General features: G+C 42.1%; 4 protein-coding genes across 7 annotated transcripts in view; 2 read left to right on the top strand and 2 right to left on the bottom strand.

Annotated features, from left to right (window-relative positions):
• Window positions 1-2,787: 2,787 nt before the first annotated feature.
• Window positions 2,788-4,457, top strand: LOC106563252 (fatty acid-binding protein, liver-type). Its single transcript, XM_014128669.2, has 4 exons — window positions 2,788-2,916; window positions 3,708-3,880; window positions 4,208-4,297; window positions 4,368-4,457. Exons 1-4 carry the CDS (start codon window positions 2,850-2,852, stop codon window positions 4,416-4,418), a joined length of 381 nt encoding a protein of 126 aa, XP_013984144.1. The 5' UTR covers window positions 2,788-2,849; the 3' UTR covers window positions 4,419-4,457.
• Window positions 4,458-4,593: 136 nt separating this feature from the next.
• LOC106563251 (histone-lysine N-methyltransferase Smyd1) lies at window positions 4,594-14,388 on the bottom strand. 2 transcript variants are annotated; one of them, XM_014128668.2, is made up of 10 exons: window positions 14,144-14,385; window positions 8,770-8,946; window positions 8,355-8,562; window positions 7,996-8,126; window positions 7,878-7,916; window positions 6,505-6,700; window positions 5,698-5,790; window positions 5,435-5,598; window positions 5,161-5,329; window positions 4,594-5,012 (listed from the first exon to the last, which is right to left on the bottom strand). In XM_014128668.2, exons 1-10 carry the CDS (start codon window positions 14,275-14,277, stop codon window positions 4,857-4,859), a joined length of 1,467 nt encoding a protein of 488 aa, XP_013984143.1. In that variant the 5' UTR covers window positions 14,278-14,385; the 3' UTR covers window positions 4,594-4,856. The 2 variants fall into 2 exon arrangements, with proteins under 2 accessions (XP_013984143.1, XP_045545951.1); XM_045689995.1 differs by lacking the exon at window positions 7,878-7,916 and having other exon boundaries at window positions 14,144-14,388.
• Window positions 14,389-15,906: 1,518 nt separating this feature from the next.
• Window positions 15,907-19,414, bottom strand: spr (sepiapterin reductase). The gene is made up of 3 exons (NM_001140274.1): window positions 18,913-19,414; window positions 18,304-18,594; window positions 15,907-17,517 (listed from the first exon to the last, which is right to left on the bottom strand). The coding sequence occupies exons 1-3, from the start codon at window positions 19,256-19,258 to the stop codon at window positions 17,327-17,329; spliced, it is 828 nt and encodes a 275-aa protein (NP_001133746.1). The 5' UTR covers window positions 19,259-19,414; the 3' UTR covers window positions 15,907-17,326.
• Window positions 19,415-67,158: 47,744 nt separating this feature from the next.
• LOC106563250 (uncharacterized) overlaps window positions 67,159-72,089 on the top strand; it is an 8,345-nt gene continuing 3,414 nt past the window's right edge. Inside the window, exons 1-3 of one of the 3 annotated variants that reach the window (XM_045689996.1) lie at window positions 67,254-67,724; window positions 68,543-68,691; window positions 69,235-69,414. In XM_045689996.1, the coding sequence (XP_045545952.1) occupies window positions 68,676-68,691; window positions 69,235-69,414 (196 nt within the window). In that variant the 5' untranslated portion in view covers window positions 67,254-67,724; window positions 68,543-68,675. The other 2 variants (XM_014128666.2, XM_014128665.2) reach the window with 2 other exon arrangements.

Here is a 72,089-nt window from a genome sequence, read left to right on the forward strand (position 1 = left end):
ACACAGTAATAGCGTCACTGCTATTAGCTTCTCGACATATGGAACGCCGTTTGGGTATTTGCGTGTCAAAAAAGCTACACGTCAAATAACACCATTTGACACGTTGAATAAGCTTTTAATTTTACACGTCAAATAACACACAACATTCTATAATAGAACTGTGTTCTGAATTTGCACGCGCAAGCAAAGCGCCACCACTATTATCAGTAGCACTGTCAAAGCTGTACAAAAAAAGTCTGCAAACAAGCAAACGCCGGCCACGAACGATGTGTTTACAATACCACGTTGGTAATAAAGCATTATTTGTTAGACCGCACTTCTGGGGTAGCTAGCTTTAGCTTGGTACCTAGCTAGCACCAATACAACCAGCCTGAAAACAATGACCAGTAGAAACTGCAGTCATTTTCATTATGATTTAGGAAATTCCTTGTAAGTATTAGCTAGGTAGCCACTTGTTGAAATTTAACTTAAGTTCATGAAAATAAATAGCTAGCCAGCTACTTAACCCTGTTGCCCAAAGCTAACGTTATAAGCAGCCAGCTAGCTTCATCTGGCTAGTGAGGCTCAACCAGACCGTGTTATGAAGCTAGCCACAATAAGGATTAGGCACAATAGTGGAATTTGCAGTTTGCCTTCAAAATAAAAGTATGTCTTTGAAAGCAATGCAGAAGGTTACAATTCGTGGAATCATGCCATATTTAGACTAGATAATGTTAAATTAGGTTGGAATGTGAAGCAATGAAATGGGGTATCAGTCTACTTTGTGACACACACAGAACAAATGTGAAGACTTTAGGCAAATATTAGTGTTGTAACTCTTATCGCGGGAATGTGACTGTGTGAAAACCTCCCCAGTCAGCCTATTGTGTGTGTGTTAAGCATTCTAGTACAGTTAAATAGTTAAAAGCTCGCTAAAAAATGTAATATCGGGATCGTTTTTTGGGGGGCAAGGAAAATATCGGATATCAGTAATCGGCCAAAAATGTAATATCCCGATATTACATTTTTTAGCGACCTTTTAACTGTACTAGAATTCTTAACACACACACACAGGCGCTGCAGTCTAAGGCACTGCATCTCAGTGCAAGAGGCGTCACTACAGTCCCTGGTTCGAATCCAGGCTGTATCACATCTGGCCTTGATTGGGAGTCCAATAGGGAGGCGCACAATTGGCCCAGCGTCGTCCTGGTTTGGCCGTCATTGTAATTAAGATTTTTTTCTAACTACTTTGCCTTACACACACACACACACACACACACACCTGACCAAAAAGTTATTTTGTTTGCATTTACATATGGCCCCATTACTAGTTAAACATAGTCATGTGTTGTTTCGTTGTTCATTTGTTCAGTCGTTTCATTCTCATACTATGGAACGCCGTTTGGGTCTTTGCGTGTCAAATAACACTAATTCACATGTCAAATAAGCTTGTTGACCAATCACTAATTTCTACCATATAAAACCTCACAAACATTGTGGTGGTGTTAACAACACCAACCTCTCTCAAACATTGTGGTGGTGTCTGGGGACATACAGGGGATATGGATGCAGACAGCGCGTAAGTAGGTAACAACGTATTTTTAATGCGCAAAGAGTCACTTGGTGGACATTCGATGATGCAATTAGGTCATACATCAGATAACATTGGCAATAGGCTAGATTTGTAACTAGATTTGTTCCTACCAACCTAACGATTATTTTGATAACCCCCATGTAGCTATAGCTGAAACACGGACCAAATCGAAGTTTACCTTGTGTAAGATGTTTGCTGAAGAAGTTGTGTAAAATAAACATTTTGACTCTCGGGTCTGGTGATCGATAACGGTAAGTCACAGGCAGACAAATAAGATATCCACATGATCTGTGGAGTCCTGGCTTTCGGTGTGTACCAACTTACTCCGTGTTTATTTCGTTTATGCTTCACAACGCTAACCGGAATGTAGGTAGCAGCCATCTTGAAATGAGGTCATTGGCTCGGCCTGCCCTTATAAATGTGTATGCCCATATATTGTAGTAAGACGAGACGGCACTGATCAATAGCCAATATACTCAGTTTTCCGCAAACACCCTGCTTTTGTAGAAAGGGGTTACCGGTCTCATACCAGACTGAATTGAATTAAAACAAATATGGGGACTTTACAATTAAGAGTCAGTGCTTGACTTGGAATGAAATAGGCGCCAGTACTCATTTTAGGTGCCGGTAATGTTTACATTTAGGTACACGAGCTCCACAATCCTTTTGAGCTAATATTTTCTAAGGGTAAATGGAGCAAAACATTTGAGGTGAAGGTACTCGGGTCCGGTGAGCTCCTGCATAAATTAAACACTGGGTTAACCCAGTAAATTACTGGGAGCGTGTGACTCTTTTTTTATAACCTATTACAGTTTACTCGCCAGCACATCTACTGTTTTGGGTGTGCCCCAGCTGATATTTTTCACTATATGTTTTTTTGCCATTATTCAAATTATATACAGTGGACGTTTCAAAGGTAGATCTGATACGCACACAGTCAAGGATAATGACTCTCGGTGAATCAGTCATAGGCCAAGTGATAGGCCTAATTCGCCCTTACCAATAAATGTTTTCCAAATTAGCTTGAAACTATCGTCGGCATAGTTGAAGTTGATTGAAGTCCCCCGATTGCAGCTGTGGGAGAACCAGCTAATTGTCGCTCACGCGTTTCACAATTGATGAGCTCACCTGAAGCCACGTTGTAATTAAGTCACCTGATGGCCACGTAATAATTAAGTCACCTGATGTATCTATCTGTTGGTTAATAATTACCCCAGTCTTTGGTATATAAAGGTAGAAGGGTCTCTCCTACATTCCACCCGCTCTTAAGTTCACGATGGCCTTCACTGGGAAATATCAGCTTGAGTCTCAGGAGAATTTTGAGCCTTTCATGAAGGCAATTGGTAAGTAACAAACTATTAGTAGGGCTATGCTCTTGTCATAGACTGTATAAAACAGCCTCTTATGAATGTGCAAACAGTCAGTATTTTGTTCTGTGGTACTATCTTCTCAATTTCCACTGTCACACTTAGTGATAAGCCAATTTCTGACTGTTTCAACAGAACATCAACAATATAAATTGGCAAAACAATATTTAGAGTGGGCTGTCATAGTTGGTCAGTTAACTTACATTGAACACCCCAAAACTCTATACAGTTGCCATTTAAGTCTTTGTAATTTGTAAGCAATCAAGATGTAATGTTCTGGAATTAGTCTTATTACAGCTCAATTTGAGAGAATTTGGCATTTGCTTTATTTACAGCAAATTCTGCTGCAACTTAAACCTTTTCCTTAATAGTTTGATGGCCCTAGGATATTGCACTTAAAGTGCCATACTTTATGGTACTGATGTCCATGACCCACATGCAGCTCAGAAGGTCATCTGTGCAATGGTTATTTGTAACCAATAGCATAATCTGCACCCAAAAACTGCACCCAAAAATACTGCTTGGTCAGTTGGCTTTCTCATAACTATGGTGCTCCTCAGCTATGGTTATTCTTAAATCTAAAGATGTTGTCTTGACTACAAATTTCCAAATTGAAAAGCATGGATGTGTAATCCAAAGGGAACCTGCACACCATTGTGAACGGCTATAGGCTGAAAAGTAAAATGTACTAAGTTTTAAATAATAGTTTGTATATAGTTCAATGTGTACTGCCAACCCCTTTTAACATGTTCTTCCTCAACACTTAGGTTTGCCAGATGATCTCATCCAGAAGGGCAAGGACATCAAGAGCTTGTCGGAGATTGAGCAGAATGGAGACCACTTCAAAGTGACCGTGACCACGGGCACCAAGGTCATAGTCAACTCGTTCACAGTCGGCCAGGAGGCTGAGCTCGAGACTTTGACTGGAGAGAAGATAAAGGTGAGTTGGTCAACCAGACATGCCTGCAATTACTTGGCCTTGTGGGAACACCTGAACATTGGTTAACTTGTATTTGAGTTAAAATGACATGGGTGGGCTATTATGGTACTTGAGGGCCAAAGTATGCAGCCACTTTTCCAGTTCAACTTTTGCAAATGATAAACTGTTTCCTTAGTGCTTGTGAAAAAGTCTTGTTTCTCTCCCAACATCAGCTGTTTAATTTTATGGTTTGTGTTAAACCTACTTATGACAAGATGTAGTGCAGTAACTTGATGTAGTTTTACTCCTACATGGTATGTCATGCACTGACTCCTCTATCCTTCCCAGTCTACGGTGAATCTGGTTGGGAACAAGCTAATGGTCTCATTGAAGGGCATTGATTCGGTCACTGAATTCAATGGGGACACCATAATCGCTGTAAGTATGTGGTTGTTGGAACTGTAAACAAATGTAACTGCTGTAGACCCTAATCTGTGCACCTTTCCAGACAATGACGCTGGGCCCCATCGTCTACAAGAGGATAAGCAAACGCATCTAGGGATCTCTCAACCCTCTTTGAATAAATGAAGAAAATGTATTTTGACTTTGTGGTTTGTCTATAAAATTTATCTGTAGCTTTGCTTGGTAGAGCTGCAGTATATAGCACTAGATGACACTATCAATTATTCACTTACGTCTTATGTTCAATATTTCACATGGTACTTAAGCACATGGTTGGTACACTGATTCAATGTTTACTAGCATGAAGGTGGGAGCAATAATGATTTCACAGGTACTTTGAGCCTTACAGATGAAGATGAGGCCTCATATTGTAGTTCATACAGATGGCAATCTCAATGTTAAAAGCACGAACTTCACTACTTACTTAACAGAATATCTAGCTGTTGCAAAACTTGTGTAACCCACTTTCAATGTGAGAACAGTGATACTTTTGGGTAGATTTGGTGACTACTCTCATACCCTTGAAATGCAGTGTCTAAAAATGCTTGTGGCTGAGGGCCTTTATGTTGTCATCAACACTGATTGCTTCAGCCATGGGCTTGTTCTGCAGGGCAGCCTCTCTCATGCTGTGGTAGACATGCTCATTCTGCTTGAAAATCCTCAGCTCCATCTCAGTCTGCATACGCATTGACTAGGAAACAAAGTCAGGGGTCAAAAGTCTGGTAGCGATTGAGGTAACACTACCTGACATTCTACACATTTCTTTTTAATTTAACATTGTGCTCTACTGAACAGGGCTGCCTTTAATTCCAAAAGTTAAATGACAAGGTATTTGGTACCTCAAGGTCCTTGGTAATGGCGTGGTTGGGTCCGTGGGTGACCATGAGGATGGCGTAGGCCTTGCAGATCATTTCATGGCCAACCTTGATGAGCCCTGCGTGCCAGTGGGTCACACCAGCACGCATGGTGGCCATGCCCAAATGGGCATTATTGGGGTGGTACAACTTCCTGCTCAGGGGATAAAGATTAGGTAAGGCTAAGTGAAATCACATTCCTTTCAATGATAGACATGCTAATCTTATGGGCACATTGGTCCCCTTTCCTGTCACTCACATGTAGCCCTCCACCAGTCTGCCTGCATATTCTGCAGCCTCTGAGAAGAACTGCAGGTAGGACAGTGCCTCACTGGCTGTACTCAGCATACGCAGGTGGTACAGGTGTGTATTACCCAACACAGGCTCCTGTTTGTCTAGACACTCACGACACAGCTTCACAACCTTTGGCGGGTAAAATAGAGTGAGTTATATGGGCAAGAGAAAGGTGGTTATTTATCAAGCTCCAATGCCGTTCCTAATGGTAAAGGATGGGCTTGTTACCTCGTGGAAGTCACCAGCAGTGCGAGCTGCCTCAACCTTGGCCAAGCACTCCAAACTGAACTCCTGTACCTCCTTTACCAGCTCATCAGAGGGCTGAGAGAATAGTTTGAACAAGTGTTAGTGTAGAACTATTTAGGGAACATGCACAGCCCCACATTCACAAACTATCATTGACAGTAAAATAAAGCTCATGACAAATGCACTACAAGTGACATCCACAACTCTGTTTCATTGAAGGACATGTTGCTTAACGTGTTGGTCCAGTAAGTAGTGACGCACCTGGTGACCTAATCGGCAATTTGCTCCAAGTCAATGCCTATACATGGATATATAACGTATATCCATGTCGTTGACCCGTGTCTAAAGACATGGCCATGTGCTGAGGGAGTTAGTCATAGGATTTAGCAATGTCTCAGACAATCAATTGGAATTCAGCATCAGGTGACCAAATCACAGATAACCAGAATAACTTGATTTATCAACTGCTACATGTATTTTGTTTTATGGTCTCAGCTGATGTTTAGAGTGGGGATCATGCGAGGCACGATTAAGTTGAGGGGAAGCATGGAACTAGACTCAACTGAATAGTAACTAGGCTGAAGTGTTTAAGGCCCCTGGGCCCTCAGAGGTATGATAATTTTAAAAGGTGCTTCTGATGCATCAGCTGAGAGGTACCCATCTGCATGCTAGAGTTACGTGCCCAACGTGAGTCTGGGTATGGCAGGGTCCAGGGACCCAGAACCCCATTGTTTGGAATGGAAGGAATTGACACCAACCCTGTCCTTAACCCGCCACTACTTTCCCCACCTTGTTTCCGTCGGTCTCCTTGGCAGCCATCTTTAGGTCATCCTTGAGGTGCTCACTGCAGCTTTTACATGTACAGTCAAAGTGGTACTGATGCTTCAGGGCGCGCTGGCGGTCTGTTGACACATTCAGGAAGTCCACGTAGCCCACCGTCAGCTCCTCGTTCTCAGCAATCTTACTCAATGCACGCAGCTCGATCCTGGGGGAGCAGGGCGGCATGGTTAGCCCTGGGCTTTAGTGTACCGGCTGCTCTAGGTTCAGCTCTAAATGTCACATGCTGGGCCATAGAACAGGCCCTAGAGAAGTTGATAAGCGGGATGCTGTAGTGTGATGTCATGGGAGTAACCATAGCGGAGGGTAAAGGGGTAGTGTAGCCCCTAGGAGGTCTTTGGACCTTTATGGCACAGGTGGTAGTGTGCTTTCCCTGTTAGGGTAGGGCTGTGACTGAGTTCAAGCCATCCTACAAATGTTCCATCTCAATTGCTACGATAGCAAAAGTGCAGGAAAGCTATTGCATTGACATAGTTTGCCAGGTACCTGGCAGCATTTTGGGTCTATGAGATAGGAAACTGTGAAACCTTCATTTGCCAGTCAGCAAACATAAACATCACTGATTGGATAGTCCTGGCTGCTCAAAGTTCAGAGAAGGTTATATTGATCGTTCAGAGTTCAATAACTTCTTGGACTGTTGGCTCCTGATGAGCAATAAATGAAGCTTTAGAGAAACATCAACAGCTAGCTTGCAGAGACAGTGGGGGTTTCCATTTCCCTCAACTTGAAGAAACATTCTATCAAAGCAGTTGGGGATTTTGCACTGACAGATGACCAAAAACACATCTCAGGTCATCACCACAATGCAGGCAGTCTAAAAGTAAAAAAATTAAAAAAAAGCATTCTTGTTATGATGGGATGTTTTGAAGTAATATTAAGGTAGATGACTGTTTGATTTCAGTCTCTCACAATAGACACTCAACAAAGCCCCAAGCAGGACAGCAATTCAGTCCTACTGGGAGCTAAACAAACCATGCTCTACGTTTTAGTTAGACAGACCCAATTTGTTGAGTTTCATAATATTTAGTTTTTCCCTCCTAGGGGTTAAATTTGAGACTTATGATAATTACTCTTTTGATCTTGTTCACTGAGCAAAATAGTCCTGTAGGCTACTGCTAAAGAAAAAAATGAGAAATATATGGAAAATCACATCAATGTCAAGGTTAGATTAGAATGCCTGAGTGTAATTTGGTACAGTTCTGTTTTTACTTCCTCACTATCATCCAGTGATAGAGGTTTATAACAGGTGTTAAAGAGATCTTTGAGGATCGGATGTTCAAGGTTCAAAGGTTAGACGTTAGCTCAAAGCAGGCAGGCAGACCCACCTCCTTTTAGAGTGGTAGGCTGTGTTCAGAGCTGACTGACTGGAAGAGAAGATGGCAGTCATAAAGTTTACAAATCACATAAATCTCACTCTTTATCTTTCTCTCTCGGGATACATACTTGCCATGGTTCAGGATGACAGTACAGTTGGGCCAGCAGTCATGGTTGACCAGACACAGGTTAGGGAACAGACCCACTCCCACTGCCTGCAGACCCCTCTGGTCACTCAGAGTAAAGCCATTACACTTGATCTACAGATGGATGGAGTGAGGGAGAGGGACAGATGGAATGCCAGAAACGAAGTGAAGAGAGAGAGAATGATAGAGGGAGAGACCAAGGTTAATGATGACAATACTTCACAGTACATAGAGTAAAATAACACATACTATAGTCATAATAGATTAACCAGTGATCTTGTATGTACTGTGCCAAAGTTTGAGAGAACTGGATGGTAAGATGACTAACTCAGTGATACGTACTATGCCAAAGATGTGTGAGATGTACTCCTTGCCATGCCTGGTTTTGGGACAGTAGTCCAGGAAGTTTTGTATGTCGATCTTGAGCTCTTTGAAGTCATCAGCGAGCATGTCGGCCACGTGGTCCTCCAGCTGGTCCACAGAAGTCAGTTGGCCGTCCGACACGATGCCTGTGTCCTTCTGTATGCGCCACAGCACACGGGCACTAAGACTGGAGAGGAACAGGGAGATTTACCATTAATTAGCATTATAGGGTTATATCAACTTGCCAAGGCATTGACAACAACCCACCCTGGTATTTCTTCCACTTACCCTTTCCCTCCATTCTCCTCCTACTCCCTTTTCCCCACCTCCTCTCTTCTTTAACTCTCTCTTTCTCCTCTCCCTCCCTTCACCCTCTCCCTCCTTGCCTCCTTACCGTACATTCTCATTAGGGGCCTTTTCGTACTTCTTGATGGCGGCACACTCCTGCTTGTGCTCATCCCAGCATGCAGTCTGGCAGGTTCGGTCACAGTAGTGGGCGAATTTACACTGGGCGCAGCGGTGCAGGTTGGCCTGGTGACGGAAGCAGCTATGGCACACCTGCTGAGACAGACTGGGGGAAGGGTAAGGGAGGTCAAGGGTTAGAGGTCATGATTCCTTATGGGGTTGCCCAGCCCCCTGGCACTCTTGTAGTCAAACCCTGTTGCAGTCTCATGCTCCCTCCTATCCTTGTTACTTTAACTATCATATTCATATGGGCTAGATATGAACAAAGCAAGGCAATAACCAGTGGATGATATCATGGACTGATAATGGAGTGGATTTATTTAGCTAGCTATTTTCACTGTGGTGGGTCTCAAAGCCAGTGATTGTGTCCATTTGAAACTGGGGTTGATTAGATGGCCATGGTAGTGTGTGAAGCCAGCAGGTTGGAGAGGCAAATACCAGGGATATGTTGGTGTGCTGAAGAGTAGGCTTTTAGGGATGAACGACGAGCTCTCATCAAACTGAGTGGGGAGCCATTTCTGTACCTTATCAGTAAAGAATAGGACCTGTTCTGTGTCAGCATTTAAATCTCTAAGTCGTTACTCCTTACCTCATCATATGTCCTCTTTCCTTTTTTTCTATAGGTCTTTCCTGGCTATCCTCTTGTTTCCCCTCACCCTTTTTCAGTGTCATCATACATATCCCAAAAATATTGGCTCGTATTACTTGTGATATATTTACGTAATGGGCTATTCTGAGATGACATTACAGAAACATGATGACATTCTCCACACACTTTCCACACGCCTCTCTCTACTTCATCTCTCCTCTTCTCTCTCTCTCTCTCTCTCTCTCTAAAACTCTGTTTGTACTTCATCTGAGAATGTTTCCACTGTCATTCCATGTACTTGTCGAGCTCCACCTGCTGGTTTAATATATATATAATATATATATAATATAATATAATATGTATATATAAACATAAAATCCCATTACTATTGTAAAATGTCAGTCTAAAACATTTAGGTCGGCTTTTAGACATGCAAAGCCGCTCAAACATTGGCAAACTCATCACAAAACATATCCCCACATTTTTTTTAAATATATAAACAAATATTTTATTTATTTATATATATATATATATATATATATATATATATATATATATATATATATATATATATATATATAATATTTTATTTATTTATATATATAATTTATTTATATAATATAATTTATTTATTTATATAATTATTTATTTATTTATATATATATATATATATATATATATATATATATATATATAATTTATTTATTTAATATAATATATATATATATATATATATAATTTATTTATTTAATATAATATATTTATTTATATAATATAATTTATTTATATAATATAATTTATTTATATAATATAATTTATTTATTTATATAATATAATTTATTTATTTATAAATATAATTTATTTATTTATATATATAATTTATTTATTTTATATATATATATTTATTAAACAGAGGAATATTTATATAATATAATTTATTTATTTATATAATTTTTTATTTATATATATAATTTTATTTATTTATATAATTTATTTATTTATATATATAATTTATTTATATAATATAATTTATTTATATAATATAATTTATTTATATAATATAATATATTTTATTTATATAATATATTTTATTTATATAATATATTTTATTTATATATATAATTTATTTATTTATATATATAATTTATTTATATAATATAATTTATTTATATATATATTTTATTTATTTATATAATTTATTTATATATATAATATATTTTATTTATTTATATATATAATATATTTTATTTATTTATATATATAATATATTTTATTTATTTATATATATAATATATTTTATTTATTTATGTGGGGTTCGGTGGCTAAGCTATTAGCCTCATCCATAGCTGGGAGAACTTTAGCTATTTATGGTGAAAGGTCTTGGTCTACTAGTCATATGAGAACTAGCCTATATTTCTGTTGACTTATTATAAAGTAAGGCCCTTAATTGTTCAGTAAACAAACTGAGTACATGACTTACTCTACCCATGACGGTTGAACATCAAGCACACATCAAAATATTTAAACAATGTGGACAACAACAAAGTTACCTTAAAACAATGCGTACTGTAATTCTCTTTGTGATTGTGCCTGTAGTTTCATAGTTTTCAATTAAAACAGACCCCAGCTGCCTAGGGGCCCCCACTTTATATAGCCTATATATTGAATAAATTCCTAAAATTAAAAATGTATATGAAATACATATTTTCAATTGTTGGATAAACATAATCATAGCAACTGTCTGGTGAAAAATGTGCCCTTTGGGGGTGGGGTGGGGGCTCAAAATGTCCCCTCAACAACAATATTCTTAAAACGCCCATGTAGACAGACACCTGACTGGTCCCAGCTTTCACTCCCTCTGATGTGCCAACAAACCGGTACCCGAGATCCCATTTCTAAAGTAAAAAAATCACACTATACACAAGGCTAGACTTCCTAAAAAAATATATAATAATCTAGCAGCATTCAAACCTACTTTCTGAACATGCATGTTGTACACAACTTCATCGATCTCTGAACTTTGCCTTAAGGTGAAGGCCGGTGAGTACAGTATGTTTTTGTATATAAAAATAGAACATTTGTGGCACACATTCAATATTCCTGGATAAACATGTCCTACTGCTCTGGACATTACTGTGTAGGCTAGACCCTCTAGAACATTTTTTTTCCTAGGTCTGCAAAAAGTTTTAGCATAGGTCTAGAAATATGTGTAAGTGACACAGCAATGCCAAAAACATCATAATACTTAACAGCGGTTGCTTAAAATAAACTGCTACACCTTGAAGACAAGCTATGGGCTTGTGTGTGTGTGTGTGTAAACAGTTTATCCCATGGGTGTCTGGGAGTGTGTCTAATAAGAAATAACTCGTTTGTTAATGCCTGCACTGATTGTTGGCATGCTGAAAAGCTTCAAGAACACATGTGATCTTCTTTTCTAAGAAATATGAAATGACTGCCTGTTGATCTTCCTTCTGCTTTCCTGAATTTTCCAATACCTGTCTGATACATTTCAATCACTTGAAAGCATATTTAATTCAGATTTAAATTCAGCATTACCTGATTTGACATCTGTGTGTTATTTATAAGGCCAGATTCAAAAGAATCATAAAATAATTTGGACAGATTTGTTTCCGATACGCCTAAGGTCCTAAAATAGAAAACAAAATAGTGTGATGGTCAATGATAACCCTATTTTAAAACAAATGTGTTAATATTGGAGTAAATACAGTACCGAAATGCATGTTTTCAGTGGAATGCACTGTACTTCGACATTGTGAAGGTCTGCCACATCTCTCCTTTGAAAGTGAACTGAGTCATTGGATTATTATATTTTCTTTAAGCAGTTTGGCTCATTGACCAGGTCAGAGTTTGTTTGAAGTTGTTGAGTGGTATGGAGGTTTTTCGCAATAAGCTGTAGATGTATGTGTTCCAGAGTAGAAATCCACAGTAGCTACTGAGTTATCTGAATGTGTTGTATTTATATGGTATTGGCTTTTCATTCTTAGTAGATCGTGATGCATTTGGCTGTTAAAATTCATTTTTTCCCCTCAAATCCTAGCAAAGCCCCTGTACATCTGCTGTTTAGTAAGACGTGGTTGGGCAGGGGGGAAAGTATATGGCACTTTGGTGGTTGTAGATAAGCAACAAACAGGTATTACAATGATACACTGTATAATCTTGTTAAACCTCCATCTACTACTGTACAGTTGGATGGTCACTGAATAAGACCACACTTTCAGTTCAGTGCACTCTGTTTTTATGTGTATATGAGTGTGTGTGTCGTGAGGTCACGGTCTCTATATTTGCTGGAATGCTGGTCACAGATATGCCTGCTTATGCTGCACTCTTAGCGTTCAGGAATTGAGTCATAATTGCTAATATTTGCCAGGTCGCAGTTGTAAATGAGAACTTGTTCTCAACTAGCCTACCTGGTTAAATAAAGGTAAAATAAAAATTCCAAGCATTTTTAAGGCTGGAGCCAAATTAATAGGAAGAATATCACAAATGCATTCAAATCATTTCCGCCAGTCATTTTGTGCGGTTTTGTCAAAGCCCCTTCTAACGAGTCATGCGCGAAAACAAATTCAACGTGCCCCACTGGCTATATAAACCTGTGGGTGCAAAGTCAAACAGCCCGCCTGCTGGTTTCGCGGTGACCACATGGTCCTAAGGAACACAGGTGCTTTTTTATTTTTTTACAGCCTGCTATTTAACCATCAAAAGGTTCCGGGCTGGACCAAAAACATTGCCAGTGACAGAACCTTGACAGTGAGTGAATCCTGCCTGGTAAGAACATAGGATTCTTTTTATGATCTAGTGTAACATATGTGGATGTGTGAAACTTACTCCTCGGCCGGCACCTGCGAATATCTAGCGTTTCGCGTGGCGCTGACTGGTAAGACGCTTCAGGAGGGCGGTCACGTGTGCTAGCAAGGCAGGGGTCCCGAGTTTGCGTCAGGTGTGGGCTGAATCGGATGAAGTGGTACTCTCTAAGCAAGCAGCGTGACGTCCTTTGCACTAGCTCCATGTTGATTTACAAAGCTTGGGCACCTACTACACTATACCCAACATTGAACCCAATGCTGAGGACCTCTCAAATCATACAAGTTAACACGATGAGCTGAACAATCCGCACTAATGCTAACGTTTTTCTGTGTGAAAAGCCACGATTTTGGGAAGAATAATGCTGAATCATGAATCTTGCACTCCTGGAGGCAAAGGACACACAGTATGACATCACTTTACTGTATATGAGTAGCACATTACTGAAAGTGTCAACAAACGCATTTGCAAGCATTTAAACAACAGGATGTGAAGTTTTGGACAAACTGAACTACCATTTATTTCAAGAATCTTTTGTTTGGTTGTAATATTAAACAGATATTAAAATTAATTACATTAATACTCGAACAGCAGGTAACCTTTTTAACCCAGCACCTGAGGAGTAACTATATGCTCATTCCACTAAGAGATACCAATACTATACATGGCCACCATGAATCAGGCCCTACCCGTCAAAGACATAGCAGAATGGATATTCTTTTTAATAAAAAGATCCACAATCTCAAATTGTTAAAGATATGCATTGATACAGGAACCATGTAGGTATCATTTGTGCATTCAATTTGGCTTTATTGCTGATAAATAATGGATGTGTGCATGCCACTGAGAGATTTTGCCATTATGACCCAAATCTCCATGCATTGGGCCCTACCTGTCGAAGACCACTGCAGCGAAGCTGGGCTCAGCGAACACTACCTCCCCAGCCCAAAGGTCTTTGGTGGTCCTAAGACCCCTGCCCTTCTCCCCAGCATCAAACACCTCTACGTTGTCCATATCCAGGTTCATTACCAAGTGGACAAGACTGGAACACCTCACAGATAGAGGTTAAAAAGAGAGGGAGGAGGAGTAGTGCTGGCTGGAGTGCGCTTCAAAAACGTTCAGCACCTGCCCTTCTCCTCAGCCTGACCCCGCCCTCCAAAAATAGACTGGCCTTCCTGGGACTGTACCATCTGTCTGTGTGTGTGTGTGTGTGTGTGTGGGGGGGGGGGGTGCTGTGGTAGTCTAGGGCCTTGAGAGTGGAAGTCCTGGGAAGGCTTACTCCATAGGAGGAAGAGTTGTATGGGTCTGCCTGGATGTCCTCCCCTTCTTTGGGGTTGGTTCAGGCCAGGCCCCAGTGGTATTTTGGTCTGGCAGCTGTGTCTGTCTGTCTGTGGAGGTAGGAGGCAACTGACTTGGAAGAGGCCTGATCAAACACTTCTCTCTGTTGCTTTTGTTTTCACTCTAGCTACCGTATCTGTCAGTACCACAGTCTGCAGTTTGCTCTTCTCTGCTTTGTCTCTGGCTCATTCACATTGGCTGTTCACACTTTCCTCTCATCCAGTGTCCCTTCCTCCCTTTTGTCAATATATTCATCTCAAGGACAGCAAGACTGTCATATATGAAGAATGGTCAATTGCAATTAAATACATTGTGCTGTAATTTGTAGTTATATAGGATAGCCCTATTTAATACCACACAATAAAACCTAATTGAAAGTCGTGATTTATAGAATGCTGTAATATCCTGTCTCAACAAACCAGGACTTGACAATGACAGATTTTGAATATATGCTGCATGGGTCATATTTTCCCTTTCACTTCACAGGGTGATTAATACTCTGAAAGAACACCACCTAAACAAAGCGAGGATGCTTCTGGGATTACACAGCCTTGTGAAGACAGACTGTTTACAGTGGGAGAGATGTGAGGGGAAGAGAAGTTAGAAAAGCAGTGAGGGGAGGAGAAGAGGATAGGATTCGTGTGCATGTAGCTCCTGGCAAATGTTCTTTGGAAGATGAAGATGGGAGAGACTTGAGACAGTGGCTCAGAGCATTTACCCTGTTTGTCCTGTTGTACTTAAAGGTCTGACTGGTCTGGTGCTGCAGAAACGAAACACTGATCAGCTGAGTAGGAAACTATGCAACACCATCTGTGAATATAAGATCATATACCACAAAGCATTTGAGTTCATAACAGCAGAATAACTGAATACTGTGATGTAAGCAGTCAAACGAGTATAATATTAGTTTCCACATAAAAATAAACTGCAGGAATTTTATTTTATATGATTTTCACTTTGCGGTTGAGCCGTTGTTGCTCTTGGATGTTTGCACTTCATAATAACAGCACTTACAGTTGACCGGGGCAGCTCTGGCAGGGCCAAAATTTTACGAACTGACTTGTTGGTTCCACGTTGAAAGTAACTGAGCTCTTCAGTACAGGACATTCTACTGCCAATGTTTGTCTATGGAGATTGCATGGCTGTGTGCTCGATTTTATACACCTGTCAGCAACGGGTATGGCTGAAATAGCCAAATCCACTCATTTCAAGGGGTGTCCACATACACTACATCTCCAAAAGTATCTGTATTCCTGACAGAGTGAAAAGGGAGTGGGTTACATTAATGGGTGTGTGGTTCAATACAAAAGGCCTTTAAAATGTCCCCAAAGTATTTTAAGCCAATACACAAATCAATCCATACAGTTACATGAGAATACAACAATTATAAGCAATATACAGTACTCAAACGCACACTCCATTTAACGAAAATGTCAACAGCGCATTTACAGTTCCCAACCACACTGAACACTAAAAAGTCCGCTCCAGCATAAAGCACTGGAGAGCGACAGACAGAGAGAGCGACAGAGACATAATGGTCTTGGCTGTTAACTTCCGGCTTGGAGTTGCACTCGTCTGCCTGTCTGTCCAATACACCGTTGGTTTGTCTGTCGCGCCAACCGAGAGCTCTCACACACAAACATTTACTTCCTCCTTCTTGATAGCTGGTGCGCTCTTAAAACCTCTTAAGGATCGGACCTCTTTTTTTCAACTTACGCCTAAAATGACATACCCAAATCGAACTGCCTGTAGCTCAGGCCCTGAAGCAAGGAAATGCATTTTCTTGGTACCATTTGAAAGTAAACACTTTGAAGTTTGTGGAAATGTGAAAGGAATGTAGGAGAACAACACATTAGATCTGGTAAAAGATAATACAGCAAAAAAAAATGTTGGTACCATATTTGAAATGCAAGAGAAAGGCCATATTGTATTATTAAAGCCCAGGTGCAATTTTGATTTTGGCCACTAAGATGGCAGCTATGTATGTGCAAAGTTTTAGACTGATCCAATGAACCATTAGAGTTTTGAAAAATAAATGGTTTCAAGACTGCCCAAATGTGCCTAATTTGTTTATTAATAACGTTTCATGTTCAAAACTACACTCTCCTCAAACAATCGTATGGTATTCTTTCACTGTAATAGCTGATGTAAACTGGACAGTGCAGTTAAATTAACAATGTAAGCTTTCTGCCAATATCAGATATGTCTATGTCCTGGGAAATGTTCTTGTTAATTACAACCTCATGCTAATCGCATTAGTCTACATTACCTCAACCGTCCCACAGGGAACCCACCAATCATGAAGAAGTTAAAGTGGTAGCGCACGGTGAAGGCTCTGCAGGATTTCACCACAACACTGAAACATATGCAATACCTCCATGAAATGCCACAAGTAGAGTGCTACAACTCTTAAAAAGCAAAGGCATTCATAAAAGTGCAGACAGGAAGAAAGCAATTATTTTCAGTAACTTCAGTAGGCCTATGGCTTTGGATGACGGAAACATCTTCAACCTTCCTTCTCTCCATGTTTCCTTCTGATTCGGTAAAAGGTTCACTTAATCCTTACCACCACAAAAACCAGTTTAGAATCAGATCTTATTAACCCAAAACCATCTTTGAAGCAAACTAACTAATCTGAACCAGTACCAGTTGTTCTGGCTATAAAAATTGTACCTACACCAGAAATATTCATCTCCAGTCTGAGCCCCACTGTGTCTTCTAGTCCCCCCCCCTCTCCCTACAGATCATAGAAATCAAGGTGTGCTCCGGAGGGGTAGTCATCCTCCAGCAGCACCTTCATTAGCTTAGCACAGGAGTCTTCACAGGTGAGTATCTGACCCTGGGAGAGCATGACTGAGAAGGACTTCCTCACGCCTGGGTCTGCAGTGCAGTCCCTGGCCTCCACCAGCATGTCTGTCTCCAGGGGACCTAGAGAAACACAGAGAGACAGGATCTAGTTTGGTCACAAGTCACGGGATGGTCATGTAAGAAATGACAAAAATTGCAATATCGTGAGAATGTGTAAAGTCATAATCCGTTTCAAGGGTAAATTTCAGCTGAATTGAAATTGACCCCATGGCCTGACCGTAACATAGCTAGGTTCATAGGTCAAAGACATCCGTAATAAGTCCATTCAGTGCTCTATTTCAAAATCAGTAGTCTTACTACCTAGGGATTAATTTCATCTCCAATGCCAGGTTGAATTAGTCTGGCTAACGCCAAACTCTGGAAGTCCTCCTGACTTCAGAGTCTGAAATGGCTATGATGTTCTCGGCACAATGCATCAAATGAAGGGGGCTGTGCTTTTACTGGTTGACTATCCTCTGTCTTTCTCACTCAAACACCCACAAGCAGCCACACACAGCCCCAGGGCACCACCCCCTTCCATTAAAATGGTTGGATTTTCAAATCCCAAAAATTTGAGGGGAAAAAAACATTTCAGGAAACCAATCAAATATGTCGCACAATTTCTGAGCGCATATGGCATTAACAAACAGCCTCCAGACCAGTGTGGTCACAGCTCACTCTGCGCTGTAAGTCACGTGGGTCGTGTCAGCCAGGCTAAGGTTGAATGGCTCTTGACAGACACATGAACGATGACCAAGTCAATTTCATATGCTTTTTAAAAATGTTATAACTGGAATAAAGGTAATTCAGGAGTGTGTACCTGAGGTGTATTGTTTTATTTATCAGGAGTTTAAAGCCTAAAGCTACCTGGGGAATAGTTGAGTACGCGGAGGTCCGACTCCTCCTCTGCCAGCACACGGAACATCATTGCTCGGGCTGCCTTGCCTGTGCAGTACAGCACCCAGGAGGGGAGGGGCTGCAGAGCACACAGCGAGCTCACGTTGACAACACAGCGCCGCAGCCCCTGTCGTCGTGGAAACACCTGCAGCAGGCCGGCTGTCAGGCTGAGGGCGGAGCTTACGTTGAGTGACAGGTAGGAGTCCACCTCGTCCATGTTGGTGAAACTCTGGGCATAGCGCGACACGTCTCCCAGAGAGGCTGGAGGGGGAGGGGAGCAGGGGAGCAGGGGGAAGGAATGGGAAAATGTCAGATTACACAACGGTTGAATTATATAATTGAATTGCAGTGTGTGGACTCGGCTGTATAGTCCGACTATATTGTAACTTTTGGGAGATTTGATGAGCACAATCAAATACTAATTTATTTATTAATCAAATCTAATAGTATCTAAAGATGTAAAAATCCTGAGACCTAATTTGAAAATCTATAAACTGAACACTTTTTTTGTTAGATAATTGTCATAGTTAGTAGACGTATGGAAGTCAGTAACCTGTTACAGGCGGATGAATAATTTACCAGCATTGTTTATCAGTATAAAATGGTCAATATCCTCGGAGGAAAACTCTTTCGCCGCCCTGACGACACTTTCCACCCCTTCTTTCATTCCCAGGTCTACGACAACACAACGAGTTACCAACCCTGCCCTGCCCGCATCCGACGAAGCCAAATTTTCCTGGAGTTCCCGTAATTTCTCATCGGAACGAGCCGCCAAAACAAGCACCGACCTCGGTTTGAGCAACAGTGAAATCTCTTTCGCTATGGTTCGGCCAAATCCTTTGGACGCCCCGGTGATGATGCACAGCGCTCTCCCTAGGTCCTTCGCGTCTGGTAAAATTACGTTGGAGGTAACATTGGCCTGCATTTTGTTGAAATGGGAGCGGAGATGTACAGCTTCTACTTATAAAGGCTGGCAGAGTTTTGTAAAGAACCGTTTCAAATAAATGTTTCAAATCGATTAGATTGAGGAACGGATATGGATGCCAAAAAATAAACATGAAGAATGAGCACGCCTCTTATCCCGCCCACTTTATGGTGTTCAAACAGATTCGCGATTTAGTTTGTAAAATTAATAAGCAAATGTTTTATTATATGCCTAGATGTGGGCTGTGCAGGCTAAAATGTGTTTTTATCAATGATGTATCATATTGTAGCGATATCCGCGCTTATAAACTGGGGTCGCTACATTATTTAAGGAAATGAAAAATGAAAATATAAGATAAGACAACCGAGGTAAAGACAGTTTCAAGTTGGATATTCGACGGATATTCGCGCTTTCAAACCTCAATAGCCACTTGAGCCACAGACTCCAAATAAGTGTCACGATGTTGGAAACATTGCGCACAACATTGCACAGGTCTTATTTTCACGATTTGGACATTAATTCGCTTTCCAAAGCTAATAAACATGTGGAAATGTGAGCAGCATTTTGTATTCCTAGTTGAATTAGTTAGGGAGCGTAAACAAAGAACACACATTTTTTTTACATTCAAATTTCAATAGCTCCTTGGTCATGTGACCTGGGGACTTCAAACAAGGTTCAGAATGTCCACAGACTACGCTTCTATATTGCACACCCTTTAGTTTGTCCATTTCCATCTCACAAGATTTTACATACATTTTTCAAAATGTAGAATTTCAAAAGCTCCTTGGTCATGTGACTTCAAACAAGGTTCAGAATGTCCACTCAGTGGGCCTACACATTGCACGCCCTTTAGTTTGTCAATTTTCATCTCACATGGTTTTACATGAATTTTATCAAAATTAAAAATTTCAATAGCTCCTTGATCATGTGACCTAATGTCTGCTGACTACCCTTCTATATTGCACACTTTTGTTTGTGTACTGTAAAATCACACATTTTAACATACATTTTTCATAGTTTCACATTTGCAATAGCTCCTTGGTCATGTCAATTACACACCTAAGAAGCATGCAGTGGATATACACCCATATTGCATAACCGCTAGTCATGTATCTTCTATATTGTTGTACATTAATATTAGTTTGACAATTAGGGGGTTCAGGCCAGTGTTGTCTTTACCCTTTTCTTTAATATTTATCTATAATAATTGGTAGTTCTAAGTACTTATTTTCCCTGTTTTTTTTTATTTTTCCACAGTATTTAACAGTGGTACACAATAGGAGAGAGACAGATAATATCTCCTTTCGTCGTTAATATCAGCCATAAAGGAAAAGGGCAAAGTACAGAGTCATGTTATTAATTGTCCAAAGCAGGGATGGAGAGTGAGCTGGTGAGGTAGGCTGCAGTCGGTTTGCTGGTCAATACATATACTGAACATGTAACCACAGTAATGGTGGCCAGTAAATCAATGAATAAAAATGTAATATTAACAAATTAAACAAATTGTAGAGCTTTAATCTTTTCCAACATGTCAGAAACTTCAAATAAGTATGAAACATTTCACAGTGTTAACTTCTCTTTATCCCTGGTTTATGTACATTTCAGAGCCTCTTCAGAGTGGATGGGGTATAGCATACATTTTCAGCAACAAAGACTGCACTTCCAGTTTGTGTTCTTTACTCTGTTGAACTCTTTTGTCTTCATTCCTAGTTACAGCACATGGAACCACCGTTGGCATGCAAAACATTCAATCTAAAACAAAACAAAGCGTAACACGTTATAAATAATATCAAATATCAATGCTGAATGACGAATTAGCCATCCATTGTGTTATATCATAAATTGTCTTTCATGCCGTCACTGTTGTCAAAAGATTCTAAACATGTTAAATAAAGTTACTAACCCAGTCAGTCTTTGGGCCACATCCGGGTTGTTTATCAGTGGCACACATGAAGCAGTTGTTGGCTTTGTTGAACTCTGAAATCATAGGCATGAACTGAACATATGGCTGTCCCACACAACTACATAAAAAGAAAGAATTTACATTTACTTTGAATTAAATGTCATTACATACCAGACATTTTTAGTATATCCTCAGCCATTTCTTTTCGCAATTGCTCCATGTGTTTTTGAAGGTTCCATATCAATTTGGGAGGGGATGTTGGGGAAGTTCTGTGCAACTTCCTTGGCCAAGACCAAGACCTACACCAAAAAATAAAATAGAGTTTTTGACCTAATTGTCACATAACAGCTAACCATTCATTATTTGAAAGTATAACTATCAAACCTGCATTACAAAGACCCCACAGCTGAAGGTGTCCTGCTGCATGGTGTGAGTTATTTCCCCTCCCTTCCACTTTATGTCCACCTAGTCATCTTTTCCATGGCAGGATCTTCTCATTTTGAAGTATTCTCTTTTTTTATGTAAACATAATGGAATTCTGATTAGTTATAGGCAAATGAATACACAAGACACATTTGTATGCTGTTTTCCTTATCACTATAATCTAGCAGTAATTTATTAGTAGAGGTAATTTCCTTTATGCCCTGTTCTACACACAGCCTAAATTATAGGCACTGAACCATTTACAGGACAATAATAAAAGTAGCATATAGGATCCAACCCTATCACAGAATGAATACATGTAGAGCGTTTGTAGACTTTAAGAAAAAAATATGAAGTGACAGTTTCATCAGTACGTGCTTAAAGAAAGTCATATCATAAAGATCACAGATGACAGTGCCCACCAAATCTATGACTATAGAGAATGAATTCTAAGCACCAGTGTGTTTGTCAAAATAATATCTGAAAATGTCAGCTGTTGAACATAATACTTCTATTTGCAGTAGCAATTTATGATATATGCAGTTGAGGAATATTCCATGTACCAACACTACATGTAGGACGGACATAAGACATTCCCACATACAGTATTTTTTTATTTATTTTTATTTCACCTTTATTCAACAAGGTAAGCCAGTTGAGAACAAGTTCTCATTTACAACTGCGACCTGGCCAAGATAAAGCAAAGCAGTGTGACACAAACAACAACATAGAGTTACACATGGAATAAACAAACGTACAGTCAATAGCACAATAGAAAAGCCTATATACAGTGTGTGCAAATGAAGTAAGATTAGGGAGGTAAGGCAATAAATAGGCTGTAGTGGCGAAATAATAATTACAATTTCACAAATAAACACTGGAGTGAGATGTGCAGAAGATGAATGTGCAAGTAGAGATACTGTGGTGCAAAGGAGCAAAAAATATATAAATAAATAACAATATGGGAATGAGGTAGTTGGATGGGCTATTTATAGATGGGCTACGTACAGGTGCTATGATCTGTAAGCTGCTCTGACAGCTAATGCTTAAAGATAGTGAGGGAGATATGAGTCGCCAGCTTCAGTGATTTTTGCAATTCGTTCCAGTCACTGGCAGCAGAGAACTGGAAGGAAAGGCGGCCAAAGGAGGAATTGGCTTTGGGGGTGACCTGTGAAATATACCTGCTGGAGCGAGTGCTACGGGTGTGTGCTGTTATGGTGACCAGTGAGCTGTGATAAGGCGGGGCTTTACCTAGCAAGGACTTATAGATGATCTGGAGCCAGTGGGTTTGGCGACGAATATGAAGCGAGGGCCAGCCAACGAGAGCACAGAGGTCGCAGTGGTGGGTAGTATATGGGGCTTTGGTGATAAAATGGATGGCACTGTGGTAGAGTGTTGCAGGCTATTTTGTAAATGACATTGCCAAAGTCAAGGATCGGTAGGATAGTCAGTTTTACGAGGGTATGTTTGGCAGCATGAGTGTCTGTTTGGCAGCATGAGTGAAGGATGCTTTGTTGTGAAATAAGAAGCCGATTCTAGATTTAATTTTGGATTGGAGATGCTTAATATGAGTCTGGAAGGAGAGTTTACAGTCTAACCAGACACCTAGGTATTTGTAGTTGTCCACATATTCTAAGTCAGAACCGTCCAGAGTAGTGACGCTAGGCGGGTGGGCAGATGCAGGCAGCGATCGGTTGAAGAGCATGCATTTAGTTTTACTTGCATTTAAGAGCAGTTGGAGGCCACGGAAGCAGAGTTGTATGGCATTGAAGCTTGTCTGGAGGTTAGTTAACACAGTGTCCAAAGAAGGGCCAGAAGTATACAAAATGGTGTCATCTGCGTAGAGGTAGATCAGAGAATCACCAGCCGCAAGAGCGACATCATGATGTATACAGAGAAAAGAGTCAGCCCGAGAATTGAACCCCCTGGCACCCCCATAGAGACTGGCAGAAGTCCGCACAACAGGCCCTCCCATTTGACACACTGAACTCTGTCTGAGAAGTAGTTGGTGAACCAGGCGAGGCAGTCATTTGAGAAACCAAGGCTGTTGAGTCTTCCGATAAGATTGCGGTGATTGACAGAGTCAAAAGCCTTGGCCAGGTCGATGGATACAGCTGCACAGTATTGTCTTTTGTCGATGGCGATTATGATATCGTTTAGGACCTTGAGCGTGGCTGATGTGCACCCATGACCAGCTCGGAAACCAGATTGCATAGCGGAGAAGGTACGGTGGGATTCGAAATGGTCGGTGATCTGTTTGTTAACTTGGCTTTCGAAGACCTTAGAAAGGCAGGGTAGGATAGATATAGGTCTGTAACAGTTTAGGTCTAGGGTGTCTCCCCTGAAGAGGGGGATGACCGTGGCAGCTTTCCAATCTTTGGGGATCTCAGACGATACGAAAGAGAGGTTGAACAGGCTAGTAATAGGCGTTGCAACAATTGCGGTGGATCATTTTAGAAAGAGAGGGTCCAGATTGTCTAGCCCAGCTGATTTGTAGGGGTCCAGATTTTGCAGCTCTTTCAGAACATCAACTATCTGGATTTGGGTGAAGGAGAAATAGGGGAGGCTTGGGCAAGTTGCTGTGGGGGGTGCAGAGCTGTTGACCAGGGTAAGGGTAGCCAGGTGGAAAGCAAGGCCAGCCGTAGAAAAATGCTTATTGAAATGATCGATAATCGTAGATTTATCGGTGGTGACAGTGTTTCCTAGCCTTAGTGCAGTGGGCAGCTGGGAGGAGGTGCTCTTATTCTCCATGGACTTTACAGTGTCCCAGAACTTTTTGAAGTTTGTGCTACAGGATGCAAATTTCTGTTTGAAAAATCTAGCCTTTGCTTTCCTAACTGCCTGTGTATATTGGTTCCTAGCTTGAAAAGTTGCATATCGCGTGGGCTATTCGATACTAATGCAGTACGCCACAGGATGTTTTTGTGCTGGTCAAGGGCAGTCAGGTCTGGAGTGAACCAAGGGCTATATCTGTTCCTGGTTCTACATTTTTTGAATGGGGCATGCTTATTTAAGATGGTGAGGAAAGCACTTTTAAAGAATAACCCGGCATCCTCTACTGACGGAATGAGGTCAATATCTTTCCAGGATACCCGGGCCAGGTCGACTAGAAAGGCCTGCTCGCTGAACTGTTTTAGGGAGCGTTTGACTGTGATGAGGGGTGGTCGTTTGACCGCGGACCCATTATGGACGCAGGCAATGAGGCAGTGATCACTGAGATCCTGGTTGAAGACAGCAGAGATGTATTTAGAGGACAGATTGGTCAGGATGATATCTATGAGGGTGCCCGAGTTTATGGATTTAGGGTTGTACCTGGTAGGTTCCATGATAATTTGGGTGAGATTGAAGGCATCTAGTTTAGATTGTAGGACGGCCGGGGTGTTAAGCATATCCCAGTTTAGGTTACCTAACAGTACAAACTCTGAAGATAAATGGGGGAGCAATTAATTTACATATGGTGTCCAGGGCGCAGCTGTGGGCTGAGGGGGGTCTGTAACAAGCGGCAGTGAGAGACTTATTTCTGTAAAGGTGGATTTTTAAAAGTAGAAGCTCGAACTGTTTGGGCACAGACCTGGATAGCATGACAGAACTCTGCAGGCTGTCTCTGCAGTAGATTGCAACTCCACCCTCTTTGGCAGTTCTGTCTTGGGGGAAAATGTATACACATACATAGAGGCATTTTTCAGCCATGATTTTACCACTCAGAATCCAGAATGGTTATGACAATGGGGCCAGCACAGGATGTAATACACCCTTACAACAATCTACTTTTTGATCTTCACTTCTTATCTGGTAAACTGCTACTGTGTGTCAATAAAAGAGCCCCTATTAGGGGTTAGTGTACTCCAGTAAAAAAGGGCTGGTTTAGATTAAAAACTACTGCCCTTTGTCCCCGTTCCTAGGGGCATGAGAGACTAGTCAGTGGTAGAATTGAGTTGGCACTTTATTGGCCCAAACACCCACAGACCCACAAGGTTGAGGTTACTCATGCACAGTAATTAGTAATACATTTTTTGCATTGATGCATTGTGTCTTCTAACTGTCCAAGAATAGGATCCAAAGTGTTAGGAAATATTTGTTCCCATAAATACAAAGGAGGATGTCTCTCCGCATACCTCTGGCACTTTAGTCAGACTGCCAGACTGTGCACCACAGAGCCAATCAGGAGACAATACATACAAGTCAACGGTGCCAATTGAAAGCTAAGGGGTGTGTCTGTGCCTTTTGGATTACTCTCTCTTTACAGAGAACCCCTGTGGTTCAAGTCAAGAGCTACCCTTCCCCTTTCAGTCTGCTCTGCGCATGTCTGAAAGTGACAGAGCCAGCAGCCAAGAGAGTTTTTCACAGTATGTCATAAAAAAGTATTACACTTATGAATGTATGTAAAATGCTAATATGTATTAGATCCAGTACAATGGAATAACTAAGACCTGAATTTGAATGCAGCGTGTTCCGATTCCTCCTTCTCTTTCTATCCAGCAGGGTCAACCAAAAACACTTGGCCTGATGGTTCATGCACATACTGGGGAAGCAATATAGAAATGCATTGATCCCTTAAATGATTTTACTATTAAATGACGCGTATCACAACCCACATACCTCTTCACAAAAATGTACCTAAATCAATTTTGGAAAAAGGATTTTACTCACAAAAGATGTAGGAATTTATTTTTCCAGTTATAAATAGTAGGCCATGCATCAAATAACTATTTTCATAAGAAAAACGAACCCTCAAATGCACTATTGCATTTTGTAAGTTGTCTGCAGGTGGCTTGTTGTGAATGCACTCAAATATCAAGTCATTATCAGGTTATGTAAATTGCGTTCTAATACTCAACGTAGAAGGATTTGTCTTAATGTACAGTATATGAAAAGGATTCTTTCACCTTATCAAGCTCACGCTGACTGACAAATCACTGCCTATTACTGTGATTAAAAAGAGCATATGAAACATTGTTTTTCATGAGGCCTAACTGTGCGCCTTCCTTTAAGCACCTCTGTTTGAACACCTCTCCTGTCCTTGGTCCATACCACATACAGCCATTTGTGGATCTTATCAGTGTCCATGTGAAAGATAGTTGCGAGGATGGAACATTTTTAACACCCATGTAAAATGAAGGCCTGCAAGCTTACAGATTTAAGTCTAATAGCATGAGATGAAAGTAGACAAACATCAGAGTATGTGATATGAAGGTGTAACCGATGTGAAATGGCTAGTTAGTTAGCGGTGGCGCGTGCTAATAGCGGTTCAATCGGTGACGTCACTCGCTCTGCGACCTTAAGTAGTTGTTCCCCTTGCGTTGCAAGGGCCGCAGCTTTTGTGGCGCGATGGGTAACGATGCTTCGTGGGTGTCAGTTGTTGATGTGCGCAAGGGTCCCTGGTTCGAGCCCAGGTTGGGGCGAAGAAAGGGACGGAACCTACACTGTTACAAAGGCATAGTCAGTGGACATTCTGAACCTTCTTTGAGGTCACTAGGTCACATGACCAAGGAGCTATTGAAATTCTACATTTTGAAACATTCATGTAAAACCATGTGAGATGAAAATGGGCAAACCAAAGGGTGTGCAATATATAAGGGTAGTCAGTTAACATTCTGAACCCTGTTTGAAGTCACTATGTCACATGACCAAGGAGCTATTTAAATTTTACATTTTGAAAAATTCTTGTAAAATCATGTGAGATGAAAATAGACAAACTAAAGGGTGTGCAATGTGTAGGCCCACGGAGTGGACATTCTGAAACTTGGTTGAAATCACTAGGTCACATGACCAAGGAGCTATTGAAATGCTAAATTTGGAAAAATTAATGTAAAACCATGTGAGATGAAAATGGACAAACTAAAGGGTGTGCGACGTGTGTCTATGCATCGGGTTAGCTACAACCAGTTTTGAAAGTGTTAGGAGTAATGGTTAAAGAGCTATTGAAATGTTAACATTTTGATTTGTCTCCATGTTGACAGTCCCTAACTGCTGTTGGTGGACATAAGAAAAACTACAGGCGAATATCCGTCGAATATCCAATCTGAAACTGTCTTTACCTCGGTAATAAGACATTATTTACTAAATCCAATAACTTAACTCAGTGCAACTTATGTTCTTGTTTTAATTGTCTGGTATGATTGAATAGTTATCAAAATTGTGGCAATAATGAGAGAGATCAAGATATGGTTTTGAATGGCTTAACATTGTGAACAAAGATTTAGGCTTCACTACACAGGCTATGTAACACATGGGGCCTAAATGTCAAATGCTTTTCATAAAAAACAATTAACACACAGAGCATTACCGACATGTCATTGGGCAGCGTTTAGACAGCCCAATTCTGAACCTAATCCTGACATGTGTTCCACTAATTGGTCTTTTGATCAATCACAGCAGATCTTTTCACATTATGTTTTTTAGAGCTGATCCGATTGGTCAAACTAATAATTTGTGAAAAAAAGACCAGAATTGGGCTGCCTGTCTAAACGTAGCCATATATAATAGAACTGTGTTGAGGAATGTTTTCCAGTCTCACTTGATCTGTTTTGTCAAAACCAACAATCTAGTGATGCTCAACTTCCAGAGTATACGATAATGTATGCATTTTCACTAAACTAAACTATCACACCTATTTTTATTTTTTATTCTTTTCCTTTTTGTGCACTTCAACATTGTCCCTTATGTGTTAATTGTCTGAGTACGATGAGAGATCCATCCTCAGATGGGATCTATTCTTTATCAATGAAGAAATCTTGAGTAAATTGGTCATTTAGGTTTACATAGTCTGTACACAAGAGATTATCCATTAAGTAAATAATTAGATTTTCCAGTCTGTCTCCAATTTTAAGAATGCATACATTGCCTGTCTAAACTGGTGTGTACATGTATTTGTAACAATTGTTTGTACACCTGAATGTCACACCATACACATTTTTCTTTACAACCAGATGGAAAATAGATATGGAATTCAATATGCCACATGATTTGTTTCATAAATACTTACAGAAGAACGTGTAGCAAATCTCACCACATGACTTGACCACATGACTCAATTCACTGTATTGGCCCACACCGAAGAGCAGCTTTTATTACAACTCCTTGAATCATGTTCATATCTATTAATTACAAATCATTTATAATTACCAATTTATTACCTATAAGTTACCTTGCCACACAGACCCGTCTTTTATCTGATACAATTATCATCCATGACCAAGCAATGCATGAAATGTATAAGTCTACAGAGTAAGGGGACAGCACTTGGTCACAGCATGCAACATTATGGTTCACACAGGATGTGGCAAGTACTGTATCTACAGTACATGGTGCACGGGAGCTGAGGAATATTGCCACATAATGTCATGTTGTAGATTATAATGTATGATGATATGGATCAGAATGAAGACGATTGTGGATGTTTAAAAAAAAAGTCAAATGTTACACTCAGTGCTTGACTTGAGTAATTTCTACAGCTTGAGTTCCTGCACCTCTTATAGAATATTACCTCAAAAGTATTGTGGAGTTCCTGCAACTAAATATAAAGACCTATTTCAATCCAAGTCAAGCACTGGTTACGCTTTTAGCATGACATGAATCCATGTCTTTCTTTTCTGTGGGAAAAGGGACAATCATTTTTAAAAGATATCCACCCACAGTACCAGTCAAAAGTTTGGACACACCTACTAAATCCAGGGTTTTTCTTTATTTTTACTATTTTCGACATTGTAGAATAATAGTGAAGACATCAAAACTATGAAATAACACAAATGGAATCATGTAGTAAGCAAAATATATGTTATATGTGAGATTCTTCAAAGTAGCCACCCTTTGCCTTGATGACAGCTTTGCACACTCTTGACATTCTCTCAACCAGCTTCATGAGGTAGTCACCAGGAATGCATTTCAAATAACAGGTGTGCCTTGAAGTTAATTTGTGGAATTTCTTAATGCATTTGAGCCAATCAGTTGTGTTGTGACGAGATAGGGGTGGTATACAGAACATAGGCCTATTGGGTAAAAGTCCATATTATGGCAAGAACAGCTCATATAAGCAAAGAGAAACAACATGCTGTCATTACTTTAAGACATGAAGGTCAGTCAATCCGGAAAAATTCAAGAACGTTGAAAGTTTCTTCAAGTGGAGTCACAAAAACCATCAAGCACTATGATGAAACTGGCTCTCATAAGGACTGCCACAGGAAAGGAAGACCCAGAGTTACCTCTGCTGCATAGGATAAGTTCATTAGAGTTAACTGCACCTCTGAAATTGCAGCCCAAATAAATGCTTCAGAGTTCAAGTAAGAGACACATCTCAACATCAACTGTTCAGAGGAGACTGCGTGAATCAGGCCTTCATGGTCGAATTGCTGCAAAGAAACCACTACTAAAGGACACCAATAATAAGAAGAGGCTTGCTTGCGCCAAGAAACACGCACAATGGACATTAGACCTTGGTCTGACGAGTACAAATTTGAGATTATTGGTTCCAACCGCCGTGTCTTTGTGAGACGCAGAGTAGGTGAACGGATGATCTCCGCTTGTGTGGTTCCCACCGTGAAGCATGCAGGAGGAGGTGTGATGGTGTAGGGGTGCTTTGCTGGTGACACTGTCTGTAATTTATTTAGAATTCAAGGCACACTTAACCAGCATGGCTACCACAGCATTCTGCAGCGATACGCCATCCCATCTGGTTTGCGCTTAGTGGAACTATCATTTGTTTTTCAACAGGACAATCACCCAACACACATCCAGGCTGTGTAAGGGCTATTTGACCAAGAAGGAGAGTGATGGAGTGCTGCATCAGATCTCTCATTGATCTCTCATTGAAATAAACATTAAGTGTCAACTTGGAACTGTGGTGAATGAAGCTAACGGTATGGATAATGCCAACCTCATGCATAGAGCTTCAGACAAGTAGGGAATGTGGAGTTAATAATACATTAGCTTTAGATTATGTTTTGGTATGAGTTGAGGACAGGAGTGACAGTGGAACACCATGGTTTAATAGTACAAGTCTTGTAGAAATGAGTAATGTTGTTTTTATACCAACAAAATATTAGGCCTACAGTAAATGTTGTTTGTTGACAGAGCATAGTAGTAAAATGGGGAATAAAACCCTTACTATATGATAAATTTGGGTGTTTTTAATCTAGGTTTTAACATTAAATCTTGTATGTTATTCTCACAATCACATTCTATCAAGTTCCAAGCTCCCATGATTAGGCCAATGAGGATTTGATTGGTGATGTTATCATCTAGCCACACAGTGGCAGTGTTGGTCTTTCACTTTTAAAAATGGAAGACTGTAGTTGATCATGTAACAGAGGTCTTAGAAGCAGAACATAAAACACAGTGTCTCTCATGGATTGTTGGAGTAGGCAAGTGCAGCAAGTGAGGAGTGAGAGTAAAATCTCTATGGAGAAGCAGTGAAAGTAGTTCATGCAGACACAAGCAGGGCACCTAGAAGAGCAGGTATTCTAGAGTAGGCCGTCATTGTAAATAAGAATTTGTTCTTAACTAACTTGCCTAGTTAAATAAAGGTTAAATAAAAAAATAAAACTAATACAAAAACCGGGATGAAGTTTGAGAATGATGTAGGTAGCATAATGGGGGAGAACACAAGACTGGTAGTAGACATGAGGAAGGTTGCTACATTTGTGACAGCAGCAATCAATTGCACAGACAAATTACAATCTAAGACTAAGATACAGATTATAGAGGAGCAGGCAGTAAATTATCTTGGAATTACAAGACTGACATGTGAAAATGTAAAGGGTGCAGTTTGGTTTTAGAAGTTGGGGGGACATAACCTGGTGGGGTGTCCTCCCCCAGAATTTCTTTGGGCATCTAAAGCTCATTTCCTGCATTTGTACACAATCCAATATGCTGTCTCTATTTAGAACAAAAAGTAAGCAAAAATGGCCACAGTCATCAAGCTAGGTAAGAGATCATTATTAAATATGTTTAAGTGATTAATAAGACTGAACTAGATCAAAGGTAATTCAATAATAAATATTGTGTGCACCTTTAACCAATAGCCTAACAAATGAACAATTCTTGAAAAAATACAAAGACTTTTGATTGTTTTTATGAAGACATCCCCTATATCAAGTTTCAGCCAGACCGACCAGCTAGCCCGAGCTGCCTACATGCCCAACCTCCACCAGTCTAGTCAATAACTCAACTCTCTCCCAACACAAGTTCCTTCCCAGTTCCCACCTTTACTTTTTTATGTTCCCAAAGGAAAGGTTTGGAAACAAAAAAAATCATGCAAAAAACCCAACATACACCTCAAATATACATTAACACACAGAAACAGCAAATCATCCATATAATTAATCTCATAGGCCTAATAGTACTATAGAGCTGTTTTTACACAATATAGCTGGAGTGCCCAGCTATTATCCTCAGTAATTTCCCATTCAGATTGTCAGACCCCAGTGGCTTGTCATTGTTGATAGACAACAATAATTATTTCACCTCTTCCACACTGACTTCACGGAATTCAAAAGTACAATTCTTGTCTTTCATAATTTGGTCCGATATACTTGGATGTGTAGTGTCAGCGTTTGTTGCTGGCATGTCATCCCTAAGTCTGCTTAACTTGCCACTGAAAAAGTCAGTAAAGTAGTTGGCAATATCAGTGGGCTTTGTGATAAATGAGCCATCTGATTCAATGAATGATGGAGCTTTTTTTCCCCAAAGAGTTGGCTTTTTTCCCCGAAAATATCATTTAAGGTGGCCCATTTTTTTTTACAATCATTCTTTATATAATTGATCTTTGTTTCATAGTACAGTTCATGTAAATTTAGTCACATGATTTCTTAATTTGCAGTACGTTTGCCAATCAGTTGGGCTGCCAGACTTATTTGCCATACCTTTTGCCTCATCCCTCTCAACCGCAACATTTTTCAATTCCTCATCAATGTAACAGTTTTTACAGTCATTTTCTTAATGGGTGCATGCTTATTAGTAACTGGAATAAGCAATTTCATAAATGTGTCAAGTGCAGCTTCTGGTTGCTCCTCATTACACACCACAGACCATCAAATATTATTTACATCATCAACATGTCACACCCTGATCTGTTTCAAATCTGCTTGGAATCAAGAGGCACTGTTCGATATGTTCCTGCATGGCGTCACGGAGGAGGTCAAGGACAAGCTTGCAGCCCAGGAGTTACCTATGGAGCTTGTTTCCCTCATCATTTTGATCATCTGTATCGATGGGCGATTACGGGAACAACGGAGGGAGAGGAAATTTGATTTCGCTCGCACGCCCAGGGATTTCGCTCGCTCGCACGCACCTTACCTCCGAGACATCCCGGAAGCTCCCGACAGTTTCGTTGCTGAGAGAACCCGAGGCTTCTCGACCTGCCCCGAGGGCTGCCGAAGATGTCTGAGTCACCGCTTCCTAAGCCTATAGCACTAAGCAGAGCTAGGCTGTCGCCAGTGGAACGGCAATGAAAGAAGATGGCGCCGAAGAACATTTGACGTTTGACATTCTCCCAACCAATTGTGCAATTCTTTTTTTTTTATTGCGTTTTGTGTAACTTATTTTTAAATGTATTGTGTACACAGGGGCAAAAATCTGATATCAACTCTGGAGGGGACAATTACATGACATTTTCTCAAGAGCAATTCCTGAGGGGGGCACCAAAAGTAGTGCTGTAACACATAGCCTACGTTGTAATATGGTAAATGTATATTGAGGAACCAAAGAAATAAGGTGTTTGCTGTACTCCTAACTACCGGTACCCAAAACTACACAACTAATCACAACAGCAATACCATTACCTTTAACAAATCTTAGTTCAGTCACCAGTGTAAGTTGAGAGTGGGGGTATCCATGGCATTTTCCAATTATGTTCCTATTTTACAAGTCAAAAAAATTGAGAACCTTTCATAATGTTGCCAAACTTACCTGAGACTCCCTGTCTCTGCCAGTCTGTCCCTGCCTATCTGTCCCCTGCTCTGCTGTCTGTGTGCCATCTGTTGCCTGCTCTGACTAATGACATCATTGTGAAAAATCTTCATTAGCATTTCACTTCTTTCTTATGAACATTTTATCAACTAGTCTTTGAGATATTAGGCTACTAGGGTTCTTACTTTGCGTTTTGGTGTACTGAAAAATACTCTGATGTCCGTCTTTTTTATTTTTTCTGCCATTTTTCTACCTGGCTGGCTACACACACTATGTGTGTAGGTTATTTACAGTAGGAGATGGGCTTCTATCATATCTTCTATCATTCTATATGGGCTTCGATCTAAAAGGTAGCTAGCAAATGTGAAACGGATTGCAGTGACAAGAGTTGACTGCTGTATGAGTTCACCATTTACACAACATATCCTGCAACCTTTTGTAATTTTAACCGTTTGTTTCATATTGGCTGGCTTCCGACAATAGCTGAATTTGCAAAGCTAGCGAGCACAAATTCCGTTTCAGTGGTGTTTGCTATAATCTTTGCTACCCGGGTTAAATAAAGGTGAAATAAAATAAATAAAAGTTCCCTTGCGACAATTTAGCTTTTGCAACGAGACCATTAAATATATTTAAGACAATGGTAGAAGAGAGTGTAGTTCTGTTCAGTTTGGACTTCAGTTTATCGCTAACCTTATCACAGGGACTTTGAAGCACTAACTTACATTGCTGATCTTGGAATAAATTGACGATAGCAAAGATTCCATCTTTGACGACGCCACATAAATGGAATAGGTACTAGCTAGCTTAATAGTTAATATTTGCGCGCTAGCTCTGCAAATTCAGCTAGTGTGTGTGTGAACCCTGCCAACATAAAACAAAACATTGCTATGGCGCGATTGACTGGATTAACCTCATGTCAGTTACGTGCATTGAGTGCCTTTCAGACAGTAGATACGAACCCTCTGTTACCTTGGCAACTAAGGAACTGGCAGTGGATCAAACCATTGTGAGGCAAAGGGTGGGGGGTCGCAATCTTTTGAAACTTAAAAAAAGCGCTATTAAGTGTCTATAATCAGCACAATTGCTTTCATTGCGTATTATTAATATTATTTAAATTACAGAGTTATGTTTACAGTGATATATTGGGGGGGACAAATCATATTTTTCCCAGGATGGGGGGGTCGTGTACCCCCCGTCCCCCCTGGGATTTCCGCCCCTGTATGTACATAATGTTGCTACTACCTTCTGTTATGACCGAAAATAACTTCTGGACATCAGAAAAGAGATTTCTCACCAGGGACTGTAAGAAAATTTTTCCTTTAACGAGTCCGACAAGAATGATATGCTGATTCCACTGGAACAGACCTAGATCCATGCCTTTTGCGTGAAGAAAAGACGCCGGTGTCACAGGCGTCGAAAGGATTAGACCAAGGCGCAGCGTGTATAGTGCTCATCTTAGATTTTAATGAATGCACTTCAAAACAACAAAATAACAAACGCTCAACAGTTCTGTCAGGTATACTAACAAACTAAACAGAAAGCAACCACCCACAAAACCCAAAGGAAAACAGGCTGCCTAAGTATGGCTTCCAATCAGAGACAACGAAAGACACCTGCCTCTGATTGGAAACCATACTCGGCCAAACATGGAAAACAAAACATCGAAATAGAAAACTAGAACAAATTCCCCTAGAACCAAAAAAAAACTAAACACACAAAACAACCCCCCTGCCACGCCCTGACCATTCTACTATGGCAAATTACCCTTTTCACTGGTCAGGACGTGACAGCCGGAAAAAGAGGACGCAGATCGGGGATTGTTCTGAGAAGCTGGAGGCGAGCGAGTAAACTCCCAATGCCTTCCATTCTGCCTTCCATTCTCCTTGCTAACGTGCAATCGTTAGAAAATAAAACTGATGACCTACTTTTAAGATTATCCTACCAACGGAACATTAAAAACTGTAACATCTTATGTTTCACCGAGATGTGGCTGAACGAAGAAACGGACAATATAGAGCTGGCAGGACTTTCCATGCACCGGCAGAACAGGTCTTTTTGTCAATAACAGTTGGTCTTTTTGTTGGTCTTTTTGTCAATAACAGTTGGTGCGCGATGTCTAATATTAAAGAAGTCTTGAGGTATTCCTCGCCTGAGGTAGAGTACCTTATGATAAGCTGTCGACCACATTATCTACCAAGAGAGTTCTCTTCTGTATTATCCGTAGTTGTCTATTTACCACCACAAAGCGAAGCTGGCACTAAGACCACTCTCAACCAACTCTATAAGGCCATAAGCAAAGAAGAAAATGCTCACCCAGAAGCGGCGCTCCTAGTACCCGGGGACTTTAATGCGGGCAAACTTAAATCCGTTTTACCTCATTTTTACCAGGATGTCACATATGCAACCAGGGTAAAAAAAATCCTAGACCACCTTTACTCCACACACAGAGATGCATGCAAAGCTCTCCCCTGCGCTCCATTTGGCAAATCTGACCATAAGTCTATCCTCCTGATTCCTGCTTACAAGCAAAAACTAAAGCAGGAAGTACCAGTGACTCGCTCAATACGGAAGCGGTCAGATGATGAGGATGCTACACTACAGGACTGTTTTACTAGCACTGACTGGAATATGTTCCAGGATTCATCCAATGGAATTGAGGAATACATCACCTCAATCATCGGCTTCATCAATAAATGCATCGATGACGTCGTCCCCACAGTGACTGTATGTACATATCCCAACCAGAAGCCATGGATTACAGGCAATATCCGCATCGAGCTAAAGGCTAGAGCTGTCGCTTTCAAGGAGCGGGAGACTAATCTGGACGCTTATAAGAAATCCTGCTATGCCCTCAGATGAACCTTCAAACAAGCAAAGTGTCAATACAGGATTAAGGCTTGAATCCTACTACACCAGCTCTGATGCTTGTCGGATGTGGCAGGGCTTGAAAACTATTACGGACTACAAAAGGAAACCCAGAAGCGAGCTGCCCAGTGACGCGAGCCTACCAGATGAGTTAAATGCCTTTTATGCTCGCTTCGAGACAAGCAACACTGAAGCATACACGAGAGCACCAGCTGTTCTGGATTACTGTGTGATAACGCTCTCGGTAGCCGATGTAAGTAAGACTTTTAAACAGGTCAACATTCACAAAGCCTCTGGGCCAGATGAATTACCAGGACGTGTACTCAAAGCATGCGTGGACCAACTGTAAAGTGTCTTCACTGACATTTTCAACCTCTCTCTGACCGAGTCTGTAATACCTGCATGTTTCAAGCAGACCACCATAGTTCCTGTGCCCAAGGAAGTGAAGGTAACCTGCCTAAATGATTGCCGCCCATGGGCACTCACGTCAGTAGCCATGAAGTGCTTTGAAAGGCTGGTCATGGCTCACATCAACAGCATCCCCCCGGACACCCTAGACCCACTCCAATTCGCATACCGCCCAACAGATCCACAGATTACGTAATCTCAATCGCACTCCACACTGCCCTTTCACACCTGGACAAAAGGAACATCTATGTGAGAATGCTATTCATCGACTACAGCTCAGCGTTCAACACCATAGTGCCCTCAAAGCTCATCACTAAGCTAAGGACTCTGAGACTAAACACCTCCCTCTGCAACTGGATCCTGGACTTCCTGACAGGCCACCCACAGGTGGTAAGAGTAGGCAACAACACGTCTGTCCCGCTGATCCTTAACACTGGGGCCCCTCAGGGGTGTGTACTTAGTCCCCTCCTGTATTCCCTGTTCACCCACGACTGCATGGCCAAACACGACTCCAACACCATCATTAAGTTTGCTGACGACACAACAGTGGTAGGCCTGATCACCGACAACGATGAAACAGCCTATAGGGAGGAGGTCAGAGAACTGGCAGTGTGGTGCCAGGACAACAACCTCTCCCTCAATGTGAGCAAGACAAAGGAGCTGACTGTGGACTACAGGAAAAGGCGGGCCGAACAGGCCCCCATTAACATCATTGGGGCTGTTGTGGAGCAGGTTGAGAGCTTCAAGTTCCTTGTTGTCCACATCACCAACGAACTATCATGGTCCAAACATACCATGACAGTCGTGAAGAGGGCACGACAAAACCTTTTCCCCCTCAGGAGACTGAAAAGATTTGGCATGGGCCCCCTGATCCTCAAAATGTTCAACAGCTGCACCATCAAGAGCATCCTGACAGGTTGCATCACCGCCCGGTATGGCAACTGCTCGGCATCTGACCGTAAGACGCTACAGAGGGTAATGCGAACAGCCCAGTACATCACTGGGGCCAAGCTTCCTGCCACCCAGGACCTATATAATAAGTGGTGTCAGAGGAAAGCCCATAAAATTGTCAGAGACTCCAGTCACCGTCACCCAAGTTATAGACTGTTTTCTCTGCTACCGCACAGCAAGCGGTACTGGAGCGCCAAGTCTAGGACCAAAAGGCTCCTCAACAGCTTCTATCCCCAAGCAATTAGACTGCTGAGCAATTCATAAAAATTGCTGCCGGACAATTTACATTGACCCCCCCCCATTGTTATTCTTAATGTATTACTTTATATTTTAGCTTACTTGGAAAATGTTTTTTTCTTCTTGAACTACGCTGTTGGTTAAGGGCTTGTAAGTAAGCATTTCACGGTGAAGTCAACACTTGTTGTATTCGGCGCATGTGGCAGATAAAGTTTGATTTGATTTGAATACAGGATCGACACGAAGAGTTGTTTGTATTGCGGGACTCTTGGTCATTTCGTGTCCTCTTGTCCTTTAAAGAAAACAGGCACCCCGGTAGGAGCGAGTACTCTATTGGGCCATATGGAGAACGTTCCTGCTTCTCTTGCTCGCACTCCTTTTCATGCCATTCTGCTGTGGGGAGACCAGTCCAAATCTCTCCGGGTTCTCATTGACATTGGGGCCGATGAGAGCTTTTTGGACACTACCCTGGCGTCTGAGCTGAACATCCCCACTCAGCCCCTCTCCATTCCCCGCTGGACGGGCGCTCTATAAGCCGAGTCACCCACAACACCACTCCCATCAACCTATATGTGTGTCAGGGAACCACAGCGAGGCTATCCAGTTCCTGCTCATCAAGTCCTCTCTGATTCCCATGGTATTGGGATTCTCCTGGCTCCAGCAACACAATTTCCTCATTAACTGGTCTACTGGTGCCATCATCAGCTGGAGCCCGTTCTGCCACGCCCATTGCCTGAAGTCAGCACAACCTGCCCCGGGACGTCTTCATGGGGGCTCGGAAGGTGCCCCGGACCTCTCTGTCATTCCCGCCAGGTACCAGGACCTCCGGGAGGTGTTCAGCAAGGCCCGGGCCACTTCGCTCCCGCTGCACCGACCTTATGACTGCGGGATTGACCTTCTCACTAGCACGACTCCGCCCCGGGGACGACTGTACTCTCTGTCGGGACCAGAGACCAAGACGATGGAGACCTATATTGGGGACTTCCTTGCTGCAGGATTCTTCCATCCTTCTTCTTCTCCCGTCGGTGCAGGGTTCTTCTTTGCATCCGTGCATCGACTACCGGGGTCTCAACGACATAAGGGTGAAAAACCGCTACCCTTTACCACTCATCTCCTCTGCCTTCGAGCCGCTCCAGGGGGTCACCATGTTTTCCAAGCTGGATCTACAGAACGCCTACCACCTGGTGTGGATACGGGAAGGGGACGAGTGGAAGACCGACCTTCAACACGGCCAGAAGTCACTACGAATATCTGGTCATGCCATTTGGCCTTACCAACTCCCCTGCAGTGTTCCAGGCTCCTGTCAATGATGTTCTCTGCGACATGTTGAACCGGTTTGTCTTTGTCTACCTAGATGACATCCTCATCTTCTCCCATTCCACCCAAGAACATGTGCTCCACGTCTGACAGGTTCTCCAAAGCCTCCTGGAGAACCAGCTGTTTGTAAAAGCAGAAGTGCGAGTTCCATCATTCCACCATTCCTTTTCTGGGTTTTAATCATCGCCGCAGGGAGTGTGCAAATGGATCCTGGGAAGGTGAGAGCATTGGTGGATTGGCCCCAGCCTACTTCCAGGGTGCAGCTGCAACACTTCATGGGGTTAGTCAACTTCTATCGTTGCTTTATCCCGGGTTACAGCACCCTGTCCACACTCACCTCGCCCAAGGTTCCGTTCATGTGGTGTCCAGCTGCTGACTGGGCGTTCCGGGGCCTCAAACATTGCTTCAACACAGCTCCCATCTTGGTATCGGCTCCCTGGTATCGTCTCGGGCAGAAGGTATGACTATCCACCCGGGATCTGCCCCTCTTGGTGGAATCCCACAAACTCTCTCCCCGGTTTATCGTCCCATTTCTCATCTCCAAGATTATTAGCCCCTCTGCTGTTTGTCTTCTGTTGCCTTATACCCTTCGTATACATCCCACCTTTCATGTGTCCAGAGTCAAACCTATGTCTCACAGCCCTTTGTCTCCTGTTCCTGCCTGCCGACCTGTACCTTTGCCCCACCTCTGGATTGTTGACCTCTGCCTACCCTGACACTGAGACTGCCTGCCGTCTGGAACCGTTGCCCCACCTCTGGTTAACTGACCCCTGCCTGCCTTGACCCGTCTATTGCTTGCCCTGTTGGAATATTAAACCATTGTCAATTCGACATGTCTGCATTTGGGTTTTACCTTGATTTCTGATACAACATATGAATCACTACCAAACTTATTGTATTACCTCTTATACACTATATTAGGCCCAGCCTTTGGAACTTTGGTTTTCCTAGATATGGCTATTATATTGTGATCACTACATCCTATGGATTTGGATACTGCTTTAAAGCAAATTTCTGCAGCATTAGTAAGAATGTGATCAATACATGTTAATGGTTTAATTCCTGTGCTGTTTGTAACTACCCTGGTACGTTGACTGACAACCTGATCGCAGGCACTGGTTACAGTTTGAAGTTTTCTCTTGAGTGGGCAGCTTGATGATAGCCAGTCAATATTAAAATCACCCAGAAAATATACTTCTCTGTTGATATCACATACATTATCAAGCATTTCACACATATTATCCAGATACTGACTGTTAGCACTGTCACGGATCCCTTCAGAACTGTCATTATGCACACCTGGTCCCTATTCCCATTGATTAGTAGTTATATAAGTGTGCCCTTTGTTTACCATTGTCCTGTCGATTATTGTTACAATGTGCGTTGGTCGTGTGAGTACCTGTGCTATGTTGTTTTGGCTTTCGTGCCACGTATATTGTGCAGATGATTACGGGTCTCGTCCCGTGTGATAATCATTGTGCAATTGTGTATTTATTTGAGATACTCCTCTCTCTTTTGTTTGGTCTTAGTCCCTATGCCTTTACACTGCATGCTGTAATTTGGGAAATAAAAACCCCTATTATGCATTCCTGTGCCTGTTTTCCGATCCCTTATGCCCACGTGACCAGCACTTGGTGGTCTATAGCAGCTTCCCACCAGAATGGGCTTTAGGTGAGGCAGTTGAACCTGTAGCCATATTACTTCAACAATATTTAACATGAGATCCTCTCTAAGCTTTACAGGAATGTGGTTCTGAGTATAGACTGCAACACTGCCCTCGTTGGCATTTCTCTCTTTTCGGTAGATGTTATAACCATGTATTGCTACCACTGTATCATCAAAGGTATTATCTAAGTGAGTTTCAGAGATAGTCAGAATATGAATGTCATCTGTTACAAGCAAGTTATTAACTTCATGGCCCTTGTTTCTTAGTTGTGTTATGTTAATCTGAGCTATTTTTAGCACTTTTCTGGGTTTCTTGATTGTTTTTAATGCTTTACTGGGAAGCTTATCAGAAGTAGACTTACTCATGTTATTTACATTGGAGCTGATAGCGCAGGGTAAGCTGCACAAAGATGTCTTCTTACTAGGGCACACCGCCTCAGTGCTAACAGTGTAACTTTGGTTCATAGGCTCATGATTACTGCATACAATAGCTGTAGGATAAACAGAAGTATTCGGTGCAATTAGGGGTACATAAATTAAATTACTTACATTGTGTTTGCCAATGCCCCTATGATCATGTACATTTGATGCAGCATTATGACGACTCATTGTCAAAATGGTAGGGATTAACTTAGGTGGTCTTGGATGATTGACCAGTCATTGTTTTAACTTAACACAGCCTCGAAGAGAGCATTGAAGTAATTTAGCTCATCTGGTAGGCTCGTGTCACTGGGCAGCTCGCGGCTGTGCTTCCTTTTGTAGTCTGTAATAGTTTGCAAGCCCTGCCACATCCGACGAGCATCAGAGCCAGTGTAGTACGATTCAATCTTAGTCCTGTATTGACGCTTTGCCTGTTTGATGGTTCATCAGAGGGCATAGCGGGATTTCTTATAAGCTTCCGGGTTAGAGTCCCGCTCCTTGAAAGCGGCAGCTCTACCCTTTAGCTCAGTGCAGATGTTGCTTGTAATCCATGGCTTCTGGTTGGGGTATGTATGTATTGATGAAGCTAGTGACTGATGTGGTGTACTCAATGCCATCGGAAGAATCCCAGAACATATTCCAGTCTGTGCTAGCAAAACAGTCCTTACAAGGCACCTGGACCTTTGTCCACGATACCTCCGTCTCTTTCTCCTGCGAATGAGGGGGATGAGGGCCTTGTCGGGCGTCTGAAGTAAATCCTTCCCGTCTGTCTCATTGAAGAAAAGTATTCCTCCAGTACAGGGTGAGTAATCGCTATCCTGATATCTAGAAGCTATTTTCGTTCATAAGACACAGTGGCAGAAACATTATGTACAAAATAAGTTACAAATAGCGCATACACAATAGCACAATTGGTTACGGGATCGTAAAACGGCAGCCATCTCCTTCGGCTCCTCCTTCGCCGCCATTTCTCCAGCCAGGAATCATGTATTGGTGTAACGGCTGTCGTAGGAGAGAGAGGACCAAGGTGCAGCGGAGGATGTGTTCATCTTGATATTTTATGAAAAAGAGAACACTTGACAAAAATAAACCAAAGACGACAGCAAAACAGTCCTGTCAGGAAAACACACTAACAGAATACAATCACCCACAAAAACCCAAAGGAAAAACAGGCTACTTATGTGTGACTCCCACTCAGCAACAACGAACTACAGCTGTGCCTGATTGGGAGCCACACACGGCCCAAAACAAAGAAATACAAAAACATAGAAAAATGAACATAGAACGCCCACCCAATGTAACACCCTGGCCTAACCAAAATAAAGAACAAAAACCCCTCTCTATGGGCAGGGCGTTAGAATTGGTTAATTTTCATAATGGTGTTAATCCTCCAATGGAATGCCAGAAGTTTGATGGCTAATGGGCAAGAGTTCAAAAAGTTTATTGAGGAGTTACCAGCCAAACCTGATGTGATATGTCTCCAAGTACATGGTTTAAACCTACTCTAGATTTTGTAATACAAAGTTATGCTGCAGTCTGTAGAGATAGGGTGGGAGTGGGAGGTTGTGCTGCCTTTATAAAGCTGAGGATCCCATATAGGCATGTGGGAGAGGGAGTTGAACAGGTGTATGTAGTGGTAGAGGTGTGGGTTGAGAGAGGGGAATATGGTAATAGTGAACTTTTACAACCCGTACAAGAGACTAGAGTTGATGGACCTTGGGAGTGTATAGGTAATGTGGTGTAGGGATTTTAATGCTCATAGTACGCTCTGGGGAGGTTTAAGGACTGATGTAAATTGACAAGTGTTGGAGGAACTACTTGATGAGAAAGGGCTTGTGAGTCTTAATGATGGCGGGGGGAACCAGGATTGATGCAATAAATGGAAATGAATCTGCTCTGCATCTTACTCTGATCTCGAGTTCAATGACAGACAGATGTAGTTGGGAGGTTTAGGAGGAATCTACAGGGGGTAGTGATCCCTATCCTATCATGTGTACTGTACCAATGAGGGTGCAAGATTCAGTTGGAAATGGATTGAGGAGATGGATATTTGGGAAAGTGGAGTGGGGTCAATTTCAGGAGTTGAGTGAACAGGAGCTGTCTCAGGTTGATCTCAATTCAGATATATACTGTAGAATTGGTGAATGATGGAGTAAGAGGAGAATAGTAGCAGCCCCAAGGCAGGTGATTCCTATGGGTACAGGGGGGAGTAAGAGTAACGCAGTTCGCTGGTGGACTGAAAAGTGTGGAGAAGCTGTGAAGAGTAGGAACAGGGCTTTCAGAATGTTGAAAAGGTCCCATAATTACTTGCACCTGATTTAGTATAAACAAGCACAAGCAGTGGTAAGGAGGATCATTAAGACGGCTAATAGGGAGTGTTGGCGCCTGTTCTGTGGAAACATAGGCAGGACCACACCTGCAGGAGAGATATGGGGGGATTATTAAGAGGATGAGTGGGGTCAGGCGAGATTGGGATCTCCCTGTGCTGACAAGTGGAGAGAGTGTTGCAGTGAGCGATACGGAGAAGGCAGAGATGTTAGCCCAGGTATTTGTGAAGGTGCACAGTTCCAATAATCTGACAGAAGAGGGTCAACGTGGGAGAGAGAGGGTCAGAGGAGAACATCCGGGAGTCCTGGATCATAGAGAGATTGTGGAGAATGCATTGAATGCACCTTTTACGTTGAAACTGGAAAAATGATTTTATTTTTGGACAATCGATACAAGAGAGGGTGGTGTGCTCTATGTAGGAAAGCTATGAGGTAGATAATGGTAGATAATGGTCATTAGTCCTTTGTTTTTCTCGATTATGATTGACAATGTATTCTCCCACGTGAGGCCTGATATTGGGAGGTCATTGTTTGCGGATGACGGGAAACTGTGGAAGAGAGGGAGAAATATTCCCCATACAGCCAGGAGAGTTCAAGAAATGATCAGTGAAGTTGAGCAGTGGTCCCTAAGGTGGGGCTTCAAGTTCTCAGTTGAGAAAACACAGACAGTTTTTTTCAAGAAGGAAGGTTGGGAGTAAATATACTTTTAGCTGTATGGAAGGAATCTGGAAAGGGTTGGAATGTTTAGGTTCCTGGGGGTCTGGGTTGACACTCAAATGTATTTGGTAGAGCATATTAACAGAGTAGTTGTCAAAGGGAAGAAAATATTGAATGTGATGTGTTGCCTGTCAGGAATGGAGTTGGGGGCAGATAGAATGGCGTTGAAAATGCTATATACAGTGCATTCGGAAAGTATTCAGACTTTACTTTTTCCACATTTTGTTACGTTACAGCCTTGTTCTAAATTTGAACATTCACATTTTATTGGTCACATACACATGGTTAGCAGAAGTTATTGCGAGTGTAGCGAAATGCTTGTGCTTCTAGTTCCGACAGTGCAGCAATATCAAACAAGTAATCTAACAATTCCACAACAACTACCTAATACACACAAATCTAAGTAAAGGATGGAATAATGGATTAAATCGTTTTTTTCCTCATAAATCTACACACAATACCCCACAATGACAAAGCAAAAACAGGTTTTTAGAAATGTTACATAAGTATTCACTCTTCACTCAGTACTTTGTTGAAGCACCTTTGGCAGAGATTACAGCCTTGAGTCTTCTTGGGTATGACGCTACAAGCTTGGCACACCTGTATTTGGGGAGTTTCTCCCATTCTTCTCTGCAGATCCTCTCAAGCTCTGTCAGGTTGGATGGGGAGCGTTGCTGCAAAGCTATTTTCAGGTGCAAGTCCCGGCTCTGGCTGGGTCACTCAAGGACATTCAGAGACTTGTCCCGATGCCACTCCTGCATTGTCTTGGCTGTGTGCTTCAGGTCGTTTTCCTGTTGGAAGGTGAACCTTCACCCCAGTCTGAGGTCCTGAGCGCTCTGGAGCAGGTTTTTATCAAGGATCTCTCTGTACTTTGCTCCGTTCATCTTTCCCTCGATCCTGACTAGTTTTCCAGTCCCTGCCACTGAAAGAAATGATGCTGCCACCATCATGCTTCACCACAGAAATGGTGCCAGGTGTCCTCCAGAAGTGACACTTGGCATTCAGGCCAAAGTGTTCAATCTTGGTTTCATCTGACTAGAGAATTTTCTTTCTCATGGTAAGAGTCCTTTACGTGACTTTTGGCAAACTCCAAGCATCTGTCATGTGCCTTTTACTGAGGAGTGGCTTCCGTCTGGCCACTCTACCATAAAGGCTTGATTGGTGGAATGCTGCAGAGATAGTTGTCCTTCTAGAATGTTCTCCCATCTCCACAGAGGAACTCTGGAGCTTTGTCAGAGTGGCCATCGGGTTCATGGTCACCTCCCTGATCAAGGTCCTTCTCCCCCGATTGCTCAGTTTGCCCTGGTGACCAGCTCTAGGAAGAGCTGGTCTTGGTGGTTCCAAACTTCTTCCATTTAAGAATGATGGAGGCCACTGTGTTCCTGGGGACCTTCAATGCTGCAGACATTTTTTGGTACCCTTCCCTAGATCTGTGCCTCGATATAATCCTGTCTTGTACCTCTACAGACAATTAGTTCGACCTCATGGCTTGGTTTTTGCTCTGACATGCACTGTCAAGTGTGGGACCTGATATAGACAGGTGTGTGCCTTTTCAAATCACGTCCGTTCAATAGAATTTACCACAGGTGGACCACAATCAAGTTGTAGAAACATCTCAAAGATGATCAATGGAAACAGGATGCACCTGAGCTCAATTTTGAGTCTCATAGCAACGGGTCTGAATGCTCATGTAAATAAGGTATTTCTGTATTTAATTTTTTATACATTTGCAACATTTCTATAAACCTGTTTTCGCTTTGTCATGATGGGGTATTATGTGTGGATTGATGAGGTAAAAAAAAGATTTAATCCATTTTATAATAATAATAAGATAACAAATTGGAAAAAGGGAAGGGGTCTGAATACTTTCCGAATGCACTGTATATCACTGTCAAGGTCATCACTGGGTTATGGAAGTGTAGCATATGGATCCCTTGCTCAGACAATTTTTAAAAAGCTAGATGTAATCCAGTCCCAAGCCCCAAGAATATGTTGTGGAGCACTCAGGATCTCCCCGGTGGCAGCGATGCAAGTTTGAAAAATGTAAAAAAAAAATATATATATATATCTATATATAGGGAAGGGTAAAACTGCTGGAATTACGGTGTTGGTAGAAGAAAACATTGCAGCTGTATCAATTAAAGAAAAGGCAAATGTCCTATGTGGCGCATTTGCAGCGGTTCATAGATGTGACTACCTGTAGGATGACAGTAAGAGGAGTTGTAGGGAAAAGTCAAATTAGTATGGCGATGTCTTAAAGAGAAAGAGCGTTGGAGGACTAATAATGTATTTCTTGGAGTTAGGGGTTTGATGAGCATAGCACAGAGTGGGTTCAGGAGGTCTGCCATGTATGCCCTGGTGACAGTTAGTATAGAGGCCCTGACAATAAAAGAAGTGATGAGTGTTGTGTATTTTGACATTGAGAAAGCTTACGATGCCATGTGGAGGGAAGGGTTGTTAATCAAAATGAGTGCATTGGGGGATGACTGTATGACCGGATCACTGACTTCCTGTTTGATTGAGTCATATGGGTGAGGGTGGGGTCAGAATTGTCAATGCGGTTTGAAGTGGACAATGGTACTCCTCAGGGAAGTGTGGTTAGTCCAGTGTTATTCACCTTGATGATAGATGACCCATTTAAGGAGGTGGGACAGGGAGTGGGTGTGGCCTTGTATGCCGATGATAGGGTTGTTTGGAAGAGAGGTGGGAATCTGAAATATGTGATGAGGAAGATGCAAGAAGCTGTGGGAGTTGTGGAAGATTGGTCTCTAGCATGGGGGTTTAGGATGTCTGAGGCAAAGTCCTGCATTATAGTGTTTTCTAGGAGGAAGGTTAAAGATGTTAGGCTACAAATACAGTGGCAAGAAAAAGTATGTGAACCCTTTGGAATTACCTGGATTTCTGCATAAATTGATCATCCAATTTGTTCTGATCTTCATCTAAGTCACAACAGTAGACAAACATAGTGTTCTTAAACTAATAACACACAAATTATAACACACAAACTATATTGAATACATCATTTAAACATTCACAGTGTAGGTTGGAAAAAGTATGTGAACCCCTAGGCTAATGACTTTTCCAAAAGCTAATTGGAGTCAGGAGTCAGCTAACCTGGAGTCCAATCAATAAGACGAGATTGGGGATGTTGATTAGAGCTGCCTTGCCCTATAAAACACTCACAAAATTTGAGTTTGCTATACACAAGAAGCAATGCCTGATGTGAACCATGCCTCAAACAAAAGAGATCTCAGAAGACCTAAGATTAAGAATTGTTGACTTGCATAAAGCTGGAAAGGGTTACAAAAGTATCTCTAAAGCCTTGATGTTCATCAGTCCACGTGTCAGGTGGTGGGTAACTGGTACAGTGAATCAGGCGCAGGAGAGCAGAAATGAGTGCACAAGGTATTTAATTCCACGACAGCACCAGTATACAGACAATACTCAAGGTGCGGAGAAATACCGGTACTCGAAAATAACGGCCGTAAATACATAACCCGGCAAACATAACCAGCCAACAAGTACCGACATGAACAATCAATAAACACGCACACTAACATGTGGGAAACAGAGGGTTAAATAATGAACATGTAATTGGGGAATAGAAACCAGGTGTATAGAAAACAAAGACAAAACAAATGGAAAATGAAAAGTGGATTGGCGATGGCTACAAGACCAGTGACGTCGACCGCCGAATCCCCCCCCCGAACAAGGAGAGGGACCGACTTCGGCGGAAGTCGTGACACCACGGTAAGACAAATTGTCTATAAATGGAGAAAGTTCAGCACTGTTGCTACTCTCCCTAGGAGGGGCTGTCCTGCAAAAATTATTGCAAGAGCACAGCTCAGAATGCTCAATGAGGTTAAGAAGAATCCTAGTGTGTCAGCAAAAGACTTACAGAAATCTCTCTGTTGACGAGTCTACGATATGTAAAACACTAAATAAGAATGGTGTTTATGGGAGGACACCACGGAAGAAGCCACTGCTGTCCAAAAAAAAACATTGCTGCACATCTGAAGTTTGCAAAAATGCACCTGGATGTTCCACAGCGCTACTGGCAAAATATTCTGTGGATGAATCTACAGTTGAGTTGTTTGGAAGGAACACACAACACTATGTGTGGAGAAAAAAAGGGACAGCACACCAACATCAAAACCTCATCCCAACTGAAAGTATGGTGGAGGGAGAATCATGGTTTGGGGCTGCTTTGCTGCCTTACGGCCTGGACAGCTTGCTATCGTCAAAGGAAAAATGAATTCCTAAGTTTTTTGCAGGAGAATGTTAGGCTATCTGTTCGCCAATTGAAGCTCAACAGAAGTTGGGTGACGCAACAGGACAACGACCCAAAACACAGAAGTAAATCAACAACAGAATGGCTTCAACAGAAGAAAATGCGTCTTCTGGAGTCCTGACCTCAACCCGATTGAGATGTTGTGATATAACCTCAAGAGAGCAGTTCACACCAGACATCCCAAGAATATTGCTGAACTGAAACAGTTATATAAAGAGGATTGGTCCAAAATTCTTCCTGACCATTGTGCAAGTGTCATAATAGTTGAAGCCGTGTTGTATGGACCAAACTGCAGGCGGAATGTGGATACTCATCTTTTAATGTAAAGAATAATAAATTAAAGCAAAGTATACACAGGAAACCACGACAGGCTAACAGGCTATGTACAAACAAAAGACTAGCAGTGTTAGCACAACCACCCACAAACCCAAGTGACAAACATACTCCTAAATATATGACTCCAAATCAGGAACAACGATCCCCAGTTGTTCCTGATCAGGAGTCACAAGACTAACACAGAAACAGACATACTAGACAACACATACAGACTTCTTCTGCCACGTCCTGACCAAAATACTACACCACTACTCCCTCTGCTGGTCAGGACGTGACAGCAGGTCTAATCCGCAACTACAGAAAACATTTGTTTGAGGTTATTGCTGCCAAAGGAGGGTCAACCAGTTATTAAATCCAAGGGTTTACATACTTTTCCCATCCTGCACTGTGAATGTTTATATGGTGTGTTCAATAAAGACATGAAAACGTCTAATTGTTTGTGTGTTATTAGTTTAAGCAGACTGTGTTTGTCTATTGTTGTGACCTAGATGAAGATCAGATCAAATTTATGCAGAAATACAGGTATTTCCAAAGGGTTCACATACTTTTTTATGCCATTGTAAATGGTCAGGATATAGGTAAGGTGTCTGAGTTTAAGTATTTAGGTATGTGGTTTGGTGAGAGGCTTACGTGGAATAGACATGTTGAGTATATTGAAATTAAGTAGATGAAGGTGCTGAACCTCATGAGGGCAGTGGTAGGATATGATTGGGGGTCAGATAGACTAACGTTGTATATGTACCAGGCATTGATCAGGTCATCTTTGGATTATGAGTGCTTTGTATATGGACCGGCAGCCAAAATGGTACTACAGTGCCTGGATAGGATACATCAAGGTCCCTGAGATTGAGTGTGGGTGCCTTCAGGATGACACCTGTTGAGACATTGCAGGTGGATAGTGGGGAACTGCCACTGAAGATAAGGCAGGACAAACTTGCATTAGCGTACTGTGCGAGGTTGAAATGGATTTCAGAAGGACATCCTGCGGTCATGGCAACTGGGGAAACCTGGGAGCGAGGAGGGGGTAAGCAGAGGGCGTATGGGTGGACAATCAGGCAGAAGGTGGTAGAATATGAACTGGGGAGAAAGAGAGATAGGGCCGGTAATTGCATTGGGGAACGTTGCGCCGTGGCTGTTTCCGAAATCAAGTGTAGATGTGGACATATGTATTTGTATGTATTATGGATCCCAATTAGCTGCTGCCAAGCAGTAGTGAAAGTACTTAGGTAAAAATACTTGAAAGTACTACTTAAATAGTTTTTGGGGTTATCTGTACTTTACTTTACTATTTACATATTTTCACAACTTTTACTTTTACTTCACTACATTCCTAAATAGAATTGTCTACTTTATACCCCATACTTGTTCCCTGACACCCAAAAGTACTCGTTACATTTTTAATGCTTAGCAGGACAGGAAAATTGTCTAATTCACACACTTATCAAGAGAAAATCCCTAGTCGTCCCTACTGCCTCTGATCTTGTGGACTTACTAAATGCATGCTTCGTTTGTAAATGTTGTCTGAATGTTGGAGCGTGCCCCTCGCTATCCGTAAATAAAAAATCGAGAAAATTGTGCCTTTATGATTTGCTTAATATAAGGAATTTGAAATGATTTATACTTTTACTTTTGATACTTAAGTATACTTTAGCAATTACATTTACTTTGGATAGTTAAGTATATTTAAAGCCAAATACTTTTAGACTTTTACTTGAGTAGTATTGTACTGGCCGACTTTCACTTTCGATTCATTTTCTATTAGGTATCTTTACTTTTACTCAAGTATGACAATTGGGTACTTTTTCCACCTCTGCGGCCAAGGCAACAGCTACTCTTTCTGGGGTCCAGCAACATAAGACAGTTACATACAGTTTAAAATACTACATGACATTACATTTCATAACACCTTACCCAACACATTCCAGTGTGTTCCCTCAGGCCACCACTCCACCACCACATATTTACAATACAACATCCATGTGCACGTGTGTAGAGTGCGTATCTTATCATGTGTCTGTGCCTGTGTGTGTCTCTTCACAGTCCTCGCAGTTCCATAACGTGTATTTTTATCTGTTTTTTTAAATCCGAATCTACTGCTTGCATCAGTTACCTGATGTGGAATAGAGTTCCATGTAGCCATGGCTCTGTGTAGTACTGTGGGCCTCCCACAGTCTGTTCTTGAGTTGGGGATTTTGAAGAGACCTTTGGTGGCATGTCTTGTGGTGTATGCATGGGTGTCTGAGCTGTGTGCTAGTAGTTTAAACAGACACCTTGGTGCATTCAGCATGTCAACACTTCTTACAAAAACAATTAATGATGACGTTAATCTCTCCTCCACTTTGAGAGATTTACATGCATATTATTAATGTTAGCTCTACCTGTACGTTTAAGGGCCAGCCGTGCAGCACTGTTCTGAGTCAATTGTAATTTTCAGAGGTCCCTCTTTGTGGCACCTGACCACACGACCGAACAGTAGTCCAGGTGCAACAAAACTAGACCCTGTAGGACCAGTCTTGTTGATAGTGTAGTTAAAAAGACAGAGCAGCGCTTTATTATGGACAGGCTTCTCCCCATCTTAGCTACTATTGTATCAACATGTTTTCACCATGACCGTTAACAATCCAGGGTTACTCAAAGAAGTTTAGTCACCTCAACTTCCTCTTTTTCCACATCATTTATTACAAGATTTTGTTGAGGTTTAGGGTTTAGGGAATGATTTGTCCCAAATATTATGTTTTAATCTTTTTTATATATTTAGGACTATATTTAGTAAAGATTGAAAAAAGTAAGGGGCCTAGACAGCTGCCCTGGGGAATTCCTGATTCTACCTAGATTATGTTGGAGGCTTCCATTAAATATCACCCTCTGTGTTCTGTTAGACAGGCAGCATTTTATCCACAATATAGTGGGTGTGTAACACCATAACACATACGTTTTTCCATCAGCAGACTATGATCGATAATGTCTTTCATAATTTGATTAGTTATATTTGGATGTGTGGTGTCAGCGTTTGTTGCTGGCATGTCATGCCTAAGTTTGCTAATCTTGCCAATGAAAAAATCATTAAAGTTGTTAGCAAAATCAGTGGGGTTTGTGATGAATGAGCCATCTGATTCAATGAATGATGGAGCTGAGTTTTCCTTTTTGCCCAAAATGTCATTTATGGTGCTCCAAATCTTACTGCCATTTTTTATATCATTTATCTGTTTCATTGTGTAGTTTCTTCTTCTTTTTATTCAATTTAGTCACATGATTTCTCAATTTGCAGTACAGTTGTGCAGCCAGACTTGTTTTCCATTCCTTTTGCCTCATTCCTCTCATCCATAACATTTTTCAATTCCTCATGAATCCACAGGGATTTAACAGTTTTTACAGTCATTTTCTGAATGGGTACATGCTTATTAATAACTGGGATAAGCAATTTCATGAATGTGTCAATTGCAGTGTCTGGTTGCTTCTCATTACACACCCCAAGACCAGCAAATATTCTTTACATCAACAACATAGGAATCACTACAAAACTTATTGTACGACCTCATATGCACTATATTAGGCCCAGCCTTTGGAATGTTGGCAACTATATTTGATCACTAAATCCGATGGATTTGGATATTGCTTCAAAGCAAATTTCTGCAGCATTAATTAAGATGTGATCAATACATGTTGATGATTTCATTCATTTGCTGTTTGTAACTACCCTGGTAGGTTGACTGATAACCTGAACCAGGTTGCAGGCACTAGTTACAGCTTGAAGCTTTCTCTTGAGTGGGCAGCCTGATGAAAGCCAGTCAATGTTTAAATCACCCAGAAAATATACCTCTCTGATATCACATACATTATCCAGCATTTCACACATGTTATCCAGATACTGCCTGTTAGCACTTGGTGATCGATAGCAGCTCCCCACCAGAATGGGCAAAAGGTAAGGCAGATGAACCTGTAGCTATATTACTTCAACAGTATTTAACATGATATCCTCTCTAAGCTTTACAGGAATGTGGTTCTGAATATAAATGGCAACACCTCCACCATTGGCATTCCTGTATTATCTGTAGATGTTATAACCATGTATTGCTACCACTGTATCATCAATGGTGTTATCTAAGTGAGTTTCAGAGATTGTCAGAATATGAATGTTATCTGTTACTAGCAAATGATTGATTTCACAATCCTTGTCACTTAAACTACATATATTAGCATGGGCTATTTTTAGCACTTTTCTGAGATGGTTGATTGTTTTCATTGCTTTACTGGGACGCTTAGCAGAAGTAGACATGCTCATGAAATTTATGTTAGTGCAAGGTGAGCTGCACACAGTGAACTTCCTACCAGGGCACACTGCCTCAGTGATAGCAGTATAACTCTGGTTCATAGGCACATGATTATCGCATACAGTGCAATAGCTGTGGGATCAGCAGAGGAATTCAAGGCAGTAAGTGGGACATACATTAGGTTACTTACATTGTGTCTTCCAACACCCCTGGGATAATGTACATTTGCTGACGCATTTTGATAACTCAGCGACACAATGGCAGGGATTAACTGTGCTGGGCTTGGGTCATTGGTAAGTCATTGTCTCAACGCAGCCTTATAATGCTGTGAAAGGATCCAGGAACCCAAATGATTTGGGTGGATCCCATCCTGCTCATAAAACTAGCTTTGTTTCCAGAAGGTATCAAAATTGTAAATAAATGTTACACCCACAGAGCTGCAATAGTCTCGTAGCCTGTTATGGAGGGCTAAAAGTCTGCTGCCATGATTTACGGAGGGCAGAGGGCCAGATATTATGGGGCGCTTGTTGGTGTCAAGCAGTGACCCAATCAGTTCTTTAAAATCCCTCTTCAGGTGTTCTGAGCTGCCCTTCATAATGTAATTGAATCTCACATGAACTATGATAGACTAAATTTCCTGATGCTGGTTTAAAATGTTGAGAGCAGCTTATTGATGTCCTGTACTCATGCTCATGGATAGCACAACATTTTGATTGAGTGCAGCATAGTGAGGTGATGACGTGAGACGGTGTGTGGAGAGATATATAGATAATCGGTTGTATTTGTTTTTAAGGACATAAACAGATGGTTCAAAGGATCCAGTCAGTGGTAGGGTGGGTGCTAGGGTGTATATTCCAGATGTCAATGTTAGAGTATGTAAGAGGTTAACTGACTATGTGTCAGTGCATGTGGCCGAGTTGATGGCCATGATTATAGGTTTGAGATGGGTGGAGCGGGGGAAACCACTCAGAGTGGTGATCTGCTCTGATTCGGCTGCAGTGTTGAGTAGTGTGAAGACGGGCAGGTCGGATACGGGAGACTTGTTTGTGGACATGATGGTGCTGTTAATGGGATTGGAGTGGATGGGAGTGGTGACAAGCTTTTGCTGGGTTCCTGCCTATGAGGGTGTGGAGGGTAATGAGAAGGCCGATGTGGTGGCTAAGAGTGCTGTGAGGAGAGAGGGGACCACCTGTGGTAATTAGCTATCTAGTTAGCAAAATATATGCTTTTAAGGAGCCTAACGCTACCGTTACTCCTTAAGGTCCCAGGACCTTATGATATTTTCAGAGGAAGACCGGCTGTAGCAGTCAAAACAGCCAAATACTCCATCTAAACATGAATCGATTCTCAATTGCGATACGGTTCAAGAAACATAAAGCCCTTTCCTTTCATATCACATCAAAATCATTTCACGAATGCAAAATACACACTTACTGTACACTGTTTTAATCGGCTTTATTACAATTGCAGCCGACAGAATTTTAGTGAACACGTTTCACAGGTGTTCAGAGCATGCTAGATAGCTAATTGGCACAGGTGCTCCATTGGTCTTTGGCTGCAACATGGAGATATGGCCGTGTGGGAACACTAACCCGATAAAGATGTGTATCAATTTAATGGGCTGGTCGAAATTTAGGCAATTGTTGTTACCCAGAGGAAAGCGGGGGAGGGTCATGATTTTTAGATTTCAGTCAGGTGGAGGGTTTAGTATTTTTTAAATTTAGTCCAGAGGAGGATCATGACATTTTAAATCGATTATATGTTAGTATTTGTCAGCATTTTGGAATTTGTGTATTGAATTCTACTGTGCAACTTCGTACAACACTGCTCTCTTTCTCGTTCTCATTCTCCTTGCTGAGTCTGCCTGGGTGGGCATTTAGCTTTTACCTTTCCATTGGCTATTTGATCAGTCCATCTTTGTGCTTGGCGTATCCAGAACGTGGGCGTGTAGAATATCTGGCGAATCAAATAGTGCTTGTAGTGAAGACACAAATGTGACCGACCGGCTCGATAAAGTCTTATGTAGGAAAATTTAAAATGGTGTTTTTTACAAGGGATAAAAGTAGAGACTCAGAGCTAGAAAATGGTATACCATACACTGCAGTTGAGGAACAATGGGAAAGTTATTCTGCTTTGAAAGCTGATAAACTTTTGAGAAAATGCCCTTGAATAATTTGGTCAACCTTCTGGAGAGCTTTTCTTTGACTGCATCGTTCACACCCTCTTATGCCTTAACCCCACCCATCTCTTTAAGGATTCACATGTGAGGCCATGTACTAAACAGCCAAATGTTTCAAGACTAAAGGCTGGTTAATACTACGGGTGTATTCTTAATTCAATCTGGAGTACCAGAGTGCTCTCAGAGTGCGGAGTCCGTGTTTTCAGATTGTCAGTTCGTAAATTCAGAGATTTTCGCTCTCGGAGCCTTCAGAGCGCACAGTGGACACTCTTTCCCGAGGAGTAGGATTGATCAGAGTGTTTTGACCTAACAACAGCAGTCAAGCACCCAAGCTAACAGGCTAATGTTGGCTAGCTTGCTAGCTACTTCCAGACACAAATGAGAGAACAGCTCACTTTTACTCGCCCTAGCAGAGCTGGTTAGGCTGTTTTTATGTTATCCAGAGCATTAGTGACTTTAACTGTGCTGCTGGCAGCAATTGAATTACACTTTTTTGCCAACGTATACTGGCACTGGCCATATTCAACCGTTCGTAAATGTGTCAGTTATTCTGCGCTATGGCACACTCAGACGAGAGTTCTCTGAAATCAGAGTAGATAGCCATAGCGAATTTACCAGCTACGTCTATCAACAGTTGTCGCAGTGACATCATGAACATTCTATTGAAATGGTTACTTGCATAGTGGAGTATTTTGTTTAGACATGTAGCTAGCTGGCTAAACAATGAACCATAACCCCAACTCATAACGTTACTACCCTGCATGAATCTTCAGGTAGCTAACCATCCAGGTTCAATGTTAGCTAGCTAACTAACATTAGACTATAACTAGCAATGCAAATGGCTAAGAGCTACGAATTATATTACTACACAGATGATACACATAACTTTAGCTAGCAAGCCAGCCAGCTAACATTAGCTAGATAGCTAACAATACGCTTTAACTTGAAATGAAAACAACTTTCTGACTAAAGTAGAGACATGTAATATCCAGAAATGTAGCTAGCTACACATATGGATGGATGTTTCTCCCTCTGTCATGGATACCATTGTTGCTCATAGTTTGAAGATGTAATCTGGAGACAGGTGTTTTATACAATAGCCTTCTGTGTGTTCTATTTTCAACTTCCTCTGCATATTTACAATCAAACGCCAGAATGTTCTCCATCTCCTTAGCTATCATTCTCTAATTCCAATGGGCATTCCACTGATTTCAAAACTCGGTCCTCCAGAAAGTGGAGAACAACACTTTTGCAGTTCTACTACGTGATATCTTTCAAAAAGCCACGTTAGAAAGGATTACCTACACATACTGACCAGCTCATGCTATAGACAGAAGCGTGCTACATGGCAGACCAATCAGAACTCATCTCTTGGCATGTCTAGCCCATCCATTCTCTCAACCAATCATGGCTAGCGGGAAGGTTCCTGTCTTTTTCCATGGCTAAACCAACTAGACTAGTAATATAACCATTTTATTTGTATTTACAGATGGCATACACGTTTCTTATTAAGGCACATGAACGTTCACATGCTCCAGAAGGCATTTCTGCCCAAAAACATTTTGATAAAAAATAAAAACTGTTTACGTTCAAATGGCTCTCCTGTGAAGTAGTGACGCGCGACATACACCTCGTTTCCTGAAACGAGTTACAAATGTGTTAACAAATGGTTAAAATTGGTAAAAAAACACACATTTCTTTCCACATGGCCGTGGGGTGAGACAGGGATGCAGCTTAAGCCCCACCCTCTTCAACATATATATATATATATATATATATATATATATAAAACTGAATTGACAAGGGCACTCGAACAGTCTGCAGCACACGGGCCTCACCCTACTAGAATTTGAAGTCAAATGTCTACTGTTTGTTGATGATCTGATGCTTCTGTCCCCAACCAAGGAGGGCCTACAGAAGCACCTAGATCTTCTGCACAAATTCTGTCAGACCTGGGCCCTGACAGTAAATCTCAGTAAGAGAAAAATAATGGTGTTCCAAAAAAGATCCAGTTGCCAGGACCATAAAATACTAATTCAATCTAGACACTGTTGCCCTAGAGCACACACAAACTATACATACCTCGGCCTAAACATCAGCGCCACAGTTAACTTCCAAAAAGCTGTGAGCGATCTGAGAGACAAGGCAAGAAGGGACTTTTATGCAATCTACATACCAATTAGGATCTGGCTAAAAATACTTACATCCGTTAAGGAACCCATCGCCCTTTATGTTTGTTAGGTCTGGGGTCAACCAAGAATTCACAAAATGGGACAAACACCAAATTGAGACTGCATGCAGAATTCTGCAAAAATATCCTCTGTGTACAACGTAAAACACAAAATAATGCATGCAGAGCAGAATAAGGCTGATACCCGCTAATTATCAAAATCAAACTTTTGACTGGTACTGTATATATAATTATTTTATATATAATTATTAGTTATTTTATTTTCATGTTGTTGCCTGTTTTGCATGTTATTTTGTCATTAATACGTGTCACATATCAGTTTGCAAACAATGTAAAAAAAATATAGAATTTGAGTTAATAAAGCCGCATACAAACATGGTCTCTTTTTTGCTTTCCTTAGTAAGGCAGCTCCAAAATGCAGGTGTTTCAGCCTAGCTCAGTGCTTTCTGTGGTGGTGGGGAAGCCAGCAGAAAATTGGTAATGTTTTCTATTTGCGCCGTGATTGGCTCAGTGTTCTGTCATTCATGGGGACACTTTGTCACCGCAAGATCTACGGGGAGAGCTCAAATTCAAGCCCCTTGGATGCTGCCATTGAGTTACATTAGAAGTGCCCATCCAAGAAGGCTCAAGGTCATTGGCTGCAGATAATTGTATGTCAAATCACGTTATATCTACCGTAGCTTTGATTGGACTGATCATGTCAACATCATACTTTCAAAATCTTAGCTAGCAAGCTAGACAAGCAGTCATCATCATGAATCAAGTCGACAATCTACTGGAAAATCCTTTTCAATCCTTGTCATATGAAGAGAAATTACAGATAAGATGTATCGGTGCTCATTGGCCATTTGAAATAAATATTACACAACAAGTTGGAAATGACTAACTGCAAGCGTTGCAAAGCAATCACTAGCCTGCTATTCAAGAGTGGGTGTGTAGTCCAAGTCTGGGTTGAAGGGTCTCTTTTCCAAGCTTAAAAGGATAAACATTCAAATGCAATCCAGCATGACTTCTACCGCCCTCAAAACAACTGGATACTCGGAACTGGGAAATCTCCGATTTCAGTGAGTTCAAGACAACTGGGAATTTGGGGGAAAACAAGCTCCGACTGCGAAAAAATGTTTGGGAATTCAGGCCTCTTTCTAGAGTTCCGACCTGAAGATCACTGACATCACAATTCAACCTTGTTTTTTTCCCCGCGCCACCTTCCTGTTCAAGTGAGCACAGCACAACAAAGTGAGTCCAAAAATGTATTGTATGCTGCTGCATAAATTATGTAATATGCCAGGGAGATATGTATACTGTAGCTAAGAAGGTAAGTGTATGTTCTGTAGTAAGCTGTTAGTAGACCATGTGCCTCACACTAATAATTTGGTCCCTTTTCCCTTCATAACAGTCTACTGTTCTGACTTGGTGGTGCACATGTAGCCTATAGCCTATTTTAGAGAAATCCTTCGGAGCCACCGACACTTGACCATATCCTTCGGTCAGATCCAGGGTGGTGATGAACTTGGCCTTTACCAAACACTCCAAGAGCTCATCCACGCGGGGCATGGGATTCGCATCAAATGTAGAGATGACGTTTACGCCCCTAAAGTTGTTGCAGAGCCTCATACTACCGTCGGGTTTGGGAACCAGAACTATGGGACTGGACCACTCGTTCGTAGATGACTCGATCATCCTCAGCATCTCCCTTACCTCGTTCTTAGCGATGACTCGGAGTGCCTCAGGAATCCTGTAAGGCCGGATATGGACCTTCTTGCCGGGTTCGGTATGGATATAGTGAAACAGGACATCTGTTTGTCCTGGGAAGGGAGAGAATACCCTGCCGAATTGCATAATCAGCTTGTCCAGCTGTCTCAACTGCTCCAGCAGGAGAGTTCGGCCACGGCACACCTGCAGTGGAGCCTCCTCTTTTTCCTTGTCCTCCACTGCCATCAAAGCCACACCCTCCTCTCTTCCATGGTACTTCTTCACCAGGTTGATATGATAGACTTGGACCTTCTTCCTACTGTAAGGTTGCTTGATGCGGTAATTGACTGGTGAGGTCCTTTCCGTTACCTCGTAGGGCCCCCTCCACTGTGCCAGAAATCAGTGTTCGGCCATGGGCACGAGTACTGTCACTTTCTCTTCCATGATGAACTCACTGTGTTTCGCTGACTTATCATAGGCCTGGCCTTGAGTCCGTTGCGCCTTCTCCATATGCTCCTTTACAATGGGCCAGATTGCTGATAGGAGGTCCTGCATCAGGGTAACATGTTCTATCGTCGACCGGAATGGGCTGGGGTGGGCCTCCCAGGTCTCCTTGGCTTAGTCGAGGATCCCTCGACATGGTCTGGCGTACAACAATTCAAACGGGGAAACCCTGTGGACGCCTGGGGTACTTCTCACAGGGCAAACATTAAGTGGGGCAGAAGCATGTCCCAATATTTCCCGTCTCTGGACACCACTCTTCTCAACATGCTTTTAATCATTTTGTTCAGGCGTTTGCACAAACCGTCTGTCTGTGGATGGAATATGCTTGTGCGTATCTGTTGAACCTGGTATAACCGACAGGTCCTTTATCAACCAGGACATGAACGGGGTTCCCTGGTTGATTAGGATCATCTTGGGAAGGCCCACCCGGGATAACAGCATGAACAATTCCTTGGCGATTCCCTTTGATGACATGTTGCGAAGGGGTATGGCCTCAGGGAACTTGGTAGCGTAATCTACAACAACCAGGATGTAGTCGTGTCCTCTGGCAGATTTCGGGAGGGGTCCACTGAGGTCCATAGCTATGCATTCGAAGGGGGTCTCTATAATGGGAAGAGGAATCAAAGGATTACGCAAGTGTGTTCGTGGGGCCGTATGCTGACATTGATCACACTTCCTACAATACCTGGCCACATCTCGGGTGACACGGGGCCAATAGAACCTCTGCGTGATTCTGTCGATCGTTTTGTCCCATGCCAGGTGTCCTCCTAGGATGTGGGAATGGGCTAGCTGTAGGACAGTATACCTGTATGGTCTAGGCACCATTAGTAATTCCTGTTTTTCCCCCCTTCATTGCACGACCCAATACAAGAGGCCCTGCCTGATTGCATAGTAGGGAAGAGAGGGCTCACCTGATCCATCACAATTTTGCCCATCAATCAACCTTCACCAACCTCAAAGCATCATGTAGCTCTAGGTCTCTATGCTGAGCGGGTGCTGAACTGTCCCTTTAATTCTTGGGGCAGGTTGACCTCGGTAGAGGAGTGTGGAGGTTGTTCCCCATCGGGGGTGGCCGAGGAGAATCCCTTCCAAGTTCCCTCCTCTGACGGGGCTTCAAAAACAGTTGAAGGCGGAAGTTTACATACACTTAGGTAGGAGTCATTAAAACTTGTTTTTCAACCACTCCACAAATTTCTTGTTAACAAACTACAGTTTTGGCAAGTCGGTTAGGACATCTACTGTGTGCATGATACAAGTAATTTATCCAACAATTGTTTACAGACAGATTATGTCACTTATAATTCACTGTATCACAATTCCAGTGGGTCAGAAGTTTACATACACTAAGTTGACTGTCTTTAAACAGTTTGGAAAATTCCAGAAAATTATGTCATAGCTTTAGAAGCTTCTGATAGGCTAATTAACATAATTTGAGTCAATTGGAGGTGTACCTGTGGATGTATTCCAAGGCCTACCTTCAAACTCAGTGCGTCTTTGCTTGACATTATGGGAAAATCAAAAGAAATCAGCCAAGACCTCAGAAGAAAATTGTAGACCTCCACAAGTATGGTTCATCCTTGGGAGCAATTTCCAAACACCTGAAGGTACCATGTTCATCTGTACAAACAATAGTACGCAAGTATAAACACCATGGGACCACGCAGCCGTCATACCGCTCAGGAAGGAGACGCGTTCTGTCTCCTAGAGATGAACACATTTTGGTGCGAAAAGTGCAAATCAATCCCAGAACAACAGCAAAGGATCTTGTGAAGATGCTGGAGGAAACAGGTACAAAGGTATCTATATCCACAGTAAAACGAGTCCTATATGGACATAACCTGAAAGACTGCTCAGCAAGGAAGAAGCCACTGCTCCAAAACTGCCATAAAAAAGCCAGACTACGGTTTGCAACTACACATGGGGACAAAGATCTTTTTGGAGAAATGTCCTCTGGTCTGATGAAATAGAACTGTTTGGCCATAATGACCATCGTTATTTTTGGAGGAAAAAGGGGGACGCTTGCAAGCTGAAGAACACCATCCCAACCGTAAAGCACGGGGGTGGCAGCATCATGTTGTGGGGGTGCTTTTCTGCAGGAGGGACACATAATAGATGGCATCATGAGGGAGGACAATTATGTGGATATATTGAAGCAACATCACAAGACATCAGTCAGGAAGTTAAAGCTTGGTCGCAAATGGGTCTTACAAATGGACAATGACTCCAAGCATACATCCAAAGTTGTGGCAAAATGGCTTAAGGACAACAAAGTCAAAGTACTGGAGTGGCCATCACAAAGCCCTAACCTCAATCCTGTAGAATATTTGTGGGCAGAACTGAAAAAGCGTGTGCGAGCAAGGAGGCCTACAAACCTGACTCAGTTACACCAGCTCTGTCAGGAGGAATGGGCCAAAATTGACCCAATTTATTGGTGGAAGCTTGTGGAAGGCTACCCAAAAGGTTTGACCCAAGTTAAACAATTTAAAGGCAATGCTACCAAATACTAATTGAGTGTATGTAAACTTCTGACCCACTGGGAATGTGATGAAAGAAAGAAAAGCTGAAATAAATCATTCTCTCTACTATTATTCTGACATTTCACATTCTTGAAATAAAGTGTTGATCCTAACTGACCTTAAACAGGGAATTTTTACTCTGATTAAATGTCAGGAATTGTGAAAAACTGAGTTTAAATGTATTTGGCTAAGGTGCATGTAAACTTCCGACTTCAACTGTATATCCCGTAGCCTCTGGTTGCTCCTTCCTTCCTCTGTCGTGTATAACCCTTCACAGGTGTCTTCATCGGAGGTTTCCTGGAATAGCTGTCGGAGGCGTTGGGTCCGTATTTCTTCCTCTGCTCCAGAGGATGAGGCTGAGGCTACGTTTCTTTGTAGGGCTACTACCTCGGGCTTGGACTTGTTTTTTTTTCTTTCTCTGCTTTCCTGCCCCCCTGCGGTGGCCCGGACCTTGGCGTGTGATAGAGAGACCTGATCCCCTTAATACGGTGCGTAAAGTCGTTTGCCGAAGCCCCTTATCTAGGGGACAGTCTCTCCTGATCAATAATGGTACCTTCAGCTGGGGTACTTCCCCACCCTGACTGTACACCTTCCTTTCGGGGTTAGAATGAACAGATTCGCGGTGGAATTAATAGTGGGTGTCTCCATGGATACAGGAGACGGCTACTTTGTCTGGTAGCAGTGTTGCTGTGGTCAAGGGTCTGCTCCTCTACTAACGTAACCCTAATTACGGAGTCGAGAATGGCTACCACGTCTCGTCCTTCTATTCAAACCGGAATCTCTGGGGCTGGGGCTATTTCTGCTACCCAACAGGGGCGATCCTGCCCTCTCGGACAGGGATGCGTGGGGACGGGCAGCGATGACTCGGTGGCCATGGACTCGTCCTTCTGGGACATTGTGGGCCATAATGGTCCGGAGACTGGCATTTATAGCACCGACCCTGTTGTGTGGGTGATAACTTCTCCCATGTCAGGAGCGGGTTCGGTCGTTTCGGTGGTGGACGTACCAGGGTTAATCGGGAACGGTCATCCTTGTCCCCTTTTAACAACTCCCATGTAGATCGGTACGTTTCCACGGCCTAGGCTATGTCGTCGGCTGATGACGGGTTTGTTTGCCCCACGACCCTTTTTAAGTCCATGGGTAATTCCCTCAAAATCTTGCCCACTACGAGAGTCTCTACGACATGCCCTACTCCCTTTCCGGGTTCCAGACACTATTTCATTAGTCGTATGAGTGCTCGCACAGCTTGGTTGGCCATGTATGTCCATTTATGGAACTTTACAGCTCTATCGCGGGCGGTCAGTTGGTACCGGGACAGAATCTTGGTTTTTAGTCGCCCATAGTCAGCAGCTTCGCGGGGGTCCAGGTCATAGTAGACTTCCTGGGCTATCCCGGTCAAAAGAGGGGCTAACACGCTTGCCCATTCAAGGGGGGGCCACTCTTCCAAGGTGGCCATCCTTTCGAATATTATGATGAAAGCTTCAATATCATCCTCCTTTGAGAGGCGAGGTAAGATGGCGTGAGCAGCCACTCTCGGCTTCACTCTCAGTTCTTCTCGTCGGCTCAGATGTTGTTGCATGAGTTCTATGGTTGTCTGCTGTGCCATGATCAACTGTTGTAGTAGAGCATTATCCATCTTTCTTGAATGGTTCCTCTGTGTCTACAGGTAGATTTTCATTTTCCTCACTTTTCCTTGTGTAACTCGTCCACCTAATTCCCGCATTCTCCAATGTGAGCTGACCAAGTACTTTGAGGTTGCTCTAAAGCGGAAAGGTGGAATAAATGAGTCGGGAGCGGGTTCTTACATTGGACAAAGTTCTTTACTGATGTATTTATTTCTTCTGAAACAATCCCACACAATCAAGGATGATCTCGCAAGGAAAACACAAATCTTCTTCTTAACAGGAACAAGGAACACAACGTGAGTAACTTTGACTATAACATAAATTATGGGTGTGTCACTGCCTTAACTATCCGTTCGTGGAGAGCACCCTTCGGGTGGTGGTGCAGATCCGTGGTTGCCATTCCCAAGAGTTAGTTTGTCTTCTTCTTCTCCCTTCCGTCCGGTAAGTCCTCTCCTTACGAGAAGCAATAACTATTTTATTTCTTCTCCAGTCTCCCCCACTACCGGTTCCCTCCTCTCTCTTGTAGGGGGAAGAGAATAGGTCATTAGTAGCGTCAGCTGTGCTTAATTGCCTCTGATCACCTTGACTCACAGGCTGGGCTACTATCCGTGGGACCAGCCTGCCCCCTGGTGGTCCTTCCACAAAAAATTAAGGATTTCCTCTTATCCGCTCGTTGTCCCCTTATGCCATAGTTTGTACATCTCAATTTTCAGTAGAAACCACATTTGTTTAAGCAAGCCAGCCATGTTTTTTTAAAAGACAGTATTTGAGGATGAATGAACTGTTTCGCTGAGAGCCAGGTGTAGCTGAAAAGAAAGCTCTGCTGTTAGTACAGCTTTATGTAGGCCCTTTCAGTTTGTGGGCACCGTTTGTCACCGTTATAGTGCATGAATGTATTGTTTTGTGTTGTGTTGTGTAGAGGCTTTGCTAAATGAGGATGAATGAACTGTTTTGCTGCCAGACAAGGCTCCGCTGAGAGCCAGGTGTAGCTGAAAAGAAAGCTCTGCTATTGGTACAGCTTTATGTAGGCCCAAACAGTTTGTGGGCACCGTTTGTCACCATTATAGTGCAATGAATGTATTATTTAGTGTTGTGTTGTGTTGAGGCTTTGCTGGCATGCATCCCAATTTTTTGGGGGTTGAGTTTGCCCCAACAAGATTTACATGCTAAAATCGCCACTGGGGACTGCGATGTGGTATGGAGCTCGATTTGGCCTCTGCATGACTCCTGTTCTCCACATTTGTGTCACACCCTCCATATGGAGCCTCCAACCACATTTTTGGATCAAGCATAAATTGTTTTTTAAAGGCAATAAGTATGAATGCCCTGACTTCTGGAAATGCCGTATCACCATAAATGCTGCATGGCCAATGCAGACTTCAGATTGACGTCCCAAGGACCCCGGATAGTAATGGCCTTTGTAATTTCTGGTAATCCAGAGGAAGAGGAAGGGAGAGAAGGAAGCGAGGTGGTGGATGGGGGTTGGAAGAGCATGCTTGTTTGAAATGGAAAAGCGGTAGCTTTTGATAAATAAGAACATCAAGACGAAGCAGCTGCTTTATAAGTGGTATGCACTGTTGAGCGCTACATCCCGAGAGGTTCATGCTGATTGTGCAGAGCTTGTGACAGCCGGTTAAATGCCGTCCCTTGAGAAGGCAAGAACAAGATGTATGTCAGGAGAAGTGCAGTATTATCATAAGGAGACGTATACTTGGAATACAGAGGAGGAATGGAGGGAAAAAGAGAGGCAGAGGAGGTCTAAGAGAGAGAGGGAGGAAGAGGGTGAGATTGAGTCTGTTAAAAATGGCAGGAAAAGGGAGAAGGTTGGTAGAAAGTGTAAGCAGAGTGAGCTGAAGACAGGAGGAGAAATGGAAGTGAATGAGGTCGACGTATCAGAGGTGGTAGGTGTGGTGAAGTTCTCGGAGCCCGAGGCTTTTACCGAGGGTCAGCATAAAGATGAGTATGTGACAGCAGGAGTGAAGTTTTTCGAAAAGTGGACCCTTGCCTTTTGGCTGATCCATTTGTGGGTGAAAACAGAGTTGGGTGCTGTGGAATCGGTGAGGGTAATCAGAAGTGGTCTTGTGATAATTGTTTGTGTTTCTGCTGGTCAGAGGGAGAAGGTGCTCCGTGTTAAACGAATGAGGACCAGAAATGTGATTTGTTTTTCTCCCAAGAAAAGGGTGCCATTGAAAGGAGTGATTACTGGGGTAGCAGTAAATGTAAAAGTTGACCAATTTAAGGGGAAGATTCACAGTGTTTGGTGCGACGCAGACAGGGTGGCGTGAGTGGTGAAACAGAAGAGTCATTATCTGTTCTTTTGAGTTTTGATGTTGAGTCTTTGCCCGACAAAGTGATGTTAGGATATATAAGTTATCCTGTACGAGCTTCAGTGTCCGAATACATTACATTGTTACAGGTGTCAAGCTTATGGGCAAGTGGCAGCAGTGTGTAGGAGAGAGGTTCCTAGGTGTGAGAACTGTGCAGAAGGGCATGACACAAAGGAATGTGTAGCATTGGGGAAAGTAGTGGTATGTGTTAATTGTAGGGGTGCCAATGGGGCTGGGGATCAGAAATGTTCGTGCGAGAGAGGCAGGTTGAGGTTTCCAGGGTTAGAGTAGTGCAGAAGTTGTCATATGCTGGGGCAGTGAAGAAAGGAGAGGAAGATGGGTCAAGGGGGAGGGATCCTGAGAGGAGCGGTGTGAGTAGTAGATCTGTACCAGTACAGAGGGATAGGTCAACAAGTGATATGTTTCAGCAAGATTGGATTTTTAGCATTTATAGCAATGGTTATCACCTGTACTGCAGGGATGGAACGTAAATCACATTAAATTGAGGTTGTGGTGGCAGCTGTAGAGAGGTATTTGGGTGTGCGATACTTGACACCAGAAGAGTTACATGGTGTGATAAGTGGTGGTGTCCCATCCTTTCATGTTTTTGGCCTGAGGTAGGGCTAAATCAATGTAAATAGTGGAGTAGGGTGGTGTTATTATGATGAAATTGTGAGTGTAGTGTTAAAAATAGAATGTAGGGTATTTGTTTATTTATAACTTTTTTAAGCAAAGTATAAGGGAGGTGGCAGTAGGTGGCGGTAATGCAACATTTATTGGATGCCGACTGCCGTTAAACCTCATCGAAGAAGACGGAAAGGAAGAGGAAAAGAGAGGATCAACTCGGCGGCAAATCTGTCTCCCCCAGCAGGTCGCGGTTTTTTTTCGTTGTTTCGCCCACCAAGCAAGTCGTTTTGTATGTAGGTCAATGACAATGTCGAATTTGGTCAACTAAAATATGAATGCTTTATATGCTACGTGAGATTAATTTGATCGAATAGAAGTTTCGTAATGCTTTAATTGTTATGAGTGTACAGATATAAGTAGGACACGTGACATCCCGGCAACTTTGAGAAACAACACTTTTTTATTGGAGTTGCCTCGAGATGACATGCATATTCATGTGATGAGGCAGTAGCATAGCATAGAAAGGATAGGCGGGAACTAGACAGCCCCTTTGTGGACAACAACTTCCATTTTTAGGGCAGAGAGACATGTAGTATCTTGTCAGTATATCCATTATCTTTGGCTAAATACAAACGACATAATCCCGTGTTGAAATGGGTTGAGATTACGTCAACTAAGAAACAATATATTTTTTTAGCCACACCTATCAGTCATTGAGATATATATGAATAATTATATGTTCGTGGATTTCATTGTTTTTTTTTAGCTCGGTAAGTAACGTTAGCCATAGAAGTAGCTTGGGCAGGGTTGTTGTTATTGTGCTCGTGCATTCTAAATAGCTACCTAGTTACTTGATTGATCATTTATTATCTGAGTTAATTCAGGGCACGAGAGGGGTTGGAAATGTGACATTTCGCAATGCCTAATTTTACACACCCATCATGTATAGCTAGCTTTTCAGACAATATGCTGAACAATAGACAATTCAGTTGTGTCGCATGACGTTTTTATTTGTATTATTTGGTTACCCCTGAATAGCACGTAACGTTAGCGAGTCTACATTTTATTTTCAAACAGACTTTGTAGTGTATTGGGCTAGGCTTGGTGCTGGTTAGTGAAGGGTTAAGTGCTATATACATTACCTAACAACGTTAGCTAATTTTGATTCTGAGAAAATATTGCTGTTCTTTCAACAGTTCTCTCATTTTAGGTATTCCAACATTAGGTTTACAGTGTTAATGTTCCTACTACCTGCACCAGAACACTGCTTCTTAGTTAGGCTATTTTTTTGTGTGCATAATCTCTCATTACTTTGTAGGTGTAAACTGTATTTACATTGGAATCATATTATTATACTGAACAAAAATATAAATGCAACAATAAGGAAATCAGTCAATTTAAATAAATGAACTAGGCCCTAATCTATGGATTGGGCATGTGCGCAGCCATGGGTGGGCCTGGGAGGACATGGGCCGACCCAATTGGGAGCTGGGCCCACCCACTGGGGAGCCAGGCCCAGCCAATCAGAATCAGGTTTTCCCCACAAAAGGGCTTTATTACAAACACAAATACTCCTCAATTTCATCAGCAGCCCTGATGGCTGGTCTCAGACAGTCCCGCAGTTGTAGAAGCTGGAGGTGGAGATCCTGGGCTGGCATGGTTACACGTGGTCTGCGGTTGTGAGGCCGGTTGGACGTACTGCCAAACTCTCTAAAACGACGATGGAGGTGGCTTATGGTAGGGAAATGAATGTTAAATTCTCTAGCAACAGCTCTGGGTGGACATACCTGCAGTCAGCAGGCCAATTGCACACTACCTCAAAATCTGTGACATTGTATTGTGACAAAACTGCACATTTTAGTGGATTTTTATTCTCCCCAGCTCAAGGTTAATATGCCACACCTGTCAGGTGGATGGATTATTTTGTCAAAGGAGAAATGCTCACTAACAGGGATGTAAACAAACTTGTGCACAAAATTGGAGAGAAATAAGCTTTTTGTGTGTATGGAACATTTCTGTGGAAAAAGAGTTCGGCTCATGAAACATGGGACGAACACTTTACATGTTGTGTTTTATATTTTTGTTCACTATACATCTAACATAACCATACACATTGCTTGTCTGAAACAGTAAAAAAAAATCCAGAGTCCAGACTAGTACAACACCCAGCCTAAATTTGGCAACTGTTGCAAAGTCTGAGGTTGAAAAACCTTTCTCTGTTGTAAAGCAGCATCATTTGTAAAAATTGTTATTGGTAAGTCCATTTTGTCTCCCCTCCAGCCATGACTCTGAGCATGTCTCCGGCTGCGGTGTGCCAGTGCTTTACGCTGGTGTCACTGTGCACATCCATCGCCGACCCAAACTGGATCCAAGTCATCAACAACACTGACCCCGGAGGCAAACAGCTCATCTATGGTGTGGCTTTCATACTGCATGCGCCCCAGAACCTCACTGACACAGGTAGGGGCAAGACTGGAGGTGGAAGAAGTGTTGTACTGAAGATTGTCTTTTCATTCTTATCAAGTTTTATTGGTCGTATGTACGGAATACACATGGTATACACCGCCAACGAAATGCTTGCTTGCAGGTTCCTTCTCGACAATGCAACATCAATAAGAAATAAAATAATATAAACAAAGTAAATCAGTAGAATATAATAAATATTTTTAGCATAAGTATAATACAGGAAGACAATATATAGTCCAATATTTACACATGTTTTGGGGAAGGCATGGATTGGGGGGCAGTGTCATGTTGACACTGTTAAAATGTGCTCACGCTATGCCTGATAACGTGTCTGTATTCCATTCTTCTATGTTTGCATTGTCCATATGCAATTGTGTGTATTCCCTGCTTGAGCACACTAGTCTGTGAGCAGCTGTGGGTGTACTGTAAATGTCTATACAGTGCCTTGACTTTTTCCCCATTTTGTTACGTTACAGCCTTATTCTAAAATTGATCAAATAAAAAATGTACACACAATACCCCATAATGACAAAGCGAAAACAGGTTTTTAGAATTTTTTTGCAAATGTATAAAACAGAAATACCTTATTTATATAAGTATTCAGACTCTTTGCTATGAGAGTTGAAATTGAGTGCATGTGCATCCTGTTTCCATTGATCATCCTTGATGTTTTTACAACTTGATTGGAGTCCACCTGTGGTAAATTCAGTTGTTTGGACATGATTTGGAAAGGCACACACCTGTCTATATCAGGTCCCGAAGTTGACATTGCATGTCAGAGCAAATACCAAGCCATGAGGTCGAAGGAATTGTCTGTAGAGCTCCTAGACAGGATTGTGTCGAGGCACAGATCTGGGGAAAGGTACCAAAACATTTCTGCAGCATTGAAGGTCCCCAAGAACACAGTGGCCTCCATCATTCTTTAAATGGAATAAGTTTGGCACCATCAAGACTCTTCCTAGAGCTGTCTGCCTGGCCAAACTGAGCAATCGGGGGAGAAGTGCCTTGATCAGGGAGGTGGCCAAGAACCCGATGGTCACTGACAGAGCTCTAGAGTTCTTCTGTGGAGATGGGTGAACTTTCCAGGACAGCCATCTCTGCAGCACTCCAACAATCAGACCTTTATGGTAGAGTGACCAGACGGAAGCCACTCCTCAGTAAAATACACATGACAGCCCGCATGGAGTTTGCCAAAAGGCACCTAAAGACTCTCAGACCATGAGAAACAAGAATCTTTGGTCTGATGAAAACAAGATGAAACTTGGTCTGAATGCCAAGCATCACGTCTGGAGGAAACCTGGCACCATCCCTACGGTGAAGCATGGTGGTGGCAGCATCATGCTGTGGGGATAATCTTCAGCGGCAGGGACTGGGAGACTAGTCAGGATCGAGGCAAAGATGAACAGAGCAATATACAGAGAGATCCTTGATGAAAACCACCTGCTCCAGAGCACTCAGGAACTCAAACTGGGGCAAAGGTTCACCTTCCAACAGGACAACGACCCTAAGCACACAGCCAAGAAAACGCAGGAGTGGCTTCGGGAGAAGTCTTTGAATGTCCTTGAGTGGCCCAGCCAGAGCCCGGACTTGAACCCGATCGAACATCTCGGGACAGACCAGAAAATTGCTGTGCAGCAATGCTCCCCATCCAACCTGACAGAGCTTGAGAGGATCTGCAGAGTAGAATGGGAGAAACTCCCCAAATACAGGCGTGCCAAGCTTGTAGCGTCATACCAAAGAAGACTCAAAGCTGTAATCGCTCCCAAAGGTGCTTCAACAAAGTACTGAGTAAACGGTCTGAATACTTACAGTACCAGTCAAAAGTTTGGACACACCTGCTCATTCCAGGGTTTTTCTTTATTTTTTACTATTTTCTACATTGTAGAATAATAGTGAAAACATCAACTATGAAATTACACATATGGAATCATGTAGTAAACAAAAAAGCGTTAAATAAATCAAAATATATTTGAGATTCTTAAAATTAGCCACCCCTTGTTTTGATGACAGCTTTGCACACCCTTGGCATTCTCTCAACCAGCTTCATGAGGTAGTCACCTGGAATGCATTTCAATTAACAAGTGTGCCTTGTTAAAAGTTAATGTGTGGAATTTCTTTCCTTCTTAATGTGTTTGAGCCAATCAGTTGTGTTGTGAGAAGGTAGGGGTGGTATACAGAAGAGAGCCATATTTGGTAAAAGATCATGTCCATATTATTGCAAGAACAGCTCAAATAAGCAAAGAGACACAACAGTTCATCATTACTTTAAGACATGAAGGTCAGTCAATCCAGAACATTTAAATAACTTTGAAAGTTTCTTCAAGTGCATCAAGCACTATGATTTTAAACTGGCTCTCATGAGGACATCCACAGGAAATGAAGACCCAGAGTTACCTCTGCTGCAGAGGATAAGTTCATTAGAGTTACCAGCCTCAGAAATTGCAGCCCAAATAAATTCTTCACAGAGTTCAAGTAACAGACACATCTCAACATCTACTGTTCAGAGGAGACTGTGTGAATCAGGCCTTCATGGTCAAATTGCTGCAAAGAAACCACTACTAAAACTAAAGGACACCAATAAGAAGAAGATACTTGCGTGGGCCAAGTAACACGAGAAATGAACATTAGACCGGTTGAAATCTGTCCTTTGGTCTGATGAACCAAATTTT

Source organism: Salmo salar, chromosome ssa11 (assembly GCF_905237065.1).
Source record: "Salmo salar chromosome ssa11, Ssal_v3.1, whole genome shotgun sequence".
Lineage (NCBI taxonomy): Eukaryota > Metazoa > Chordata > Actinopteri > Salmoniformes > Salmonidae > Salmo > Salmo salar.

Excerpts from the sequence above, each read along its gene's own strand:
- LOC106563252 (XM_014128669.2), top strand. The coding sequence starts at position 2,850 with ATGGCCTTCACTGGGAAATATCAGCTTGAGTCTCAGGAGAATTTTGAG. Across the intron at positions 2,917-3,707 it reads GCCTTTCATGAAGGCAATTG|GTTTGCCAGATGATCTCATC; the intron begins GTAAGTAACAAA and ends CTCAACACTTAG. Across the intron at positions 4,298-4,367 it reads ATGGGGACACCATAATCGCT|ACAATGACGCTGGGCCCCAT; the intron begins GTAAGTATGTGG and ends GCACCTTTCCAG.
- LOC106563251 (XM_014128668.2), bottom strand. The coding sequence starts at position 14,277 with ATGAACCTGGATATGGACAACGTAGAGGTGTTTGATGCTGGGGAGAAG. Across the intron at positions 8,947-14,143 it reads GCTGCAGTGGTCTTCGACAG|TCTGTCTCAGCAGGTGTGCC; the intron begins GTAGGGCCCAAT and ends CCCTTCCCCCAG. Across the intron at positions 5,013-5,160 it reads CCATTACCAAGGACCTTGAG|TCAATGCGTATGCAGACTGA; the intron begins GTACCAAATACC and ends TTTGTTTCCTAG.
- spr (NM_001140274.1), bottom strand. The coding sequence starts at position 19,258 with ATGCAGGCCAATGTTACCTCCAACGTAATTTTACCAGACGCGAAGGAC. Across the intron at positions 18,595-18,912 it reads TATACTGATAAACAATGCTG|CCTCTCTGGGAGACGTGTCG; the intron begins GTAAATTATTCA and ends CTCCCCCTCCAG. Across the intron at positions 17,518-18,303 it reads CGTACTCAACTATTCCCCAG|GTCCCCTGGAGACAGACATG; the intron begins GTAGCTTTAGGC and ends GTGTTTCTCTAG.